The 72,089-nt window shown below is 43.5% G+C and overlaps 3 protein-coding genes and 2 long non-coding RNA genes across 7 annotated transcripts; 4 read left to right on the forward strand and 1 right to left on the reverse strand.

The window, feature by feature from the left end:
- The first annotated feature begins 14,227 nt into the window (after positions 1–14,227).
- LOC123444631 (cytochrome P450 94B3-like) lies at positions 14,228–16,250 on the forward strand. Its single transcript, XM_045121419.1, has one exon. The coding sequence runs from the start codon at positions 14,323–14,325 to the stop codon at positions 16,015–16,017; it is 1,695 nt and encodes a 564-aa protein (XP_044977354.1). The 5' UTR covers positions 14,228–14,322; the 3' UTR covers positions 16,018–16,250.
- Positions 16,251–16,681: 431 nt separating this feature from the next.
- LOC123444633 (50S ribosomal protein L34, chloroplastic) lies at positions 16,682–18,746 on the reverse strand. The gene is made up of 2 exons (XM_045121421.1): positions 18,470–18,746; positions 16,682–17,103 (listed from the first exon to the last, which is right to left on the reverse strand). Exons 1-2 carry the CDS (start codon positions 18,705–18,707, stop codon positions 16,850–16,852), a joined length of 492 nt encoding a protein of 163 aa, XP_044977356.1. The 5' UTR covers positions 18,708–18,746; the 3' UTR covers positions 16,682–16,849.
- Positions 18,747–22,022: 3,276 nt separating this feature from the next.
- On the forward strand, positions 22,023–23,209 carry LOC123444634 (mucin-5AC-like). Its single transcript, XM_045121422.1, has 2 exons — positions 22,023–22,557; positions 23,135–23,209. Exons 1-2 carry the CDS (start codon positions 22,023–22,025, stop codon positions 23,188–23,190), a joined length of 591 nt encoding a protein of 196 aa, XP_044977357.1. The 3' UTR covers positions 23,191–23,209.
- Positions 23,210–23,299: 90 nt separating this feature from the next.
- On the forward strand, positions 23,300–25,982 carry LOC123444635. The gene is made up of 7 exons (XR_006631013.1): positions 23,300–23,454; positions 23,556–23,655; positions 24,496–24,603; positions 24,670–24,804; positions 24,907–25,006; positions 25,249–25,442; positions 25,528–25,982. It is a non-coding gene; the product is annotated as an uncharacterized LOC123444635 (long non-coding RNA).
- Positions 25,983–26,300: 318 nt separating this feature from the next.
- On the forward strand, positions 26,301–29,923 carry LOC123440390. 3 transcript variants are annotated; one of them, XR_006630314.1, is made up of 6 exons: positions 26,301–27,640; positions 27,858–27,956; positions 28,398–28,468; positions 28,534–28,583; positions 29,203–29,290; positions 29,540–29,923. It is a non-coding gene; the product is annotated as an uncharacterized LOC123440390 (long non-coding RNA). The 3 variants fall into 3 exon arrangements; XR_006630313.1 differs by having other exon boundaries at positions 26,302–27,640; positions 27,858–27,952; positions 29,379–29,923; XR_006630312.1 differs by having other exon boundaries at positions 26,302–27,640; positions 27,858–27,952.
- Positions 29,924–72,089: the final 42,166 nt, after the last annotated feature.

Below are 72,089 nucleotides of genomic sequence, written 5' to 3' on the forward strand. Positions count from 1 at the left end.
CAGTGTGTGGAAAATCTATCACACTTCCATGCGCGCTAAAACACTATTTTGGTGCCTAAAAAATTGCATGCCGCGGTAGCCCGCGTTTGTTGGAGATGCTCTTAACAGTCTAACTCATATATGTATGTTCTTTCTTCATGTTTTGTAGGACAACATCATTACCTACCCAAACCACACACAACACATTGAGATAAATAGTAGCATGTCATGCAGATTATGAGAGGATTGCACCGTAATAGAGTGGAATTTTATAAAATAAATAGTCTCCTCTGAGTTATCCAATAGCTTCACTCGCCAATTCTAGTTTATGGGATCTCCGATCACATAGAATGAGTTACCGCCATGAACAATTTATGTAGTGGGTCTCAATCCCATTTCCTTTGATGCATTGTCTTCGATGTGTTTATATAGTCCGATGTTACAACTCCGCGGTTTCTCATAAATCTGATAGATTTCACTCTCCTTCTCACATATCTTGATGACTTTTTTATTATCCTTAGAACTATTTACCTTGACAATCACTGTTTGATTATCACAGTCCATTAGGATAGTTGGTATTGATTTTTCAACCACCGACAAGTCCATCAAAAGATCTTAAACTCATTCTGCTTCAACTATTACTATGTCTAAAGTTGTGAGTTCTGCTTCTGTTGACCTTGTTTTTGAACACAGTACAAACGCATGCACTCATACATACACTCACCCCTATGAAGCATGCACGCACGCCCTACCACTATTAGCACCTCCGAGAGACTGAGCTGACACATCATCTTGGGATTAACGAAGTCGCCACAGACGCCTTCGTGGTTGACAGAACGTTTGCTCTCAGTGAACTCACATGGATGAAATGCCTGGAATAAACCCAGGAAAATGCGGTCACCAATGTCAAGTCTCGGACTTGAACTCTGGTGGGCTAGGGATACCATTGTACTCCTAACCATCCAACCACATGGTGGTTCACCATTGTTGACCTTGTTAAGATGGTCTTCCTGCAAGACTTTTAGGAAACATCACCACCACCAAGTGTAAACACATAACCACTTGTGGATTTAATCCCATCAACATCAGATATCCAATTTGCATCAGATAACCCTCAAATACCCTTGGATGCCCGGTATAGTGAACTACATAACTCGTAGTACCTTTAAGTTAACTCATTATCCTCTCAAGATCATGCCAATGAACATCTCTCGGGTTTGAAACAAATCAGCTTAGTTTATTCAAAACAAATGAGATCTCGAGCCTTGTAGCACTAGCTAACTACATAAGCAAGCCAATGATTTGAGAATATCTCAACTGATCCTTTATTTCTCCTTCATTCTTCCGAATCAACACACTCAGACCATAAGGTGTTGGAAAAGGTTTTCAATCTGAATATCCAAAGCAATTCAGAACCTTCTCCACATAGTGAGACTGCAACAAAGTGATCTCACCATCATCACCTCTGAAAAGCTTGATGTTCAAGATAATATCAGCCACTCTAAGGTATTTCATCTCAGTTTTGATTTAGAAAATATTTCGCTTCTTGAATGACCTTGAGATTTTTTTCCAAATATAAGTATGTCATCAACATAAAAACACAATATAACTCCCTCGACCCCACCATGGCGATAGTACACACACTAGTCGCTTTGTTTGCAACAAAGCCCATAGACGTAAAAGTTCTTTCAAACTTCCCATGTCATTGCTTAGAAGCTTGTTTTAAATGACAATGATTTCAACAACTTACACACTTCTCTTCACAACCATAAACTACAAAAGCCTAAGGCTATTCCATGTAAATTTTCTCCTCTAACTCTCCATTTAGGAAAGTTGTCTTAATTCCCATTTGAAGAATGAGAAAATTATGCGAGGAAGCTAATGAGAGTAGTACTCAAATGGTGGTCAATTTGGCTACATGCGTATAAGTATCAAACAAAATTTCACCTTCCTTTTGGATATAACCCTTGGCCACAAGCCTCGACATGCAATTTTGTATTGTACCATCAGGCCTAAACTTTTTCTTAAACACCCACTTAAATCCTATAGGTATACACCCATAAGGATGACCATTGACCTCCCATGTCCCGTTAGACATGATGGAATCCGTCTTGCTACGTACAACTTCTTTCTAGTAGTAAGCATCACGTGATGGATAAACTTCTGAAATAGTATTAGGAGTATCATTCATGAGGTACACAAATAAATCTTCACCAAATGACTTTGCGGCCCTTTATCTCCTACCCCTTCTAGGAGCTTCATTGTCATCCTCCTTTGGAATCTCATTGTGTTTCTTCTCAAAACATTCCAATGGAACAAAAGGTTCACGAGTTGTCTCTAACCTCTAACTAGATGTACTAGGCATATCTTTATAGGAAAAATAACCTCAAAGAAAGTCACATCATTTGACTCCATGATTGTACCAAGGTTCGTGTCAAGTACCACACATTCCACCACTAGAAATTAATAACAAATCCAACGGAAATCATTGCCCAGGAAAATAAAATCAACTGTTTTTGGTCCAAGTTTACGCTTCTTGGTAATTGACACATTGACTTTCTCCAAACAACCCAAATTTTATAAGCAAGAGAGTTTATGCATTCTCCTTTCCCATTCCTCAAATGGGGCATTCTATTTATTCTTTGTGGGAACTTTGTTTAGGACATGACTTGCAATCATCAAAGCCTCCCCCAACATTCCTTAGGAAGTCATGTTGTGTCTAACATGACGTTGACCAAATCAGTTAGAGTGTGGTTCTTTTTTCCGGTAACCTCGTTTGATTGGGGTGAACGGAGAAACATGCTCTCATGCATTATACCATGTTCCTCCCAAAAACTAAACTCGTTGAAAAAATATTCTCCATCGCGTTTCGACCTAAGCCTTTTGATCTTTCAATCAAGTTGATTCCCTGCTCGAGCTTTATAGATTTTCAATTAGCGCAAAGCCTCATCTTTTGTTTTCAACGGACATGCCATGCAATATCCAGTAGAGTCGTCTATCACGGTCATGAAATATCTTCTTCCACCTTTTGTCAACACATCATTCATCTCACAAAGATCTGAATGTATGAGTTCTACTGGTGCCAAATTCCTCGCATCAACAGCCGTATGAGACTTGTGAGGTAGTTTTGCTTGCACACACATTTGGCATTTAGAACCTTTAACAATTGTGAATTTCAGGATTAAACTCAAATTTGGTAGCCGCGTCATGCAACAAAAGTTAATATGACAAAGTCGTTGTAACTCCCCGGACACACCCGCCCACAGTCGTTACTCCTGACGGGATCTAGACTGACCCCACATATCAATACTATTCTTTTCTACGAACTTTTTCATCACTCATGCGCACCCGGGATCAACTTCCAGGTCGGTCACCCATCCTAGAACTACTCCAAGCCAAGCACGCTTAACCTGTGAGTTCTGTTCGAATGGGCTCCAGGAAATGAAGGAATTTCGTATTGATATAAGTAGTCTATTGATACGTCTCAAACGTATATATAATTTTTGATAGTTTCATATTGTTATCTTGTCATCTTTGGATATTTTATGTACCTTTTATATCTATTTTGGGACTAACTTATTAATTCAGTGCCAAGTGCCAGTTCCTGTTTTTCTGTGTTTTTGGCTCTTTTCAGATCTGATTTCGGAACGGATTCCAAACGGAATAAAATCCCCGAAATAAATTTTTCTCGAACGGAAGAAGATCAGGGGGCTTGAGGGCCAAGCCACGAGAGCTACAAGGGACCCACAAGCCATGTAGCCGCCACCAGGGGGCGGCGGCTAGCAGGCTTGTGGCCTCCCTGGTGCCCCCTTGACCTAGCTCCTTCGCCTATATATTCCCTAAAATACAGAAAAAATCAGGGAATCCACAAAAACACTTTTCCACTGCCGCAAGCTTCCGTTTCCGCGAGATCTCATCTGGAGACCCTTCCCAGTGCCCTGCCGGAGGGGACTTTGGAGTTGAAGGGCTTCTACATCAACATCATCGCCCCTCCAATGACTCGTGAGTAGTTCACTTCAGACCTACGGGTCCGTAGTTAGTAGCTAGATGGCTTCTTCTCTCTCTAGGATCTTCAATACAAAGTTCTCCATGATCTTCATGGAGATCTATCCGATGTAATCCTCTTTGGCGGTGTGTTTGTCGAGATCCGATGAATTGTGGATTTGTGATCAGATTATCTATGATATATATTTGAGTCTTTGCTGATTTCTAATAGGCATGATTTGATATCCTTTTAAGTCTCTCTGAGTCTTGGGTTTTGTTTGGCCAACTAGATCTATGATTCTAGCAATGGGAGAGGTGCTTGGTTTTGGGTTCTTACCGTGTGGTGACCTTTCCCAGTGACAGTAGGGGCAGCAAGGCACACATCGTGTAGTTGCCATCAAGGGTAACAAGGTGGGCTTTGTCGTAGATATGACATTGTCCATCTACATCATGTCATCTTGCTTAAGGCGTTACTCTGTTCTTTTGGACTTAATACACTAGATGCATGCTGGATAGCGGTCGACGTGTGGAGTAATAGTAGTAGATGCAGAAAGTATCGGTCTACTTGTTTTGGACGTGATGCCTATAGATATAACCATTGCCATAGATGACGTCACGACTTTGCGCGGTTCTATAAATTGCTCGACAGTAATTTGTTCACCCACCGTCTACTTGCTTTCATGAGAGAAGCCACTAGTGAACACTACGGCCCCGGGGTCTATTCACACCTATCGTTTCCACTTTCGCTTTTACTTCGCTTTGTTATTTTGTTGCTTTCAGTTCTCACTTGGCAAACAATCTATAAGGGATTGACAACCCCTTCATAGCGTTGGGAGCAAGCTTTTTGTGTTTGTGCAGGTACTTGTGATACTCCTTCACTGGATCGGTACCTTGGTTCTCAAAACTGAGGGAAATACTTACCACCGCTGCGCTACATCACCCTTTCTGCTTCGAGGGAACACCAACGCAAGGCTCCAAGGCCACGGGGAAATCCTTTGCATATTTGCCTAGGAAGTCCCTAAAGGCGTAGCCGTAGCAGAAGGATTCTTGGTGTCGTTGCTGAGGAGTATCAAGACAAGAACAGTCTCCCGTTAGCACGTGTTTCTGGCGCCGTTTGAAGGTCTTTTGTTGCAGTAGCAGAAGTATTTCTGGCGCCGTTGCCGGGGAAGGAGAGATCTATCCAAGTAGGTGTCACAAACTCATCTCTTGCATTTACCTTTTTTGCCAGTTGCCTCTCGTTTTCCTCTCCCCCACTTCACATTTGCCGTTTGAATTTGCCTTTTTCGTTTGCCTGTTTTTCGTTTGCCTTTTTCGTTCGCCCTTTTGTCTCGCTTGCTTTCTGTTCGCTTGTGTGCCATGTGCCCTCCATATGCTTGCATCTTCGCTTGCTGAAAATCTAGTGATATGGATCCCCATCCACTTGCTAATCTCTTTAAGAGATCCAATTATGTTAATCCTATTGCTAGTGAGTTGAGTGCACTTGACTATCTTTATGGAGTTTTGCTTGAGATGCGTGAATCTGAAAATTGTGAGGAAGAAATTTATGAAGTGATTTACGAAGGCTCCTTGGATGAAAAGCATGATTGCAATGGTTTCATTATAAATTCTATTAGTGACAATCATGCTAAAAATATGCAAAACCCTAAGCTTGGGGATGCTAGTTTTGCTATGACCACTACTTATTGCAATAATCATGATTGGGGTGATGATCTTCCTTATGATCTTGAAAAAAAATTTAAACCTCATGATGAATATGATATTTGCAATAATATTGAAAGTGGGTTTGGAGAAGTCATGACTTTAGTTGATGATAATCCCATTATTTTTGAAGAGCGTCAACTTTGCATGCATGTGGATCATGAAAAGAATATCCTATGTGGCAGTTACATTGTTGAATTCGAATATGATCCCACATGTAATTATTATGAGAGAGGAAAATATGGTGGTAGAAACTTTCATATCACTAAGTCACCTCTCGTTATGTTGAGATTGCTCTTGTCTCTTTCTTCTTCCTTGCATATGGTAACTATTGGTTGTCTTGACAATCTTTTTTCTTATAAAATGCCTATGCATTGGAATCATGTTAGACTTAGATGTGATTTCCACATGCTTTATGATGCTCTCGTTGTGCTTCAATTCTTGTCTTTTGTGTGAGCATCATTGAATTATCAATGCCTAGCTAAGGGCGTTAAACAATAACGCTTGTTGGGAGGCAACCCAACGAATCTATCCTTTTTCTTTCTGTTTTGTGTTTTCCACACTTTAATAATTCTGTTATGATTGTCTTTTGTGTTTTTCTTTTTGCGTTTGTGCCAAGCAAAACCGTTATGATTAGTCTTGGAGATGATCATTTGGTCATGCTGGAAAAGACAGAAACTTTCTGCTCACGAAAAGATTTTTTTTTTCTGTAAGAGCTTTTGAGTTGATTCTTTTTTCTACTGATTGCTACGCAAATTCTTCAGACTGTAGTAATGTTTCAAAAAAATTGAAGTACAAGAAGTATACGAAGTATACAGATTGCTACAGACTGGTCTGCTGTTAACAGATTCTGTTTTTGTTGTGTTGGTTGCTTATTTTGATGAAACTATGAATAGTATCGGGGGGTATTAGCCATGGAAGATTGAAAATACAGTAACCCAACATCAGCATAAGTATAATTTAAGTTTGCTACAGTACCTAAGGAAGTGGTGGTTTGCTTTCTTATACTAATGTTATCACGAGTTTCTGTTTAAGTTTCGTGTTGTGAAGTTTTCAAGTTTTGGGTGAAGTTCTTATGGACAAAAAGATAAAGAGTGGCAAGAGCTCAAGCTTGGGGATGCCCAAGGCACCCCAAGAGATTCAAGGATGCCGTAAAATCCTAAGCTTGGGGATGCCCCGGGAAGGCATCCCCTCTTTCGTCTTCAAATCCATCGGTAACGTTACTTGGGGCTATATTTTTATTCACCACATGTTATGTGTTTTGCTTGGAGCGTCTTGTATCGTAGGAGTCTTTTATTTTGTTGTGTCACAATCATCCTTGCTGCACACCTAGAGAGAGAGGCATGCACTCACCGTTATTTTGTCGAGCTTCACTTATATCCTTTGGTAGACAATTCAGCTCACATGTGCTTCACTTATATCTTTTGAGCTAGTTGATTTTGCTCTATGTGCTTCACTTATATCTTTTAGAGCACGGCGGTGCGTGGCTTGGTGGTTGATCTATGTTATAAAAGTAGTCTCAAAAGGGGTAGTTATCCAAAGGGATATGAAAACTTCCACCTTCATGTGCATTGAATAGTTAGAGAAGTTTAATTCATCTCAATTAGTTTTGAGTTGTGGTTGTGGTAATATTGAAGTTATGCTAGTAAGGTGTTGTGGATCTAGAAATACTTGTGCTGAAGTTAGTGATTCTCGTAGCATTCACGTATGGTGAACCGCTATGTGATGAAATTTGAGCATGATTAGTCTATTGATTGTCATCCTTTGCGTGGCGGTCGGGATCGCATGATGGTTTATACCTACCAACCCTTCCCCTAGGAGTATGCGTTGAATGCTTTGTTTCGATTACTAATAAAACTTTTGCAACAAGTATATGAGTTCTTCATGACTAATGTTGAGTCCATGGTTTAGATGCACTTTTACCTTCCACCATCACTATCTTCTTAGTGTCGTGCAACTTCCGCCGGTGCACAAACCCCACCATTAGCCTCCCTCAAAACAGCCACCATACCTACCTACTATGGCTTTTTCAAAGTCATTCCGAGATATATTGCCATGCAACTACCACCATGACATGTGCCACCACTTCTACATTGCCATTGCATGATCGTAAGATAGCTAGCATGATGTTTCCATTGATGTCTATGCCATGCTAGATCATTGTCACGGTACACTACCGAAGGCATTCCATATAGAGTCATCGTTGCTCTAAGTTTTGAGTTGAAAGTGTGATGATCATCATTGATGGAGAATTGTCCCATGTGAGGGAATAAAAGAGGCCAAAGATTCCCACCAAAATAAATAAAAAAGAGGCCAAAGAGCCCATCCAAAAAAATGAGAGAAAAAGAGAGAAGGGACAATGCTACCACTTTTCCACACTTGTGCATATTAAGCACTATGATCTTCATGATTGAGAGTCTCTCGTTTTGTCACCACCATATAGCTAGTGGGAAATTTTCATTACATAACTTGGCTTGTATATTCCAATGATAGGCTTCCTCAAATTTGCCTTAGGTCTTCGTGAGCAAGCAAGTTGGATGCACACCCACTAGTTTTCTTTAAGAGCTTTCACATACTCTTAGCTCTAGTGCATCATTTGTATGGCAATCCCTACTCATTCACATTGATATCTATTGATGAGCATCTCCACGGCTCATTGATATGCCTAGTTAATGTGATCATCTTCTCCTTGTTTGTCTTGCAACCTCCACCACACTCCACACCACTTATAGTGCTAAAACCATGGCTCACGCTCATGTACTGCGTGAGAGTTGAAAAGGTTTGAGAAAGTAAAGGTGTGAAAACAATTACTTGGCCAATACTGGGGTTGTGCATGATTTAAATTCGTTGTGCAATGATGATAGAGCATAGCCAGACTATATGCTTTTGTAGGGATAACTTTCTTTTGGCCTTATTATTTTGAAAGTTCATGATTGCCTTGCTAGTTTGTTTGAATTATTATTGTTTCCACGTCAATAGCAAACTATTGTTTTGAATCTAATGGATCTGAACATTCACGTCACATAAGAGGAGTTACAAAGGACATCTATGATAGGTAGCATGAAAGCATCAAAAATTCATTCTTTATCACTTCCCTACTCGAGGACGAGCAGGAGTTAAGCTTGGGGATGCTTGATACGTCTCAAACGTATCTATAATTTTTCATGGTTTCATGTTGTTATCTTGTCATCTTTGGATGGTTTATGTACCTTTTATATCTTTTTTGGGACTAACTTATTAATTCAGTGACAAGTGCGAGTTCCTGTTTTTTCTGTGTTTTTGGCTCTTTTCAGATCTGATTTTGGAAGGGAGTCCAAACGGAATAATATCCCCGAAATAAATTTTTCCCAGACGGAAGAAGATCAGGGGGCTTGAGGGCCAAGCCAGGAGAGCTACAGGGGGGCCCACAAGCCCTGTAGCCGCCACCAGGGGGCGGCGGCTAGCAGGCTTGTGGCCTCCCTGGCGCCCCCCTGACCTAGCTCCTTCGCCTATATATTCCCTAAAATACAGGAAAAAAAATCAGGGAATCCACGAAAACACTTTTCCGCCGCCGCAAGCTTCCGTTTTCGCGAGATCTCATCTGGAGACCCTTCCCGGTGCCCTGTCGGAGGGGACTTTGGAGTTGGAGGGCTTCTACATCAACATCATCGCCCCTCCAATGACTCGTGAGTAGTTCACTTCAGACCTACGGGTCCGTAGTTAGTAGCGAGATGGATTCTTCTCTCTCTTGGATCTTCAATACAAAGTTCTCCATGATCTTCATGGAGATCTATCCGATGTAATCCTCTTTGGCGGTGTGTTTGTCGAGATCCGATGAATTGTGGATTTGTGATCAGATTATCTATGATATATATTTGAGTCTTTGCTCATTTCTTATATGCATGATTTGATATCCTTTTAAGTCTCTCCGAGTCTTGGGTTTTGTTTGGCCAACTAGATCTATGATTCTAGCAATGGGAGAGGTGCTTGGTTTTGGGTTCTTACCGTGTGGTGACCTTTCCCAGTGACAGTAGGGGCAGCAAGGCACACATCGTGTAGTTGCCATCAAGGGTAACAAGGTGGGCTTTATCGTAGATATGACATTGTCCATCTACATCATGTCATCTTGCTTAAGGCGTTACTCTGTTCTTTTGGACTTAATACACTAGATGCATGCTGGATAGCGGTCGACGTGTGGAGTAATAGTAGTAGATGCAGAAAGTATCGGTCTACTTGTTTTGAACGTGATGCCTATAGATATAACCATTGCCATAGATGACGTCACGACTTTGCGCGGTTCTATCAATTGCTCGACAGTAATTTGTTCACCCACCGTCTACTTGCTTTCATGAGAGAAGCCACTAGTGAACACTACGGCCCCCGGGTCTATTCACACCTATCGTTTCCACTTTCTCTTTTACTTCGCTTTGTTACTTTGTTGCTTTCAGTTCTCACTTGGCAAACAATCTATAAGGGATTGACAACCCCTTCATAGCGTTGGGAGCAAGCTTTTTGTGTTTGTGCAGGTACTTGTGATACTCCTTCACTGGATCGATACCTTGGTTCTCAAAACTGAGGGAAATACTTACCACCGCTGCGCTACATCACCCTTTCCGCTTCGAGGGAACACCAACGCAAGGCTCCAAAGCCACGGGGAAATCCTTTGCATATTTGCCTAGGAAGTCCCTAAAGGCGTAGTCGTAGCACAAGGATTCCTGGTGTTGTTGCTGAGGAGTATCAAGACAAGAACAGTCTCCCGTCAGCACGTGTTTCTGGCACCGTTGGAAGGTCTTTTGTTGCAGTAGCATCTATCATCCCTAATAAGCCAGGATATCACATACACCACCACTCTAAGGAACTGACGTCCTCGTCGGGCCACACGAGTGTTCCCTCTTGACATAAACGTCTGTGCTTCCAGTCCAGTACATGTGCCATGTCGTGTGCCACTACGGGTAACAAACATCATGAACAACATGACCGCACATCAGTCCGCAAACATCCGTGTAACCACGAGGGTCGAATCTGATACCAACTTGTAACGCCCCGGATACACCCATCGGCAGTCGTTATTCCTGGCAGGATCTAGACTGGCCCCACATATCAATACTAGTCTTTTCTGCGCACTTTGTCCTCACTCGTGCGCACCCGGGATCAACTTCCCGGTTGGTCATCCATCCTAGAACTACTCCAAGCCGAGCATGCTTAACCTGGGAGTTCTGTTTGAATGGGCTCCGGAAAATTCCTTATTGATATGAGTAGTCTATCATCACTAATAAGCCAGGCTATCACAGTCGCGAACGCCAAACATTTGATTTAGTTTCACTACAAACATGATTAATAATTTTAGTGCAGAAGTCTGACAAAGATAGGTGGAGCAAGCCTCCACACTCATAGTCCTTTCCAACAAATCGTCACATTTATACATTACAACCTTACTGGACTCAAATACCAACTTATAGCCATTTCGACACAAACCACAGCCGGTGACAAGATTTTTATTTATAGATGTGACATGTTGCACGTTCTTTAGCCGCACAGTCTTTCCCAAAGTAAACTTCAGATCGACCAACACCATAAACAAAAGCATGTAACCCATTTCTCATCAGCACGAGTGTAGTTCTTGCAACCTGGCAAGAAGAAACATGTTGATATCAAAATGCATATGTATATTGGCACCGGTGTCAATCCATCAATCGGGAGAATGCCATACTGAAAGAACCGTAAGAAATTTACCATACGCTGCATCTTTCATCTCAACATCGCTAATAACAACATTAGTGTTCTTGTCGTTGTTCTCATTGGACGCGATGCATATCCCAACGGTCCTTGCCTGATGAAGCCGAATGATCATGTCCACTGTGTAGATGCAATTTTCCTCTTATCTTATAGGTCTCGTTCTTCTTGAAGTTGGCAGATTGTGGGGCTTTATTCTTGCCTTCAAACTTTCCTTTGTACACATAGTTGTTCTTGTTCTTAAATCTTCAGGGTTGGAAATTCTTCTTCTGTACCATGTTGGCACTAGAATTCTCCTCATGGAAATGAGCATGTGTATCTTTCGCCCTCGCCTTCTCTTCCACATCAAGAGCGCCAATCAGATTGACAACAATAAACTCTTGCCTCTTGTGCTTCAGAGAGGTGAAAAAATTCCTCCATGAAGGAGGAATCTTGGCAATGATGCCTCCAACAATGAATTTGTCCGGTAACACACAATTGATACACCGACTAAATCTCACGAGCCTACTCAACCACAGAGCAGACATCAATCATCTTGTAATCATGATATTGCTCCATGACATACAACTCACTTCCTGCGTCTGGGACCCCAAACTTGGCCTCAAGTGCATCACACATATCCATACCGATTATGATGGACATGAAGGGATCAACAATCTTGTCACCAAGAACATTGATAACAACACCTCGAAAGAGGGTGTCTGTAGCCTTGAAAGCTTGCTCTTGTTCAACAGTGAGCTCTACCTCTAGCTTTCACTTACAGACATGAAAACAATTCATGGTAATAAGCCAAACAACTACCCTCACACACCACCTCCTATAATTCACACCCTCAAACGTAGCAGGCTTGAGAATCGCAGCAAGTGCAATTGGAGAAAAATTCCTTGCCTACACGTATCAGGTTTTTGAATTGATGAATAATCAAGGAATATTCCATTAATTTTATTCTAGAAAACAGTGGATAAAATATGAATAACATAATAGCGATGATAACCAAAACAAGCAACAAATTGTTGAAACTAGTCATGATCAAGATGATAAGAAACAAGTATCATATTCATATCAATTGCTACTAGCAATAAACCAAACGCTAATCTTGACAGAGGGGATAAAATGACATATGGAGCAGATAAAAAGGATGCGGGTGCTACGTTCGTCATGTCACCGAGGAGGTGACCCACGTCGGGGAAGTAGTCATTGTTGGGAACTCATTGGCGGGGATGTCGATGTTCGCAGCCCCGATGAATAAGGATCAAATAGTCATGCAAGGGTGCTCCCCAAAAACCTGATCATCCCTCTTCCATACCGGATCACAAGATGCGGAGTTTCGGAGCCCTGCTGTCTCACTTTCTAGTGCATGCCGAGAAGCGAGGGAAAGCGGTAGGCGGCACAAAATTTTGGAATCAGGGGTAGGAGAGCATATATGGAGCAGAAGGGGATCGACTTCTCTTATATACTTCAGGAAGTGGTAGCGGAACCGAAACACTAACGAAAAGATGGGACTAAGATATTAGTGACATTAGTGAAGAGATGAATTGAAACATTCACGACTCTCAGTTTCATTTTCCATTAGTGCAAGCGGTTTTCAACTTCCTTCTTGCATGAGAAGACGAAAGGATGGTAACACACACAGAATGAAGGAAGCGAAACCATAATACTAACGGAGCAACAAAACTGAAACATTAATGAAATCAACGAGAGATGAATGGGGCATTTACAACCATTTGGTTTTGTTTTCCAGTAGTGCAAAATATTTCAGCTTCTTTCTTCTCAAGCATGAACGTGTCACATGGACATATGGGACTTTCCTAGGAATTGTTGGATATAACAAATAGACTAAAGCCCAATAATTCCAACATGAACTACTCGGCGCATATCCTAGCTAGGTCGTTTGAGTGTGCTACTTGATGTTCTATTTTTCATTCTGCTCCAGACCTGATCTGGGAGATTTTGTGTTTTGATGTCTTAATCAATATAGCGCGCTAGTTTTGTCAAAAAAAAAAAAAAACGCCAGATTGCTCAGACCCTCATCGTTATAGCGTGACTGCTGGTTGCAGTGCACCGTACGTACATACAAAGTAACTAACTTGTCATGACTCATGAGTTTCTCGTGTGGATAATGGTTACAAGAAGAAGTTGATACTTCGTCGGGTCAGTAATGACCCTGAACTAACTGTTATTCTATGTGGTTTAACTTGTTTATTATAGGCTGGAATCAGGGAATCACTCCCTGATGAACTAAAAAAAAGGTTTGATCCCTGTACGAAAAAACCATTTCAGGCAGTTATATGAATAATCCATGCCTCAAGCACAGGTTTTTATATGCCAGGTATTAAATGAACCAGTTGTGAGCAATCATAATTGTTAGTGTTTGTTCATGGTTCAGTCGCAGTTGAACGAATCAGGTAGCAGATAAACCGACCGAAGCAGCACCAACTATTCAAGAGCAGCGGGATATAAACTTCTTTTCTTCAAAACGAAGAGCTGTCAGTTTGTTTGGTTGTGGACATCATAGTTGACTGGTCTTTGTTCATGGTTCAGTCTGTGTCCAAGTGATTTATCTGATTAATTTGCCCCGTTTTAGTTGATGGTTCATTTGCTTATAGTTGCTAGGAATCACCTAAACTTGTAGTTTCTCATGGCCATGGACAAATGCCTGTCATGCGGAGAAACCAACGAGAGCATTTTCAGCATTGCTTGGTTTCCAAACTAATTACACCAGCCCAGTCAGTCTTTCATCCACGACTGCCCTGGACTTGTTACTGAAGCTAAAGACTCGGTACTCATCCAGCACAAGTTCCAACTAAACCAGAAAAAATAAAAGAGAAAAATGATTATATTTGTTGATGAAAGAAATTTCATTGCATCGTCGCATCAATGTGATACAGCGGCACGAGTTTGCCCTCTCCTACATAACTAATACTCCCTCCGCCCCATAATATAAAGAGCATGGACGGAGGGAGTAGATACACACAGTCCAACACGGAAGATAAATGGTTATACTATAACATCAAAGATGCAACAACTCTACTACTTCAGAATCCCCTTTCTTGTGCTAAGTGCCAAGCACCCAATTCATTCCTACAGTTTGAACTTGGCAGGCCTGAGATCTCGCTCCCCATGGAGCTTTCGTTGACCTCGGCTCTGCTCCTCCTGCTCCTACCTCTACTCTGCATCCTCCGCCTACGTCGGGACACCAGGAGGCAACCGCACGCCGACGGCCTCAAGGCCTACCCCATCATCGGCACGCTCCCACACTTCGTCAAGAACCAGGACTGCCTCGTCGAGTGGTCGGCCGGCGTCGTCGCTCGTTGCCCCACGCACACCATGGTCTTCGACTTCAAGAGCCTTGGCCTCGTGGCCGGCGCCATCACCGCAAACCCAGCCAATGTGGAATACATCGTCAAGACCAACTTCCAGAACTACCCCAAGGGTGAGTTCGTGGTGTCTACCATGGCGGACTTCCTCGGCCACGGCATCTTCAACTCCGACGGCGACCAATGGCTCTCGCAGCGCAAGGCCGCCAGCTACGAGTTCAGCAAGCGGTCGCTGAGGAACTTCATTGTCAGCACTGTCCGGTTCGAGGTCGTCGAGCGGCTGCTGCCGCTGCTCTCCCGGGCAGAGCTAGAAGGCCTGACGCTGGACATGCAGGACGTTCTCGAGCGCTTCGCGTTCGACAACATTTGCTGCGTTGCCTTTGACGAGGACCCGGCGTGCCTCACCGACGATGGCCTGGGGGTGAATGGGCGTGCGGAGTTCATGCATGCCTTGGACGACGCGCAGATCATGGTCATGGCCCGGTTCATGTCGCCGGTCAAGTGGGCATGGCGGGTCAAGAAGCTACTCAACATGGGACCGGAGAGGCGGATGAGCAAGGCGCTCGCCACGATCCACGGCTACGTCGACAGAATCATCCGTGACCGCAGCGAGAGGGGAGCGGCCGGGCTGGCACGCAAGGACGACTTCCTCTCACGATTCGTCTCCAGCGGCGAGCACAGCGACGAGAGCCTTCGTGATGTGGTCACCAGCTTCATCATAGCCGGGAGGGACACGACCTCGTCGGCGCTCACTTGGTTCTTCTGGCTCGTGTCCCGCCGGCACGAGGTGGAGGACAAGATTGTGCGCGAGATATGCGCGGTGCGAGCATCCAGTGGGAGTGCGGATGCAGCCTTCAACTTGGACGAGCTGCGCGAGATGCACTACCTGCACGCAGCGGTCACGGAGTCTATGCGGCTATACCCGCCCGTGGCCATGGACTCGCGTTGCTGCCAGCACGACGACGTCCTGCCCGATGGCACGTTTGTCGGCAAAGGTTGGCAGGTCTCCTACAGCGCATATGCCATGGCGCGGTTGGAGGAGATATGGGGCGAGGACTGTACAGAGTACCGGCCAGAGCGGTGGCTGGATGAGGAGGGTGCGTTCCGGCCAGAGAGCTCGTTTAAGTACCCGGTCTTCCATGCCGGGCCGAGGATGTGCCTCGGCAAGGAGATGGCTTACATACAGATGAAGTCCATCGCCGCCTGCGTGTTGGAAAAGTTCAGCTTCCAGTTCGTCCGAGGCGAGAGCCGGCCAGGGCTTGTGTTCTCCGTGACCTTGCGGATGGAGGGCGGCTTGCCGATGCAAGTGAAGAAGAGGGGGCACTGAACAGCTAGGCATGTTCCCTTTGCCTACAGGTTGCTCCTCCCTCTTGCCTACTGGTCTTAGTTCTACATAATCAGGTTCTAGCTTGTCTTGAGGTACCATGGATTCAGGCACTCCACATCTTCACTAGATGACTCAACGAAGAGCAAGCAGGTACTGGTACTAAATATGTATTTAGAGACCATAAAAGTGTGTGTTGTTTTGCATTAGTTTAATCCACTCAACTGTATTGTAAATATGAAAAAAAAATCCAGCCCGTAGCAGCGGACGGGTATTTAGCTAGTACTCCCTCCGTTCCTAAATATAAGTCTTTCTAGAGATTTCACTATTAAACTACATACAGATGTATATAGACATATTTTAGAGTGTGGATTCACTCATTTTGCTCCGTATGTAGTCCCCTATTGGAATGTCTAAAAAGACTTATATTTAGGAACGGAGAGAGTACATGATAGCATAGGAGATAAATGCATTCCAGTGACTGCCTGAAGAGTTCAACCAAAGAGGTGTTCCCAAGACTGTAAGGGTATAGATAAGCACCAAGTTGTTCTACTGCACAAAAATACTTGGATGATAAATAGCATTCAGGTCCTACAAAGCTGTACAATGCAGCGGTCAAGATGATATACACAAAACAACGTAGCATTAAGGACTGACAACCAAAAAAGGATAAACTGTACCAGTGTTGGAATTTAGTTCAGATACCAAGTTATCAACCAAAGTAACAGGGAAAAGATGTGCAGCAATTGTTACAGATGAACATGGCTGCGAACATGGCGTGCAAAAAGAGTAAAACTTACAGCTGGAATACATAACGCCTCACATTGCGCTGTAATCAATACTTTGTCCCAGTGGGTGAGTTTGACTTTGTGCAGAGGATCTTCCTTCCTTTGTCACGTCTACGCTTCAGAACCCTTCTTCCAGCAGTAGTCCGCATCCGCCTTCGGAAACCATGCACACGGGCAAGTGACTTCCTAGATCTTGACCTCTTAGTCAGGCAGAGGGCAGCCTTTCCGGCCCTAATCTGTAGACCACGAGGTCTTCGTGTTGTTAATCTGTTGTAACTGAACTCAATTCCCAAAGATGAACCTGGCATACATAATGAAAAACATATAATAATCAGTTTACATAACCAACACTAAGATTTGACACATAAAATCTTCTTCTTGTGATATGCTTTACCGTATTATGGAGGAAAAGGCAGTTGTTACAAAAGACCTAAATCCTCTACTTCATCATTAGGTAACTGCTATAACAGATCAAAAGAGAAGCTCTACACCACATGCTACAACTAAAAACATGATTTCGCTTGGTAACCCAGAACTCGATGCAGTCCTTAATTCAATCACAGTGTCTCTCCACAGTTGCTGTTCTACATAAATCGAAATCTTGCTAAATCAAAGTTCAGAACAAACGTATTCCAACAAACTATTAGTTGCATTTGGCTGTCCTCTGAAGATTACTTTATTGTGTTTAGACATATTCTACTATATTCAATTGGTTCATTCCCCTTTTAGCTAGTTCATTTAATATAACATTGTTGATTGTTGTGCTGAGTTTAGAAGCATACAGGGTCACTTTTAACCATTTAGGTGGTAGCTAAACTGGTTGGGAATGAGCAGGTATTGAAGCTTGAGAATCTTCTTCTTGAAGTTATCTGTATATTGTTTAACTGTGGTAAACATTTTATTACATTATCAGTCTGCTATTCAGCCATGTGCAGTTGCTTCCCAAAAATTGAGTGGTAGTTAAGAAAACCTGAGCTACAATTATATCTTAAGGATCTATGAGACTTTCCATCGTCTATATGATTAAGGGTTTCAGGCCCTCGAATTCAGATACATATACTACTTGTATCCCATGTTTTTAGTTCTAATTAACAAAACAAGAACCACAGTTATATGCCAATATGTTATCTTGTTTGTGAGAATTTGCAATTTCTATTGTCTAATAAAATCGGAGGTTACACTGCATCATGAAAACAAAAAATGAAACCGGTAGAAATTGGTTGTGAGACGTTTAAGTTTGTGAATACCTGCTGAGGTACATTTTCCTTCAACACGCTAAACCAAAATCGAAGTGCCTAAATTCTTCGGTTTACAGTTTTGGACAAATACAGCAAGTACCAAATGGGATGTGAAGGAGTCCACAACTATGCAGGCTCACCCTGTCTTCAGAATATTCGACTCTTCTTGTCACTGAATTTGTAGAGCGCGCCGCAGAAAAGCTAAGAATAATACTTATACAGCACCGCCGCATTGTGCAACAGCGGAACATCCATAGTTTACACACATCTACTGGTCTACGTTTCAAACCCGTCATTTCCATCGCAGGTAACTTTCCCCTCCAACCCCAACCCCTCGACCCAATAAGACTTGCGGAAAAGTACCAACATATCAAACACATTCGATAAGGAATTCCCCTCGTGACAGAGGGAAGGAGAAGTTTCTCTCACCGCCGAACGAGGAGGCAGAGGTGAAGGCGAGCGACGCCGAGACCGCAGCCGAGAGCGAGGAGGTGGAGGCGGAGGAGGTGGAGGAGGAGGAGATGAATGAGCTCCGGAGAAACGGGGAGGCGGAGGCCCCCATGGGGCCAGCCTTATGGGGGCGGAGACCGCCGCCGATAGCCACCGCCGAGATCCTCCCGGAGTGGAGCGAGAGGGACGCCATTGGGGAGGCGAGGGCAAACGCCATTGTCTGTGCAGTTGGAGTGCGGGCTAGCCTCTCACACTCGATGCTGCTGTTATCATATCCACGGCTGGATAAGATGTCTGGGCTTCATGGGCCTTAATTTTGGGCGGCTAACCTGTTAGCAAGGCCCGCTTGTTAACTCGGGCGGGCCTCTCTCTGCCTCTGGGCTGCGTTCATCCCGAATCTCCCAAAAACAAAAAAACAAATCTCTTGAGCTCGTGTTTATTACCCTCGACTAGTATCCGTGCACCCCTCAAAAAAAAAAAGTTAAGCATCCGTGCTGTTACACCAGATGCAAAGACAAATCAAGCTCACAAACCCCAAAAATAATCCAATAGTGGGGAGGAGCATTAGGAAAATGTGAAGTGGGGCCATAGTTCAAAATTTAAAATGTCAAAGGACGAGAAGAGATAGCTTGAGGATGGTGGCAAGAACAGGGGCGGAGACAGGCCACACGCACCTAGGGCCTGGGCCCGGGGCGTAAGGCTCAACTACCTTGTTGACTATAGTGTTACTTGAGATTGTGAGGCCCAAAACCAGTGGATGTGCTTGAAGACGGCCCGGGGCGTGCTGCCGCCCTGGCTCTGCCCCTGGGCAAGAAGAAATATGATGTATGAAAGCCTCAAGAGGAAATGTTATTGGCCACTATAATAAATGTCATTTGATTCCTTTGTCATACTCTTGGTGTGGGCTGTTGTAGATAGTACGAAGTTGTAGAGAGGAAGAGGATTTGGCGCACTCGGTTGCTCCGCCTCTTCCTTATATCTATACTCTATACATTATTTGCTAAGTCAGAAAAATGTTCGTAAGTTCCAAAAATGGTTTAACCAATTTTGAAAAAAATATTTGCCAATTCTAGGAATGTTTGGCTATTCTAGAATTGTTCACCGATTCAAGATTTTTTTTAAATGTGCACAATTTTTAAAATTTATTTTGCAAATAGTATAAAATGTCCATAAGTTCAAAAAAAATCTAGATTTTAGAAAATGTTCGAAAATTTGTATAAGTGTTCACAAATTTGAAAATTGTTCACAATGTCAAATATGTGCATGAGTTTAAAAAAGTTCATGATTTTAAAAAAATGTTCACGGTTTCATAAGATTTAGAGTGATAGTTTATCTCGATGTTGCAGCAAAATATGGTCATGGCATTGGAGATTATGAATTATTCTATTGCAACGCATGGGTCCTTGTGCTAGTGACTATTAAACTAAAAAACACACCAGGAAAATTTTAAAAACCCTGAATTTTTGGGATATCAAACATGGGTGGCCAATATACTCTCGTGTGAAGTTTCAGTAATCGGCAAGCGACGTCACCACCGCCACCAACAGGCATCTTTGGGTCGGAGTTTGCGCTTATAAATGTGCATCTTGTTTTGGCTTCCTCATGCTCATGTGATTTCTGGTCGGGCGCAAGGTCGTTTGGTCCCGTGGCCGCTTTCCCGGTACCGATGGCCATTTGCTAGGTTCGGGTGCCTTTTTGCTACGACCTGGTGACCCTTATGCTTTATTGGAGCGTCGAATTTGGATGTTGGGTGACGCTTTGTCGGGTACGGGATACCTATTGCCGGGACGGTGTAGCCCTTGTGCTTTGTTCGAGATGAGGAAAGGTCGGAGAATACAAATATATATCACAGACTATTTTCCTGCTCAAGCAAACAAGCTGACTGTCGCCAAACAAAGCTATGGGGTTATTCTCGTCAAGTCAAATACCAACACAGCACGAATGCAATCATTTGGAAACAATTGAGGAAAAAACCCTCCAAATAGTTCACTTAATTTCTGGTCTTCAACTGGTCTCTGCTAATTCACGCAACAGGTCATCTAGTTCTACTAGCATCAAAAGCTAGTCCAATGACGAACAAAAATTCCCATGGAGGCGGAAACATTCACATCGAGGCACTCAATTAAGGAGGCATGGGTGCCACGTCTTTGGTTATTGGAGATGAAAGGTACTCTATTAGCAACACAATGCAAATTTATTATGCATTATGCAGATGTGATGACAGTGGAGGCTATGGTGATGAGAGATGGTCTAAATCTTATGAACAATGTGGCCTTCGAATGTGTGGAGGCGTAATTGGACTCCCTAAATGTGATCAATTTCTTTAATGGACAAAATAGGTGGTGGATGCAGCCAGTGGCGTATCGAGGGGGCGTGCGAGGTGTGCCATGGCACACCAAGATGTTTGGAAAACATTTTTGTCCCATGTAAAAATGAGCTGATTTTTAAGGCATGTGCAAGCTAATTGAAATAGAACTCATCAACAACAAGAAGCTACGCACGAAGGGCATCCTCTCACGTATGCCACGTCCACGATTTTACTATGGCAGGATCTATCGCAGGATAACACCTCCCCAAGGTAAATACGTCCCACGTCTCTCTCATCTCCCCTAATAATAAAGCGTGGAGCGTTTCTGTCGTCCGTCGTGGTTATTTTACAAAAACACCCCTCGCTTTTCTAGTATTCAACCCGCGGTCCTTTTTGAGTCAAAAAACGAATCGTTTTTTGCATTTACAGAAAACCCCCTTATGTTCTCCACCACCGGTCCCTTATCCGTGCGCGTTTCTCCACCACAGGGGGCGGCTGGCCGCGGCGGGGGAGCTGGGCCACGCGCTGGAGGCCGTGCGCTGGCCCAAGCCCGCCCCGACGTGCTCTACGTCAACGTCGGCGACGGTGACTCAGACCACGCGGGCGAGGGATGCGGCGCGCCAGAAGGCCCTGGTGGCCGGGTCGCCGAGGACGCGGCGCACGCCCCATGGCGCGCGGAAGGCGGCCTCCAGCATGGCGCGGTCGGAGGCGACGGCGCGTCAGAGCTGGCAGACGCAGGCCGCCCGCGCGACGTCCGTGGGCGGGAGCCGGTGCTGGACCGCCCGCAGGAGGTCGGCCGGGAAGTCGTGAGCGCTCATCGGGGACGGCACCTCCGGATCGGGTTTGGCCGGGAGGGCGCGGTCTCCGGCGCGGCTGGTCATGGCGACTGGAAGGAGGAGAGGGAGGATCGCGCGGGTGGATGGATGAGGGGGAAGAAGGCGGCGTGTGCGGTGGCGCGGGGCGTGGTTGATTGGTCGGCAAGGGAGACGGAGATGTGGTTGGTCCTCAGGAGCGGTGCGTGCACAACTCCCGGACCGCCTGCTGCTGGCCACGGAGAGGCTCCAGGAGGGCGCGACTTCGGAGAGCAGTGCGGGCTCCCCGCTGTACACCTCCCTGAGGGCCATCATACCCGCGGGGGAGCAGCAGCAGCAGCAGCAGGCGGTGGCGGCAGCAGTGGCCTCTGTTGGAGATGACGCAAAGCGGAAGAGCGGGAGGCGGAGCCGGATGATGGACCTGGGGAAGAAGATGGGGGACAAGCTGGAGGAGTTCGCGCCTTCGCTTGTGTCGGCCTTGACATCGACGGGGACTTCGGCGAGCTCCGCCTCCGCGTTCGCGACTTCGCCTGTGTCGTCCTCGACATCGACGGGGATTCTGGCCAGCTCCGCGTCTACTATTTCCTCCGTGCCCTTGGCTTCTGTGCTAGCTCCATCCTCCTACTCTGTGTCCGTGACTCACGCACAGACATCCCCGGGATTGGCGTCCCCCTCTTACTGCTCGCCAGCACCCACCACGGTGGCGTCTTCTGCGCCGGCATCCACCACGGTTTCTAGGGCCGTCGTCGTCGCTCCCTTGGCGCCCGAGGCGTCGATATCCTTACGCCCCTCGACGACGCCCTTGGCTGCCCAAACGTGCTCGTCCTCCATGGCTTCCTCGGCCGCGGAGGCACCGCTGATCACCTCGTTTGCACCTCTGTCGTCCTCGACGGGTACTTCGGCGACCTCCGCTTCTGCCCTCGCTCCGTCAGCCTCTTCTTCTTCAGGTATGCTTTCTTGTTCCACCGAAAGAATCTGGTCATGCTCTGCTACTCGTGTTGTACTCTGTTTATTTTCCAGAAAATGGATGTGTTGCATTGTATTTGTACCAAGTATGCCTATTGCTTGCCTTGTTCTGTAGCCAAGGAAAACATATAACTGAATGAACTTGGGTACTAAAAGGAGAAACCAGTTCGTGCTTTGGTTGTATGTATACATATTCTTGGATTCATCCCAACTAAAATTTGCATTCTACAGTACATTTTTGCCGGTCGGTGGTGGGTACTATATACTAATAATATGCATTGTACAGTATATTATTATGCTAATAATGTGCCTAATAGTTATGTGAAATTGATCGATTCGACTGTCTTTTAGTACTGAAGTTGTCTACATATATGTTCAAATGTTATCGTCAGACTTTAGCTTGTGGGTTGGTAATAACTATACTGCTGTTAAGTTGCCTTGTCTGATATTCCACTTGTAATTACTTGCCAACCTGTAGTGCTGGATTGCCTGCCTTAATTACATGATGTCGATTATATCTAATCAGTATACAACTATACATACACTGTTTTTCTGCAGTTATGCTACCAATTGGATTGGAAATGAACATAAATCAACCAAGTAGTATATGTTGACATGGCTTTATACTGCTTTTCAGCTAGGCAAGTACAAATCAGTGTCATCGTCATGCATGGAAGAAGCACTCGACCGACCTTAATTGCAGGCTTACACTAACATGTAAACAGTTGTGTTGCTTTCATACTTTGATCAGGAAGTTAGTTGATTAGCCGGGAGCAGCAAGCGCGCATCATATTATTCTTTCATGCATGCGCTAGAAATCCCGACTGAAAACATTTCCTCTACTTTCAGCCGCAGGTTTCCGATTCGCACGCTAGGCGGTATGTCTTGTTTCGCTCTTGATGATCTCACATTGTTGTAAATGGGGCTAATTTTGTGCTGTTTTTAACATGTGAACCGGATCGTCCATTTATGCATGCAGATCTAATGATCCGGAGGAGGAAATCGCTGCGCGATGCCACTATACATCTTCTTGTGTGGATGACGCAATCTTCAAGCTCAGTGATGATGTCTATGTGAAGGTGAACCATTTGCACTGAGTTCTAATGGTTATTACTTAGTTCGTTCATTATATTTATTACTTGTACCGATTCTTAATGTACTGCCATTATCTTCTTAGCTAGAAGGTTTGTACATGATTGCAGCGTATTAACATGATTAATACAGTTTGTGTTGCCATTTTGGCTAAGTTGATTGATGAAATGTTGTGCTTCTTTTGTTCCTGGCATGCTGTTAGCTTCCACATTCAATTTGTGACAACAAAATGCATTCACTCAGGATACTGTACTATGTATACCAATAAAATTTGCATATAAACTAAATTCTGTTAGATGATGCATGGTGCGTGATTAAAGACGTGCATGTAATAAATCAACTTCTGAATTTATTGATTGTTGATTGTCAAGGTTCTAGGTTAGTACATTAGGACTACAAGTTTGTCTTCTTTGGTCCCTCTTGCACCATATATACCGAGAGGCTTTATCATTTACTCTGAAAGATTTTGTTAACCTTTTTCACGTGTTTGAATTCACTCTGTGGTCATGTGTTCTTAAATTATATCTTGATCCTTCTAGCTATTAAGTGGTTTCTTCCTGATTTCGCACCATACAGCTCTCTTTTCTCGTGTTCATCCTTCATTTAAAATGTTTAAATTTATTGTCCCATATTAGCATGTGTGAATCTGATCTGTGTTTCTTCGAATTTTAAGAAATGTCATGTATAATGTTCAAGTTTTTTTTTCGTTTGCATGAACGGTATAATTCAAAATAGTTTGTATGCTATCATTTTCTATGCATTCGCCTTCTAACAAGCTCTGTTTTAACGAAGTTTTCTAATCATGCTATTATTTTGAGTGACTGCAGGCTGGTCCGAATGAGGAAAACTACATTGGCCGGATTACATAGTTTTTTGAAGGGACAGATAATGGATTATATTTCACATGCCGTTGGTTTTTCCGTGTGGAAGATACGGTATGTGTCATGGAGGTGTTTTTTTCCTAAACAACAATTCAGCATCTGCCTAAGGCAAATTTGCAGGTTATCTCACAGGAGTTGCTGGATGTCCATGATCATAATCATGACCCAAAGCGTGTATTCCTTTCAGAGGAAAAGAATGACAATGTCATTGAGTCAATAATTTCTAAAGTAAATATCATTTATGTTGATCCAAGTGTAAGTTATTTGTTCTTTCTTTCAAGCAAAAGAATTTTTACCACATAGTAGTTGTCATGCTACTACTGATCTTTTTGTTGTTATTTTGTGAAACATTTACAGAAGACACCTCAAGAAAGAGATCAGTTAATATCAAATTCTGATTTGTATTACGAAATGTCTTACTCGGTTGCATATTCAACATTTGAAACTATTCCAGCAGGTAACCATCTCTGGAATTACTTAGATCTGTTGCAATCATAATATGTATACCACTTAGTTTATTTTTTATTACTTGTAAGCATCTTAAAAGATATATAGACTTGGATGGCGTGATCATGAACTTAACTGAACTTGTACAGGACAGTACTGATTTAATACATCTCAATTAGTACAACTTGTACAGGACAGTATTGATAAACATTGTATACCATGAAAAATCATGTCATGTTTATTTTGTTGTAGAAAATGATGGTGCAACAGACAGTGAAGTAGCATCAGATATTTCCTGTGAAGAGGGGAAACCAGTGGCTGACCCTGCGGCATCATCTAGTGCACGAAGGGAAACAACAACTCTGCTGGATCTTTAATCTGGATGTGGTGCCATGTCAACCGGGCTTTGCCTGGGTGCTGCATTGTCCGGCATAAATCTAAATACTGTACGTTTTGTGACTATGACGTCCTAATACTTTAGCTGACCCTGAAGGTATCATAACTGACAATCTTAATGTTGTTCTTGTGCAGAAATGGGCTGTGGACATGAATGAATATGCTTGTGAAAGTCTAAAGCATAACCATCCTAGCACCCAGGCGCCTAATGCAAACATATAGATACAAGTTCATAAGTCAGGAGCAAATCCTTTTTCCGGTCCTAAGATAAAATTTATATTTCCAATTGTTACATCTATTACTTCTTCTTAGTAAGTTGTTGGTTATTTCCAAGAAGCAGTTTAAGTAGCAAGTTTTCTCGTTTGTTGGTCGTACAACACTAACACTAATTAACAGCCAGCCATGACCATCGATTTTATTTTATTTTAGTTTCCTATTATTTTTCTGGCTAAGTGAAATATATCTGAAGCTATTTACACCCGGCGCAACGCACGAGCCCATTGCAATGTGGTTTTTAGTGGTATTATTTCAGGTGTCTAAGCCTATATTTATTTTTTTACACCCGATGCAACGCACGGGCCCTTTTGCTAGGATTGCAGCACTATGTTGTATCACCTATTTGTGAGATTGTAACTTTCCTTATTTTTCGTGACATTAGTTTAAAAAAATTCATGGTTTTACACATGTTCACACAATTGTGTTTCAAAAAAATATGTTTGCACTTGTTTTAAAATCATAAGAATTCTAAAAAATCCATTTTTACTAAAAAATTATTTTAAAATGTACAAAAAAATTAAAACATTCTTTAAAGAAAAACATCTGTTGAAGGATGTTTTTTTAGAGAAATGTTCTGCTTTTCATAAACATTTAAGATTATTAAAGAAGTGTTCCAATTTTGATGGAAACCTTAACTTCTATTAAAAATAAGGAAATTTTCATGTTTACAAAAAAAACCATTGACAAACTATTCCATGCAAAACTTCTCTTCCATATGATGAAGAACGCTAAGTTGGCTTCTTCACGTCCAAACTTGATTCTACAAAAAGCAATAATCACTTTTACCTTATTACCGATATAAAGCTCGTTGTGCCTTTTTCTTCGCCCGGTGCAACGCACGGACATTTGTACTAGTCTTCTAAAAAATATCTTTCTCTCGTCTTCTCCTCGAGTGACGGCAAGGGTTCCTCCTCCTTCTCCCATTCCCTTCTCTCTCTTGTGGCCTCCTCCCACCAGCCGCGGCCTCTTCCGCTTGAACCGGCGATGGTGGTGCTAGCGCAGTGTCCCGGAACTCGCCTTCCACCGTCGCCAGGTGCGTTGGAAAAATTGTCGTTGTCAACCCGTCCCCTATGCGTTTCCTCCTGCCCAGACGTGTTCTCATCCCCGCCCTCCTCCAAGTTCACCGGCCGGGAGGCAAGGATCTGTCGGTCATGAGCGGTGGGAGGCGGGCGCACGCGCAGACCGAGCCTGCTGCTTCATCTCCTTCGCCTACCCATGGTCGTTGATGAGAGGAACTTCGTGGGGAAGGCAAGAGAAGTGGATCTGAGAAGATTGTGGAATATTATGCTTGGAAGATGCGGGATTCTTTTTACTGATGGAATCATTCACCTACTTACGTTTCTAGCTCAGTCTTACGATGTAGCTGCTGTTTTTTCTCTCTTCAATTCACCCAATTACGTTTCTAGCTTATGTGTCGTCGGGTGAAATGATGTTGGGTGGTTGTATGAGGTGTTAGCTGCATGGTCAATTCATGGATTCGGCCACACCTTTTTAGTTTGCCATCTTGCTTCTCGTTTTCTTATGTGCTTCAATGAGATAACCGGATGTTCGACAAGTTTGATTAGTAATAGTTCTAATAGCAGACTGAAACATTAATAAAGCCAAAATCTGCCTATCATGGTGGAGAATGCAGACGGGCAGCAGGTTCACTGGAATGCTTTATGACTTCGAGTCACTCATCATGTCATTATTTGATATCATTCAACACGTACATTTGTTCTTAATTTGGTGCCTTTTTGAAAAATATAACACACATGTTGCTCTAGCAATCGACCTCCCTGGTGGATGGCTAAAAGAAAACGATTTTGCTACTGCATCTGTTCTTCAGATTCATAATAAATTAAATACTTCTACTGATGTCGCTACAACATTCTGGTTTAATTCAACATGAGCTATTTTACCTTTTACAGGCCCTTCTGGGTGGTGGCGGCGGCGGCGTGTTTTCCAGGGAAAGGCTTGCATTCACGCCTAAGTAAGCATACAATGATGAAAATTGCCATATATGTGGTTCAACTTTTAGTGAATTCCATTTTATGGCAACCATTATATGATGCTTGTGGATACTAATAATGCACTGACATGAGCATGTTATTCAAAGTTTTGATTATTCAGATTCTGATAGCACTAGAAATATTTTGTATCTGCATTAGTAACCATATTAATGCCTGAATTGTGGTTGCTTTGTGCAGATCCCCTTGTAAATGAATTTGACCAAATCATATCGATCTCTGCTTTCAAGGATGTTCACGATAACACTGTCATTTTTGGAATTCATACATCAACTGTAGGTATCATTTATGCCTTTTGTTGGTTGATGTATCATTTATCTTTCGAAAAGCAGGCCCTGTTATGCATGATTCATGTTATGTGGGAACTTTATTTTGTTGTTATCATTTGGATAAGATTACTTGCAAATATTTAAGTTGGTAGCTTTTCTTTTTCCGGGTAAGAAGTTAAACCGTGCAGTTCACTTATCAGTTATTGCTAGATTCGGTGAGTTGGTGGTATTATACACGAAAAACAGAATATTTCATAGTTAGCTATTGTACTCTGGTGACGGGCGACTCACAAAGATATCATTTCATTATCAGGATGCAACATTTGTTCCTAAACCTAAACTCTCCTGGTGTTATCTTTTGACGGATGACTTTAACTCTCCTATGTTTGTTCATCAGTCATTGGGCTTTTTATGGTTCATTTATTGACTAAAACATCATTTTTTATTGCAGTTGACCAAACCCAACTAGACTGTGCTAAATCATCCGTGAAATCAGCAATCTCGGCGAACCTAGAATCAAAGGTATGCGTACTCATGTGATATTTCTGTAATTGTGCCTGACGGTCTACTAATAATTAAACTCACAGGCATGAGCAACTGAAGACAATGGGCGCCAAGTATTAGCATTTGTTGAAAGGTACAATAATCAAACATTTCCGCTAAACCTTAATATTTTTGCTGGTGCCTATGGTTCGATTTCCATCAAGGTCGAGAAAAACGTATGTTTATTCTTCACTCTAGACATTGTAGAATTTATGGCTCGGGGATGGTGATGTCTGCTTTGCCATTTTAGTCGGTTAGTAGAATAATTAATAGCTCGAGATTGACAATGACATGTTAATTTATTGAACATATTGTAATCATATTAGATATGAGTACGAGGGAGCCCTCTTAACCATATTTTATTATTTGGTACAAATTATATGATTATTAATGCAGAGTTGCAGACCCATGCTACTTGTTTTTTTAATGATGGTTGCTTAACCAAACTGTAATTTTGTTCCCCACATGGTGCAAGTACAGAAGGAGCAGAAGATTGTATGCGTGAGTGATGCTTGCTTAACCGTACTTAATTTGTTTTACTATGATGGATTAAGCCTGGGTGGAGGTACCAGTTGTGTGTAGGGTGGATGTGTGCAAGCTAGAAGTTAAAATTTTAATTGTGATACGTTATTAATCATGTGTGCGGTTTAACAAATATTTTAGTTTATAGGAATAATAATAGCATAACCATCTCTTGTGGCCACACATTGAAGGAACCAACCACGGAGTGTGCAGTCTTGGCAGCATGAGGAAGCAGGGATGGTGACCTGACAAGGAGAGGAGGAGGTTAATGGGAAGCAGGTAACAACCTACGATCTCTTCCTATTTTTTATCATCTTATTGTTTAGTACCACAACAGATAACCATCTCTTGACACTTCTCTAAACAGGTAAGCATCATGGGCAGTGGGTATAAGGAGGACGTTGGAAAAATTATTTTTTGGGTGGTGATTTCCCCAATGTTGGTTGGTTAGATGATATATCTCTTGATAATGCAGTGTGCTTTCAATTTCGTGAGTTTGACCTCTTTCAGAAAGCTTTTCAATTGCAGGTCTCTCTCTCATGGATGGATGGTCACATGGAAGTAATCAATTGACTAGCTATGAAGATTGCTGGGATTGACAAAAACGCAAAAGTGATCCAGTTGGTGGAACTATTGTAGAACTCCTCGAGGAGGTAACCCTTTACGAGAGGGTGCAAGTGTTACTGTCTGCTACTATATTTGACAGTAAATAAAAAACAATCTACAAGTAGTCAAATATTCTTGATTGAAAGTCTGCAAGTAGTCAGGTAGTCTTACAAAAGTCCATTCTAGAAGATCTTTGCTTGTTGTAGCTATACAGTTTACCTCTATTTTTTGTCAGTTAGCACTGTATGTTAATTCTCTTTGTGGCCTTGGCGAGGATTTTTCTGCCCGCTCTTTTTCTTGCACCAAATTAGCTCCTTTGACTATGATGCGATTAAACTTTGTTATAATAATATGTTGGGAGCAGGCTAGCATTGCTTTTATGTAACTGGGCATGAATCACAAACAACAAAGAGCTAGAAAAGGGCACCACCCAACTTTCACTCAGGCGGACCAAGATGTGCATAAACAAGATAAGTGTGCACAGGCCTGCCACAGGAGGCGCCACCAGGTGGCGCCCCAGCCTCTAGTTTTTATTAAAGTATGCACACCTTTCATTTTATTTCTAGGTCCGTCATTGGATGCAACAACTTTTTAGAATTTGTTAATAATGGGGTCTTAATTGAGAAGGTCAATTTTAAATATTGTTATCGTTCAGCTAATTAAGCGGGCATGTGCTAAGTAATTTTTCCTATTGTAATAAGATTTCTAATTGGTGGACGAGCTTCCAAGATGTCTAGTGAATAAGCTTGTAGACCATGTATCCTTAGTTTGTAATTAATAAAACTAGCCTTGACGGCCTTCACTCAAAGAAAGAAATCCGAGGCAAATCAAAAAGCACGGGGCCTCGTCGGATTTGTAGCTCTAGGAGGGTGAGGCTGGGCGCGGTCCGTGCCGGTGGTTGGTGAGACCCCACGTCCGAGGTCATCTAGTTTTCACTCGAAGAAAAAACGAGGGCTGCAGCAGCACGGACTAGGGTAGATTCCAGCTAGGTTGGGTCAGCCTCCAACATTGTGAGGCGTGCCAACAGTTGGCGGGTGCGCTGGTGGTGTTGCGAAGTGTAGGGGTCGCATCGGCACAGATCAAGTGGTGGTGGTTCCCCCTGCAGAATGGTGTAGGTGCTGGTGGTACCTTCCATTCTCCTTAGGCCAAACATGAGGCGTGTGCGGCTACGGGCCGACCATGCTCGATGGTTTTGACTGGGACCCTTTCGCGGGAGGACCAATTTTTAGCCCGATCTCTAAGAGGGTGAGTCTAGGCGCGGACCCTTCAATCTATGTATTATTTCAATATACGTATTAATAAAATCTTCCCAAGAAATGCAGCAATGCAAGTCGTCTTTGGTTTGGAGCTAAATTCTCGAGAGGTGCCCGCAGACGTGGTGGTTCTTCCTCTCGCAAGCGTAGTGAGCGTTGTTGGTGGTCGTGAAATCATTGCACTAGTCGTCGGATCAACGCTGAAGTTCATAGACATGGCGTTATGCAAGCTCATCGGAGCCAAAGGCAGAGGGCCATGGTCAAGGTTTTCTCGACATTGATTGTCAAGAGTCATCAATTCGTACCCTCCCTAGTTCATGTTGGAAATATGCCCTAGAGGCAATAATAAATTAGTTATTATTATATTTCTTAGTTCATGATAATCGTTTATTATCCATGCTATAATTGTATTGATTGGAAACACAATACTTGTGTGGATACATAGACAAAACATTGTCCCTAGTAAGCCTCTAGTTGACTAGCTCGTTGATCAAAGATGGTCAAGGTTTCCTGGCCATAGGCAAGTGTTGTCACTTGATAACGGGATCACATCATTAGGAGAATCATGTGATGGACTAGACCCAAACAAATAGACGTAGCATGTTGATCGTGTCATTTTGTTGCTACTGTTTTCTGCGTGTCAAGTATTTGTTCCTATGACCATGAGATCATATAACTCACGGACACCGGAGGAATGCTTTGTGTGTATCAAACGTCGCAACGTAACTGGGTGACTATAAAGATGCTCTACAGGTATCTCCGAAGGTGTTCGTTGAGTTAGTATGGATCAAGACTGGGATTTGTCACTCCGTATGACGGAGAGGTATCTCGGGGCCCACTCGGTAATACAACATCACACACAAGCCTTGCAAGCAATGTGACTTAGAGTAAGTTGCGGGATCTTGTATTACGGAACGAGTAAAGAGACTTGCCGGTAAACGAGATTGAAATAGGTATGCGGATACTGACGATCGAATCTCGGGCAAGTAACATACCGAAGGACAAAGGGAATGACATACGGGATTATATGAATCCTTGGCACTAAGGTTCAAACGATAAGATCTTCGTAGAATATGTAGGATCCAATATGGGCATCCAGGTCCCACTATTGGATATTGACCGAGGAGTCTCTCGGGTCATGTCTACATAGTTCTCGAACCCGCAGGGTCTGCACACTTAAGGTTCGACGTTGTATTATGCGTATTTGAGTTATATGGTTGGTTACCGAATGTTGTTCGGAGTCCCGGATGGGATCACGGACGTCACGAGGGTTTCCGGAATGGTCCGGAGACGAAGATTGATATATACGATGACCTCATTTGGTTACCGGAAAGTTTTCGGGCATTACCGGAAAAGTTTCGGGCTCATCGGTAGTGTACCGGGAGTGCCGGGAGGGGTGACGGGGACCACCAGGGGGGGTGTCACGCCCCAAGGGTTCTCATGGGCTATGGGAAGAGATAAACCAGCCCCTAGTGGGCTGGAATAAGTTCCCACTAAGGCCCATAAGGTTTGAGAAGGAAAAAACACAAGGTGGAAAGAGTTTCCAAGTGGGAAGGTGGAATCCTACTCCAAGTAGGATTGGAGTAGGACTCCTCCACCTCCAATTTCGGCCAAACCTTTAGGTTTTGAGGCTGCCTCCTCCCCTCCCTCCCTCCTATATATAGTGGGGTTTTAGGGCTGATTTGAGACAACTTTGCCACGGCAGCCCGACCACATATCTCCACGGTTTTACCTCTAGATCGCGTTTTTGCGGAACTCGGGCGGAGCCCTGCTGAGACGAGATCATCACCAACCTTCGGAGCGCTGTCATGCTGCCGGAAAACTCTTCTACCTCTCCGTCTCTCTTGCTGGATCAAGAAGGCCGAGATCATCGTCGAGCTGTACGTGTGCTGAACGCGGAGGTGTCGTCCGTTCGACACTAGATCGTGGGACTGATCGCGGGATAGTTCGCGGGGCGGATCGAGGGACGTGAGGACGTTCCACTACATCAACCGCGTTTACTAACGCTTCTGCTGTACGGTCTACAAGGGTACGTAGATCACACATCCCCTCTCGTAGATGGACATCACCATGATAGGTCTTCGTGCGCGTAGGAAATTTTTTGTTTCCCATGCGACGTTCCCCCTGGCCGCAGCAGGTGGCCACAAGCCCTCTAGGTGCGGCCACCCCCTGGCCGCGCCTAGGGGGCTTGTGGGCACCCAGCTGGCCCTCTGGCTCCCCCCTTTTTCTACAAGAAGGGTTTCGTCCGGGAAAAAAATCAGGAGGAGGCTTTTTCGAGGATTCACCGCCGCCACGAGGCGGAACTTGAGCAGAACCAATCTAGAGCTCCGGCACGACGATCCTGCCGGGGAAACTTCCCTCCTGGAGGGGGAAATCGTCGCCATCGTCATCACCAACACTCCTCTCATCGGAGGGGACTCATCACCATCAACATCTTCATCAGCACCATCTCATCTCTTGTAACCCATCTCCGTCTCGCGGCTCCGATTGGTACTTGTAAGGTTGCTAGTAGTGTTAATTACTCTTTGTAGTTAATGCTAGTTGGATTGTTTGGTGGAAGAGTTTATGTTCAGATCCTTAATGCTACTCATTACCTATCTCATCATGAATATGATTATGCTTTGTGAGTAGTTACTTTTGTTCTTGAGGACATGGGATAAGTCATGCTAATAGTAGTCATGTGAATTTGGTATTCGTTCGATATTTTGATGTGTTGTATGTTGTTTTTCCTCTAGTGGTGTTATGTGAACTTCGACTACATAACACTTCACCATTATTTGGGCCTAGAGGAAGGCATTGGGAAGTAGTAAGTAGATGATGGGTTGCTAGAGTGACAGAAGCTTAAACCCTAGTTTATGTGTTGCTTCGTAAGGGGCTGATTTGGATCCACTAGTTTAATGCTATGGTTAGACTTTGTCTTAATTCTTCTTTCGTAGTTGAGGATGCTTGCGAGAGGGGTTAATCATAAGTGGGATTCTTGTCCAAGTAAGGGCAGTACCCAAGCGCCGGTCCACCCACATATCAAACTATCAAAGTAACGAACGCGAATCATATGAACATGATGAAAACTAGCATGACAGAAATTCCCGTGTGTCCTCGGGAGCGTTTTTCCTCCTATAAGACTTTGTCCAGGCTTGCCCCTTGCTAAAAAAGGGATTGGGCCACTTTGTTGCACCGTTGCTACTTTTGTTACTTGTTGCTTGCTACGAATCATCTCACCACACCACTACTTGTTACCGATAATTTCAGTGCTTGCAGATACTTCGTTGCTGAAAACCACTTGTCAGATCCTTCTGCTCCTCGTTGGATTCGACACTCTTACTTATCGAAAGGACTACGATAGATACCCTATACTTGTGGGTCATCAAGACTCTTTTCTGGCGCCGTTGCCAGGGAGTGAAGCACCTTTGGTAAGTGGAAATTGGTAAGGAAACATTCATATAGTGTGCTGAAATTTATTGTCACTTGTGACTATGGAAACTAATCCTTTGAGGGGCTTGTTCAGGGTATCTTCACCTAGAACAGAAGCACAAATAGTTGCTCCTCAACCTGCTGCATCTACTGAAAATATTTGCTTTGAATTTCCTTCGGGTATGCTTGAGAAACTGCTGGCTAATCCTTTTACAGGAGATGGAACATCACATCCAGATTTGCACCTAATGTATGTAGATGAAGTTTGTGGTTTATTTAAGCTTGTAGGTTTGCCTGAGGATGAGGTCAAGAAGAAGGTCTTTCCTTTATATTTGAAGGATAAGGCGTTGACATGGTATAGTCTATGTGATGATACTGGATCATGGAACTACAATCGGTTGAAATTGGAATTTCATCAAAAAGTTTTATCCTATGCATTTAGTAGATCGAGATCGTAATTAAATTTATAATTTTTGGCCTCGTGACAGAGAAAGCATCGCTCAAGCTTGGGGGAGGCTTAAATCAATGTTATATTCATGCCCCAACCATGAGCTCTCGAGAGAAATTATCATTCAGAACTTCTATGCTCGGCTTTCTCATGATGATCGCACCATGCTTGACACTTGTACCGGTTCTTTTATGAAGAGAGATATTGACTTCAGATGGAATTTATTGGAGAGAATTAAACGCAACTCTGAAGATTGGGAGCTTGAAGAAGGTAAGGAGTCAGGTATGAATTTCAAGTTTGATTGCGTTAAATCCTTTGTTGAAACAAATACTTTTTGTGACTTTAGCGCTAAGTATGGACTTGAATCTGAGATAGTAGCTTCATTGTGTGAATCATTTGCTGCTCATATTGATCTCCCCAAAGAGAAGTGGTTTAAATATCATCCTCCTTTTGAAGTCAATGTAGTTAAACCCTATCCAATTGAAGAGAAAGTCATTGCCTATAATGATCCTATTGTTCCCAGTGCTTACATTGAGAAACCACCTTTCCCTGTTAGGACAAAGGATCATTCTTAAGCTTCAACTGTGATACATAGAGGCTACATTAGAACACCTACACCCCCTGAGCAAATTAGAGTTGAACCTAGCATTGCTATTATCAAAGATATCCTGTCCGAAGATGTTGAGGGACATAATATTCACTTCTGTGAAGATGCTGCTAGAATTGCTAAACCTCACGCTAGAGATAAACATAGGCCTGTTGTTGGCACACCTGTTGTTTCTGTTAAGATAGGAGATCATTGCTACAATGGTCTATGTGATGTGGGTGCTAGTGTTAGTGCAATACCTCAATCCTTATATGATTAAATTAAAGACGAGATTGCACCTGTTGAGATAGAGCCTATTGATGTCACTATTTAGCTTGCCAATAGAGATACTATCTGCCATGTGGGAATTGTTAGGGATGTTGAAGTCTTGTATGGTAAAACGAAGTATCCTGCTGATTTCCTCGTTCTTGCTACCGCACAAGATAGCTTTTGTCCCATCATATTTGGTAGACCTTTTCTCAATACCTTCAATGCTCATATTGATTGTGAGAAGCAAACTATTACTGTTGGCTTTGAAGGTGTGTGACATGCGTTCAATTGCTCCAAGTTTGGTAGACAACCTCATGAAAAAGAGTTGCCTAGTAAGGATGAAACTATTGCCTTAGCTTCTATTGTCGTGCCTCCTACTGATCCCTTGGAGCAATACTTACTTGACCATGAAAATGATATGCATATGGATGAAAGGGATGAGATAGATAGAGTTGTCTTAGAACAATATCCTATCCTTAAGAATAACTTGCCTGTTGAACTGCTTGGGGATCCACCCCCACCAAAGGGTGAACCTGTGTTCGAGCTTAAACAGTTGCCTCATACTCTTAAGTATGCTTATCTTGATGAAAAGGAGATATATCATGTTATAATTAGTGCTAGTCTCTCAGAGCGTGAAGAAAAGAAGTTACTAAAAACTCCGAGGAAGCATCGTGCTGCTATTGGATATACTCTTGATGATCTTAAGGGCATTAGTCCCACTCTATGCCAGCACAAGATTAAAACTGATCCTGATTCCAAACCAGTTGCTGATCATCAAAGGAGATTAAATCTTAAGATGAAAGAAGTAGTGAGAAAAGAAATACTAAAGCTCCTGGAAGCGGGAATTATCTATCCCGTTGCTCATAGTGATTGGGTGAGTCCGGTGCATTGCGTCCCTAAGAAGGGAGGCATTACCTTTGTCCCTAATGATAAGGATGAATTGATCCCATAGAGGATTATTACTGGCTATAGGATGGTGATCGATTTTAGGAAATTGAATAAAGCCACTAGGAAAGATCATTACCCTTTGCCTTTTATCGACCAAATGCTAGAAAGACTGTCTAAACACACACACTTCTGCTTTCTAGACGGTTATTCTGGTTTCTCCCAAATACCTGTTGCACAATCTGATCAGGAGAAAACCACTTTCACCTGCCCTTTCGGTACCTTTGCTTATAGAAGTATGCCTTTTGGCTTATGTAATGCACCTGCCACCTATCAAAGATCTATGATGGCTATATTCTCTAACTTTTGTGAAAAGATTGCTGAGGTTTTCATGGACGACTTCTCCGTTTATGGGTCTTCCTTTGATGATTGCCTCAGCAACCTTGATCGAGTCTTGCGGAGATGTAAATACACCAATCTTGTCTTGAATTGGGATAAGTGCCACTTTATGGTTAATGAAGGCATCGTCTTAGGACATAAAATTTCTGAAAGAGGTATTGAAGTCGATAAGGCTAAGGTTGATGCGATCGAGAAAATGCCATACCCCACAGATATCAAAGGTATAAGAAGTTTCCTAGGTCATGTTGGTTTCTATAGAAGGTTCATTAAAGACTTCTCTAAGATTTTTAGGCCTGTTACCAATCTCTTGCAAAAGGATATTCCTTTTGTTTTTGACGATGATTGTGAGGAAGCCTTCGAAATACTTAAGAAGGCCTTGATAAGTGCACCTATTGTTCAACCACCTGATTGGAACTTGCCTTTTAAGATCATGTGTGATGCTAGTGATTATGCTGTTGGAGCTGTTCTAGGGCAAAGAGTTGATAAGAAGTTGAATGTTATTCACCATGCTAGTAAAACTCTAGACAGTGCCCAAAGAAACTATGCTACTACAGAAAAGGAGTTTTTAGCAGTCGTGTTTCCATGTGAAAAGTTCCGGTCTTATAAAGTTGATTCCAAAGTCACTACACACTGATCACGCTGCTATTAAGTACCTCATGGAGAAGAAGGACGCTAAACCTAGACTTATCAGATGGGTTCTCTTGCTACAAGAATTTGATCTGCACGTTGTTGACAGAAAGGGTGCTGATAACCCAGTAGCAGATAACTTGTCTAGGTTGGAGAATGTTCTTAATGACCCACAACCTATTGATGATAGCTTTCTCGGTGAGCAACTGAATGTCATTAATGCTCTTAGTGCACCGTGGTATGCTGATTATGCAAACTATATCGTTGCCAAATATATACGACCTAGTTTCACATACTAGCAAAATAAGAAATTCTTCTTTGACTTGAGACATTACTTCTGGGATGATCCTCGCCTTTATAAGGAAGGAGTAGATGGTGTTATTAGACGTTGTGTACCTGAACATGAACGGGGACAGATCCTACAAAAGTGTCACTCCGAGGCCTACGGAGGACACCATGCGGGAGATAGAACTGCACACAAGGTATTGCAATCAGGCTTCTATTGGCCCACTCTCTTCAAGGATGCCCGTAAGTTTGTCTTGTCTTGTGACGAATGTCAAAGAATAGGTAATATCGGTAAACGTCAGGAAATGCCTATGAACTATTCACTTGTCATTGAAGCATTTGATGTCTGGGGCTTTGATTATATGGGACCTTTTCCAAAATCCAACGGGTATACTCATATCCTAGTTGCTGTTGATTACGTCACTAAGTGGGTAAAAGCTATCCCCACTAGTAGTGTTGATCACAACACTTCTATCAGGATGCTTAAAGAAGTTTTTTCCCTAGATTTGGAGTCCCTAGATATCTATTGACCGACGGTGGTTCACATTTCATTCATGGTCCTTTCCGTAAAATGCTTGCTAAGTACGATGTAGACCATAGAATTGCATCTCCCTATCACCCCCAGTCCAGTGGTGAAGTAGAGCTAAGCAATAGAGAGATTAAACTAATTCCGCAAAAGATTGTCAATAGGTCTAGAAAGAATTGGTCTAAGAAGCTCGATGATGCACTGTGGGCTTATAGGACTGCCTATAAGATCCCATGGGCATGTCTCCGTACAAAATGGTGTATGGTAAAGCATGTCATTTACCTCTTGAGCTAAAGCATAAAGCTTATTGGGCAAACAAAGAGCTCAACTTTGATTTCAAACTTGTTGGTGAGAAGAGGTTATTTGACATTAGCTCGCTTGATGAATGGAGAACTCAAGCATATGAGAATGCCAAGTTGTTCAAAGAAAAGGTTAAGAGGTGGCATGATAAAAGGATACAAAAGCGTGAGTTCAATGTAGGTGATTATGTCTTGCTATATAATTCTCGTTTAAGTTTTTTTGCACGCAAGCTTCTCTCTAAATGGGAAGGTCCCTATATTTTTGAGGAAGTATATCGTTCCGGTGCTATCAAGATCAACAACACGGAAGGTAATTGTCCGAGGGTTGTAAATGGGCAGAGAAGCAAGCATTATATCTCAGGTATTCCCATAAATGTTGAAAGCAATATCATCAATACCATAACTCCGGAAGAATACCTAAGAGATGTTTATCAGCCTGTTTCAGACTCCGAAAACGAAGAGGTATGTGATTCGGTAAGAAAACAAACTCCAAAACTTTTCCAGTAGGAATTTTTCTCCGTTTTGGAATATTTGAAAAAATTGAAAAATTAGAAGTAGTCCGGAAAGCACGCGAGGAGGCGACAAGCGTGCCAGGCGCAGGCCCACCCCCTGGCCGCGCCTGGGGGGCTTGTGGCCACCTCGTGTGCCTCTCGGACTCCATTTTCGTGCGGAGTACTCCTTCTGGTCTGGAAAAAATCATTATATATTCTCCCGATAGGTCTGACCCTTGTATCACGCAGATTTCCTCTGTTTTCGTTTCGAGCCTGTTTCTGTTGCAGATCTAGATCGCTATGACGTTCCCAAAAGCTCCGAAGGACAAGATCTTCGAGAAGGTCATCAATCCCAGATGACCCACAAGTATAGGGGATCAATCGTAGTCCTTTCGATAAGTAAGAGTGTCGAACCCAACGAGGAGCAGAAGGATCTGACAAGTGGTTTTCAGCAAGGAAAAATTTGCAAGCACTGAAATTGTCGGTAACAAGTGATTGTGTGGTGAGATGATTCGTAACAAGCAACAAGTAACAAAAGTAGAAACAGTGCAGCAAGGTGGCCCAATCCCTTTTGTAGCAAGGGACAAGCCTGGACAAAGTCTTACAAGGGGAAAAACGCTCCCGAGGACACACGGGAATTTCTGTCATGCTAGTTTCATCATGTTCATATGATCGCGTTCGTTACTTTGATAGTTTGATATGTGGGTGGACCGGCGCTTGGGTACTGCCCTTACTTGGACAAGCATCCCACTTATTATTAACCCATCTCGCAAGCATCCACAACTACGAAAGAAGAATTAAGACAAAGTCTAACCATACCATTAAACTAGTGGATCCAAATCAGCCCCTTACGAAGCAACGCATAAACTAGGGTTTAAGTTTCTGTCACTCTAGCAACCCATCATCTACTTACTACTTCCCAATGCCTTCCTATAGGCCCAAATAATGGTGAAGTGTTATGTAGTCGACGTTCACATAACACACTAGAGGAAAAACAACATACAACATATCAAAATACCGAACGAATACCAAATTCACATGACTATTATTAGCATGACTTATCCCATGTCCTCAGGAACAAAAGTAACTACTCACAAAGCATAATCATAATCATGATCAGAGGTGTAATGAGTAGCATCAAGGATCTGAACATAATCTCTTCCACAAAATAATCCAACTAGCATCAACTACAAAGAGTAATCAACACCACTAGCAACCTTACAAGTACCAATCGGAGTCGCGAGACGGAGATTGGTTACAAGTGATGAACTAGGGTTTGGAGATGAGATGGTGTTGATGAAGATGTTGATGGAGATGAGTGCCCTCCGATGAGAGGAGTGTTGGTGATGACGATGGCGACGATTTCCCCCTCCGGGAGGGAAGTTTCCCCGGCAGGATCATCCTGCCGGAGCTCTAGATTGGTTCTTCTCAAGTTCCGCCTCATGGCGGCGGCAAAACCATGAAAAAGCTCCCTTCTGATTTTTTTCTGGACGAAACCCTCCATATAACAAAATAGGGGGGCAAGTGGGCCAGCAGGGTGCCCACGAGCCCCCATGGCGCGGCCTGGGGGGGTGTGTGGCCGCGCCGTGCAGGCTTGTGGCCACCCCCTAGCGCTCCTCTCGCACTTCTTCGGCCCAGTATTTTTTATATATTGGGAAAAAATATCCATTGATTTTCACGGCGTTTGGAGTTGCGCAAAATAGGTATCTCAACTTTGCTCCACTTTCAGGCCAGAATTCCAGTTGCCGGTATTCTCCCTCTTCATGTAAACCTTGCAAAATAAGAGAGAAAAGGCTTAAGAATAGTACCGTAGAGTGAAATAACAGCCAAAGAAGCAATAAATATCAACGTGAAAACATGATGCAAAATGGACGTATCAACCCCCCCCCCCAAGCTTAGACCTCGCTTGTCCTCAAGCGAAAGTCAAGCTCAATAAATATGTCCACATGTTTTGGGAGAGAGGTGTCGACAAAACAAGATACGAACATGCATGCATCTTGATCATGATCAGAACAGCAATACCAACGTATAATCTCTCATGCTAAAGTGATAATTCCTTCACAAAGTAAAGCATGGATCAAGAACCTTACCGAGAAGTAACAACCGATAGCCTTTAGTCATTGAAGCAATTGCAATTTATCACAACATCAGAAAGAGTCAAATAAGAGCTTGTAAAGCAAATCCACATACTCAATCATACTTTCGTTCTCTACAATTGCTACAACTCACGTGGTACTCATGAGATCAAAGTTTCAGCTGGAAATAGAGAAAGATAGGGGCTTATAGTTTTGCCTCCCAACTGCTTACCTCAAGGGTAATGTCAACAACAATAATTCATGGATACTTACCTCCAAGTTGACATACGAATATAGATCTTTCCCAAGCATGTGACGGTGGCCAAGACAAAGACAAAGTAAGGAATTGGTGAAGATCACCATGACTCTTTCAAGGGAAAAAAGTAAAGGTACAAGATAGGCCCTTCGCAGAGGGAAGCAGAGGTTGTCATGCGCTTTTGAGGTTTGGATGCGTGTCCTCTTAGTGCGGAGGAACGTCACTTTATATTGCCCCCTGTGATAAAGAACTTTATTATGCAGTCTGTCGCTTTTATGTCTTCCTCATCACAGGTTCGTATAAAGCTTATTTTCCACACACTAATAGATCATACATATTAGAGAGAAATTTTTATTGCTTGCGCCGATGACAACTTACTTGTAGGATCTTATTCAATCCATAGGTAGGTATGGTGGACACTCATGGCAAAACTGGTTTGAAGGTTTATGGATGCACAAGTAGTATCTCTACTTAGTGCGGCAGGTTTCGCTATTGTGAGGTGGAAGCAATCGTCACATGCTAAGGGATCTCTAATCATATAACATTGTTCAGAGCCAAGAAAACACAACCCATTACGTTGTCTTCCTTGTCCAACATCTACTTCTAGGCATGCAATAGTTTAGTGAGTGTTCAGAATCATAGGTGGTGTCAGAGATGATATATTTATATGTGAACCTCTCCTTCTTTATCACTTCCTATTAATTGCAACAATGACCATGGTCTACGTTTGCCTACCCTCAACAAGTTTCAATCCTCATTCTTTTTATATGTGAAGCCATCACTTCCCATAAGATCACTACATGATCTTTCATGCTTTTATTCTATTCTCACTCTTTTGGTCATGGCAAGAGGCAAAGCCCTTCAACTAAGACACTCTTTATTATATGGCTCACAAGCAAGAATACATCGGGGGTGACACAAAGAAAAACTCAAGAGTACAACACGAAGACTTTACTCAACTAGAAAAAGAGAAAACTGAAAAGGAAAACTAAAATAAAGGTGAAAGCAAAAGATGTGATGGTGATACGATACCGGGGTAACTCCCCTAAGCTTGGCACAAGCCAAGGGGATTGCCCATACCAATGCTCAGTTGTCTTCCTTTGGTGGTGATGGTGGTGGAGTTGTTGAAGCGGTCTTGAGCTTGTCTAATTTCCACTTGAGCATAAAGTTCTGCTCCCTCAGATCATCATTTTCCTCCTCAAGCTTCAACACTCTTTGGCAAAGTTCCTGCTTACTCTCCTGCAAGAAACGAGAAGGGATAAACAAGTTGTTAGACTTCTTCCTTGAGTCAAGGAGGCTCGACTTCTTGAACTCCACATGAGTGCGTCCAGGTTGAGGTAGAGGAGCCTCCTCTTCATCGAAACTTGTTTGTTCCTTCCCCTTGGGATCATAGTCGTCTTCCTCATCAGTGGTCCAGCCATATGGTTCCAAGTCCCCATAGACCTTGGGGTTAGCAAGGTAATCTTCCACATAGCTCTCCCCCTCTGAATCTTGAGAAGACATCTTGACCTAGATCTGCAGTAGAAAACATGCTCGAAACGAAAAACAGAGGAAATCTGCATGATGCAGGGGTCAGACCAAACGGAAGCATATATAATGATTTTTCCAGACCAAAAGGAGTCCCATGCACGAAAATGGAGTCCGGGAGGCGCACGAGGTGGCCACAAGCCCTCACGGCGCGGTCAGGGGGTGGGCCCGCGCCGTGCATGCTTGTCGCCTCCTCGCGCACTTTCCGGACTACTTCCAATTTTTGTATTTTTTCAAATATTCCAAAACGGAGAAAATTTCCTATTGGAAAAGTTTTGGACTCTGTTTTCTTACCGAATCTCATACCTCTTCGTTCTCGGAGTTTGAAAAAGACTGATAAATATCCCTTAGGTATTCTTCCGAAGTTATGGTATTGATGATATTGCTTTCAACATTTATGGGAGTACCTCAGATATAATGCTTGACTCTCTGCCCATTTACCACTCTCGGACAATTACCTTGTGTGTTGTTGATCTTGATAGCACCGGAATGATATACTTCCTCAACAACATAGGGACCTTCCCATTTAGAGAGAAGCTTGCCTGCAAAGAATCTTAAACGAGAGTTATATAGCAAGACATAATCACCTACATTAAACTCACGCTTTTGTATCCTCTTATCATGCCACCTCTTAACCTTCTCTTTGAAGAGCTTGGCATTATCATATGCTTGAGTTCTCCACTCATCAAGCGAGCTAATGTCAAATAACCTCTTCCCACCGACAAGTTTGAAATCAAATTTGAGCTCTTTGATTGCCCAATAAGCTTTATGTTCTAGCTCAAGAGGTAAATGACATGCTTTCCCATACACCATTTTGTACAGAGACATGCCCATGGGATTCTTATAGGCAGTTCTATAAGCCCACAGTGCATCATCGAGCTTCTTAGACCAATTCTTTCTAGACCTGTTGACAGTCTTTTGCAGAATCAGTTTAATCTCTCTATTACTTAGCTCTACTTGACCACTGGACTGAGGGTGATAGGGAGATGCAATTCTATGGTTAACATCGTACTTAGCAAGCGTTTTAGGGAAAGCACCATGAATGAAGTGTGAACCACCGTCGGTCATTAGATATCTAGGGACTCCAAATCTAGGGAAGATAATTTCTTTCAGCATCTTGATAGAGGAGTTGTGATCGGCACTACTAGTGGGGATAGCTTCTACCCACTTAGTGACGTAATCAACAGCAACTAAAATGTGCGTATACCCGTTGGATTTTGGAAAAGGTCCCAATAATCAAAGCCCGAGACATCAAATGGTTCAATAACAAGTGAATAGTTCATAGGCATTTCCTGACGTTTGCTAATATTACCTATTCTTTGACATTCGTCACACGACAAGACAAACTTACGGGCATCCTTAAAGAGAGTGGGCCAATAGAAACCTGATTGCAATACCTTGTGTGCAGTTCTATCTCCCGCATGGTGTCCTCCGTAGGCCTCGGAGTGACACTTCTGTAGGATCCGTCCCTGTTCATGTTCAGGTACCCAATGTCTAATAACACCATCTACTCCTTCCTTATAAAGGTGAGGATCATCCCAAAAGTAGTGTCTCAAGTCAAAGAAGAACTTCTTCTTTTGCTGGTACGTGAAACTAGGTGGTATGTATTTGGCAATGATATAGTTCGCATAATCAGCATACCATGGTGCACTACGTGAAGCATTGATGACATTCAGTTGCTCACCGGGAAAGCTATCATCAATAGGTTGTGGGTCATTAAGAACATTCTCCAACATAGACAAGTTATCTGCTACTGGGTTATCAGCACCCTTTCTGTCAACAACGTGCAGATCAAATTCTTGTAGCAAGAGAACCCATCTGATAAGTCTAGGTTTAGCGTCCTTCTTCTCCATGAGGTACTTAATAGCAGTGTGATCGGTGTGAATAATGAGTTTGGAATCAACAATGTAAGACCTGAACTTTTCACACGCAAACACGACTGCTAAAAATTCCTTCTCTGTAGTAGCATAGTTTCTCTGGGCAGTGTCTAGAGTTTTACTAGCGTAGTGAATAACTTTCAACTTCTTATCAACTCTTTGCCCTAGAACAGCACCAACAGCATAATCACTAGCGTCACACATGATGTCAAAAGGAAAGTTCCAATCAGGTGGTTGAACAATAGTTGCAGTTATCAAAGCCCTCTTAAGTATTTTGAAGGCTTCCTCACAATCATTGTAAAAAACAAAAGGAATATCCTTTTGCAAGAGATTGGTAAGAGGCCTAGAAATCTTAGAGAAGTCTTTGATGAACCTTCTATAGAAACCAGCATGACCAAGGAAACTTCTTATCCCTCCGATATCTGTGGGGTATGTCATTTTCTCGATTGCATCAACCTTAGCCTTATCGACTTCAATACCTCTTTCAGAAATTTTATGTCCTAAGTCAATGCCTTCATTATCATAAAGTGGCACTTCTCCCAATTCAAGACAAGATTGGTGTCCTTACATCTCTACAAGACCCGATCAAGGTTGCTGAGGCAATCATCAAAGGAAGACCCGTAAACGGAGAAGTCATCCATGAAAACCTCAACAATCTTTTCACAAAAGTTACAGCATATAGCCATCATACATCTTTGAAAGGTGGCAGGTGCATTACATAAGCCAAAAGGCATACGTCTATAAGCAAAGGTACCGAAAGGGCAGGTGAAAGTGGTTTTCTCCTGATCAGATTGTGCAACTGGTATTTGGGAGAAACCAGAATAACCGTCTAGAAAGCATAAGTGTGTGTGTTTGGATAGTCTTTCTAGCATTTGGTCGATAAAAGGCACAGGGTAATGATCTTTCCTAGTGGCTTTATTCAACTTCCTAAAATCAATCACCATCCAATAGCCAATAATAATCCTTTTTGGGATCAACTCATCCTTATCATTAGGGACAACGATAATGCCTCCTTTCTTAGGAACGCAATGCACCGGACTCACCCAATCGCTATGAGCAACAGGATAGATAATACCTGCTTCTAGGAGCTTTAGTATTTCTTTTCTTGCTACTTCTTTCATCTTAGGATTCAATCTCCTTTGATGATCAAGAACTGGTATGAATTCAGGATCAGTTTTGATCTTGTGCTGGCATAGAGTGGGACTAATGCCCTTAAGATTATCAAGAGTATATCCAATAGCAGCACGGTGCTTCCTCAGAGTTTTTAGTAACTTCTTTTCTTCCTATTCTGAGAGGCTAGCACTAATAATAACAGGATATATCTCCTTTTCATCAAGATAGGCATACTTATGAGTATCAGGCAACTGTTTAAGCTCGAACACAGGATCACCCTTTGGTGGGGGCGGATCCCCAAGCAGTTCAATAGGCAGATTATTCTTAAGGATAGGATATTGTTCTAAGACAACTGTATCTATTTCATCCCTTTCATCCATATGCATATCATTTTCATGCTCAAGCAAGTATTGCTCTAAGGGATCAGTAGGAGGCACGTCAATAGAAGCTACCGCAATAGTTTCATCCCTACTAGGCAACTCCTTTTCATGAGGTTGTCTACCAAACTTAGAGAAATTGAACTCGTGTGACACACCTTCAAAGCCAACAGTGACAGTTTGCTTCTCACAGTCAATATGAGCATTGACGGTATTGAGAAAAGGTCCGCCAAATATGATGGGACAAAAGCTATCTTGAGTGGTAGCAAGAACGAGGAAATCAACAGGATACTTTGTTTTACCACACAAGACTTCAACATGCCTAACAATTCCCACACGGTAGATAGTATCTCTATTGGCAAGCTGAATAGTGACATCTATAGGTTCTATCTTAACAGGCGCAATCTCATCTTTGACTTCATCGTATAAGGATTGAGGTATTGCACTAACACTAGCACCAAGTCACATAAACCATGATAACAATGATCTCCTATCTTAACAGAAACCACAGGCATGCCAACAACAGGCCTATGCTTGTCTCTAACGTGAGGTTTAGCAATTCTAGCAGCATCTTCACAAAAGTGAATATTGTGTCCCTCAACTTCTTCAGACAGAAGATCTTTGATAATAGCAATGCTATGTTCAACTCTAATTTGCTCAGGGGGTGCATGTGTTCTAATATAGCCTCTACGTATCACAGTTGAAGCTTTGGAATGATCGTTTATCCTAACATGGAAAGGTGGTTTCTCAATGTAAGCACTGGGTACCACAGGATCATTATAGGCAATGACTCTCTCTTCAACTGGAGTGGGTTTAACTACGTTGACTTCTAAAGGAGGATGAAATTTAAACCACTTCTCTGTGGGGAGATCAATATGAGCAGCAAAAGATTCACACAATGAAGCTACTATCTCAGAGTAAAGTCCATACTTAGCGCTAAAGTCACAAAAAGTATTTGTCTCAACAAAGGATTTAACACAATCAAAAGTGAAATTCATACCTGACTCCTTACCTTCTTCAAGCTCCCAATCTTCAGAGTTGCGTTTACTTCTCTCCAATAAATTCCATTTGAAGTCAATATCTCTCTTCATAAAAGAACTGGTACAAGAAGTGTCAAGCATGGTGCGATCATCATGAGAAAGCCGAGCATAGAAGTTTTGAATGATAATTTGTCTCGAGAGCTCATGATTGGGGCATGAATATAGCATTGATTTAAGCCTCCCCCAAGCTTGAGCGATGCTTTCTCTGTCACGAGGCCAAAAATTTATAAATATAATTCCGATCACGATGTGCTAAATGCATAGGATAAAACTTTTGATGAAATTCCAATTTCAACCGATTATAGTCCCATGATCCAGTATCATCACATAGCCTATACCATGTCTACGCCTTATCCTTCAAAGATAAAGGAAAGACCTTCTTCTTGAACTCATCCTCGGGCACACCTGCAAGCTTAAATAAACCACAAACTTCATCTACATAGATTAGATGCAAGTCTGGATGTGATGTTCCATCTCCTGTAAAAGGATTAGCCAACAGTTTCTCAAGCATACCCGAAGGAAATTCAAAGCAAATATTTTAAGTAGGTGCAGCAACTTGAGGAGAAACTCTCTGTGCTTCCATTCGAGCTGAAGATACCCCGAACAAGCCCCTCAAAGGATTAGTATCCATAGTGACAAGTGACAAGAAATTTCAGCACACTATATGAATGTTTCCTTACCAAGTTCCACTTACCAAAGGCGCTTCACTCCCCGGCAACGGCTCCAGAAAAGAGTCTTGATGACCCACAAGTATAGGGGATCAATCCTAGTCCTTTTGATAAGAGTGTCGAACCCAACGAGGAGCAGAAGGATTTGAGAAGTGGTTTTTAGCAAGGAAAAATGTGCAAGCACTGAAATTGTCGGTAACAAGTGATTGTGTGGTGAGATGATTCGTAACAAGCAACAAGTCACAAAAGTAGCAACGGTGTAGCAAGGTGGCCCAATCCCTTTTGTAGGAAGGGACAAGCCTGGACAAAATCTTACAAGGGGAAAACGCTCCCGAGGACACACGGGAATTTCTGTCATGCTAGTTTCATCATGTTCATATGATTCGCGTTCGTTACTTTGATAGTTTGATATGTGGGTGGACCGGCGCTTGGGTACTGCCCTTACTTGGACAAGCATCCCACTTATGATTAACACCTCTCGCAAGCATTCGCAACTACGAAATAAGAATTAAGACAAAGTCTAACCATAGCATTAAACTAGTGGATCCAAATCAGCCCCTTACGAAGCAACGCATAAACTATGGTTTAAGCTTCTGTCACTCTAGCAACCCATCATCTACTTACTACGTCCCAATGCCTTCCTCTAGGCCCAAATAATGGTGAAGTGTTATGTAGTCGACGTTCACATAACACCACTAGAGGAAAAACAACACACAACATATCAAATTACCGAACGAATACCAAATTCACATGACTATTATTAGCATGACTTATCCCATGTCCTCATGAACAAAAGTAACTACTCACAAAGCATAATCATAATCATGATCAGAGGTGTAATGAGTAGCATCAAGGATCTGAACATAATCTCTTCCACCAAATAATCCAACTAGCATCAACTACAAAGAGTAATCAACACTACTAGCAACCTTACAAGTACCAATCGGAGTCGCGAGACGGAGATTGGTTACAAGTGATGAACTAGGGTTTGGAGATGAGATGGTGCTGATGAAGATGTTGATGGAGATGAGTCCCCTCTGGTGAGAGGAGTGTGTGTGATGACGATGGCGACGATTTCCCCCTTCGGGAGGGAAGTTTCCTGGCAGGATCGTCCTGCCAGAGCTCTAGATTGGTTCTGCTCAAGTTCCGTCTCGTGGCGGCGGCGAAACCACGAAAAAGCTCCCTTCTGATTTTTTTCTGGACGAAACCCTCCATATAGCAAAAGAGGGGGGCAAGTGGGCCAGCAGGGTGCCCACAAGCCCCCATGGCGCGGCCTGGGGGGTGGCCGCGCCTTGCGGGCTTGTGGCCACCCCCTGACGCTCCTGTGGCACTTCTTCGGCCCAGTATTTTTTATATATTGGGAAAAATCTCCATTGATTTTCACGGTGTTTGGAGTTGCGCAGAATAGGTATCTCAACTTTGCTCCACTTTCAGGCCTGAATTCCAGTTGCCGGTATTTTCCCTCTTCATTTAAACCTTACAAAATAAGAGAGAAAAGGCATAAGAATAGTATCGTGGAGTGAAATAACAGCCAAAGAAGCAATAAATATCAACGTGAAAACATGATGCAAAATGGACGTATCAATCCCTACCTCACGGGAGTGCTACAACACCCTCAATCTATCGAGATGCGTGAGGGGATGTTGCACATCCGTGATGTTGAGGGGCCTAAGAAGACTGGAAGCATGGAGGCGAGGCTCGAAGCAATGGAGCAACAAGTCTTCAAGTGCCAAGGGATGGTGGAGCGTGGACTCAACGCCAACCACATGATGATCACGGAGTTCACCAGCAAGCATAAGATCGATGCCAATGACATTGGGAAGCACCTCTCGAGGCTCTATGACAGGATTGATCACCTCCAGGCCCAGATCTATGACCTGCAGAACCAAAATTGCGAGTATGAGTATAGATTTAAATCAATACGGTTGATTGCAGATTTGACGATTCCGAAGACTCGTTCATCTTTCCATGATGGAGCACCTATGCCTTGGAAGACGAAGGATCAAACCCATGTTGCAACAACTCCACCACTATCACCTCCAAAGGAAGACAACTGAGCATGGGTATGGGAAATCCCCTTGGCTTGTGCCAAGCTTGGGGAAGTTGTCCCGGTATCGTATCACCATCACATCTTTTGCCTTTACCTTTGTTTTAGTTTTCCTTTTCAGTTTTATTTTTCTCTAGTAGATTAAAAGTCTTGGTGTTTTAGTCTTGAGTTTTCCTTTGTGTCTCCCTCGATGTATTCGAGCTCGTGAGCCATATAATAAAGAGTGTGTTAGTTGAAGGGCTTTGCCTCATGCCATGATCAATAGATTGAGAATAGAACGAAAGCATGAAAGATCATGTAATGATCTTATGGGAAGTGATGGCTTCACATATAAAAAGAATGTTGATTGAAACTTGTTGAGGGTAGACAAACGTAGACCTTGGTCATTGTTGCAATTAATAGGAAGTGATAAAGAAGGAGAGGTTCACATATAAATATATCATCTTGACACCATCTATGATTGTGAACACTCACTAAACTATTGCATGCCTAGAAGTAGATGTTGGACAAGGAAGACAACATAATGAATTGTGTTTGCTTGGTTCCGAACAATGTTATATGATTAGAGATCCCTTAGCATGTGACGATTGCTTCCACCTCATATTAGCCAAAACTCCCGCACCAAGTAGAAATACTACTTGTGCATCCATAAACCTTCAACCCAGTTTGGCCATGAGAGTCCACCATACCTACCTATGGATTGAATAAGATCCCTCAAGTAAGTTGTCATCGGTGCAAGCAATAAAAATTGCTCCCTAATATGTATGATCTATTAGTGTGTGGAAAATAAGCTTTGTACGAACCGGTGATGAGGAAGACATAAAAGCGACAGACTACATAATAAAGTTCTTTATCACAGGAGGCAATATAAAGTGACGTTCCTCCGCACTAAGAGGACACGCATCCAAACCTCAAAAGCGCATGACAACCTCTGCTTCCCTGTGCGAAGGGCCTATCTTGTACCTTTACTTTTTGCCCTTGAAAGAGTCATGGTGATCTTCACCAATTCCTTGTTTTTCCTTTATCTTGGCTAACGTCATATGCTTGGGAATGATCTATATTCATATGTCAACTTGGAGGTAAGCATTCATGAATTATTATTGTTGACATTACCCTTGAGGTAAGCAGTTGGGTGGCAAAACTATAAGCCCCTATCTTTCTCCGTGTCCAGCTGAAACTTTGATGTCATGAGTACCACGTGAGCTGTAGCAATTGTAGAGAATGAAAAGATGATTGAGTATGTGGCTTTGCTTTACAAGCTCCTATTTGACTCTTTCTGATGTTGTGATAAATTGTAATTGCTTCAATGACTACAGGCTATCAGTTGTTACTTCTCGGTAAGGTTCTTGATCCATACTTTACTTTGTGAAGGAATTGTCACTTTAGCATGAGAGATTATATGTTGGTATTGCTGTTCTGATCATGATCATGATGCCTGCATGTTCGTATCTTGTTTTGTTGACACCTCTCCCCCTAAACATGTGGACATATCTATTGAGCTAGGCTTTCGCTTGAGGACAAGCGAGGTCTAAGCTTCGGGGAGTTGATACGTCCATTTTGCATCATGCTTTCATGTTGATATTTATCGCTTCTTGGGCTGTTATTTCACTTCACGGTACAATACTTATGCCTTTTCTCTCTTATTTTGCAAGGTTTACATGAAGAGGGAGAATGCCGGCAGCTGGAATTCTGGCCTGAAAAGGGAGCAAAGTTGAGATACCTATTCTGCGCAACTCCAAATACCGTAAAAATCAACGAGGATTTTTTTCGGGATTTATAAAAAATATTAGGCCGAAGAAGCGCCAGAGGGGCGCTAGTAGGTGGCCACAAGCCTGCTAGGCGCGGCCACCCCCTCACAGCACCTAGGGGGCTTGTGGGCACCCTGCTGGCCCTCTGGCTCCCCCCTTTTGCTACAAGAAGGGTTTCATCCGGGAAAAAATCAGGAGCAGGCTTTATCGAGGATTTGCCGCCGCCACGAGGCGGAACTTGAGCAGAACCAATCTAGAGCTTCAGTAGGACGATCCTGTCGGGGAAACTTCCCTCCTGGAGGGGGAAATCGTCGCCATCGTCATCACCAACACTCCTCTCATCAGAGGGGACTCATCACCATCAACATCTTCATCAACACCATCTCATCTCCAAACCCTAGTTCATCTCTTGTAACCAATCTCCGTCTCGCGACTCCGATTGGTACTTGTAAGGTTGCTAGTAGTGTTAATTACTCTTTGTAGTTGATGCTAGTTGGATTATTTGGTAGAAGAGTTTATTTTCAGATCCTTGATGCTACTCATTACCTCTCTCATCATGAATATGATTATGCTTTGTGAGTAGTTACTTTTGTTCTTGAGGACATGGGATAAGTCATGCTAATAGTAGTCATGTGAATTTGGTATTCGTTCGATATTTTGATGTGTTGTATGTTGTTTTTCCTCTAGTGGTGTTATGTGAACTTCGAGTACATAACACTTCACCATTATTTGGGCCTAGAGGAAGGCATTGGGAAGTAGTAAGTAGATGATGGGTTGCTAGAGTGACAGAAGCTTAAACCCTAGTTTATGTGTTGCTTCGTAAGGGGCTGATTTGGATCCACTAGTTTAATGCTATGGTTAGACTTTGTCTTAATTCTTCTTTCGTAGTTGAGGATGCTTGCGAGAGGGGTTAATCATAAGTGGGATGCTTGTCCAAGTAAGGGCAGTACCCAAGCGCCGGTCCACCCACATATCAAACTATCAAAGTAACGAACGCGAATCATATGAACATGATGAAAACTAGCATGACAGAAATTCCCGTGTGTCCTCGGGAGCGTTTTTCCTCCTATAAGACTTTGTCCAGGCTTGTCCCTTGCTACAAAAGGGATTGGGCCACTTTGTTGTACCGTTGGTACTTTTGTTACTTGTTGCTTGCTACGAATCATCTCACCACACCACTACTTGTTACCGATAATTTGAGTGCTTGCAGATACTTCCTTGCTGAAAACCACTTGTCAGATCCTTCTGCTCCTCGTTGGGTTCGACACTCTTACTTATCTAAAGGACTATGATAGATCCGCTATACTTGTGGGTCATCACACCCGTTGTATGTGAACGTTGAGTCTATCACACCCGATCATCACGTGGTGTCTCAAAACGACGAACTGTCGCAACGGTGCACAGTCGGGGAGAACACAATTTTGTCTTGAAATTTTAGTGAGAGATCACCTCATAATGCTACCGTCGTTCTAAGCAAAATAAGGTGCATAAAAGGATTAACATCACATGCAATTCATAAGTGACATGATATGGCCATCATCTTGTGCTTCTTGATCTCCATGACCAAAGCACCGTCATGATCTTCTTGTCACCGACACCACACCATGATTTCCATCAATGTGTCGCCATCGAGGTTTTCGTGCTATCTATGCTATTACTACTAAAGCTACGACCTAGCAATATAGTAAACGCATCTGCAAAGACAAACGTTAGTTTAAAGACAACCCTATGGCTCCTACCGGTTGCCGTAGCATCGACGTGCAAGTCGATATTAACTATTACAACATGATCATCTCATACATCCAATATATCACATCACTTCTTTGGACATATCATATCACAAGAATACCCTGCAAAAACAAGTTAGACGTCCTCTAATTTGTTGTTGCATGTTTTACGTGGCTGCTTTGGGTATCTAGTATGATCGCATCTTACTTACACAAAAACCACAACGGAGATGTGCAAAATGCTATTTAACCTCTCCAAGGACCGCCTCAGTCAAAACCAATTCAACTAAAGTTGAAGAAACAGGCACCCGCCAGTCATCTTTATGCAATGAGGTTGCATGTCAATCGATGAACCAGTCTCTCGTAAGCGTACGAGTTATGTCGGTCCAGGCCCCTTCAATCCAACAATACCGCCGAATCGAGAAAAGACTAAGGAGGGCAGCAAATCGAACATCACCGTCCACAAAACCTTTTGTGTTCTACTCGAGTTAACATCTACGCATGAACCTAGCTCATGATGCCACTGTTGGGGAACGTTGCACGGGAAACAAAAAAAATCCTACGCGCACGAAGACCTATCATGGTGATGTCCATCTACGAGTGGAGATTAGATCTACGTACCCTTGTAGATCGCTCAGCAAGAAGCGTTAAGAAACGTGGTTGATGTAGTGGAACGTCTTCACATCCCTCGAACCATCCCACGAACCGTCTCGCGATCCGTTCCGATCTAGCGCCGACCGGACGTCACCTCCGCATTCAGCACACGTACAGCTCGACGATGATCTCGGCCTTCTTGATCCAGCAAGCAATATAGAGAAGTAGATGAGTTCTCCGGCAGCGTGACGGCGCTCCAGTGGTGGTGATGATCTACTCCTGCACGGCTCCGCCCGAGCTCCGGAGAAATCCGATCTAGAGGTAAAACTATGTGGAATAGGCTAGAGTTGCACGTGGCAAAGTTATGTCTCAAAAAGCCCTAAACCACCAATATATATATATAGGAGGAAGGGGAGGGGCTAGCCTTGAGGCACCAGGCCTCAAGGTGCGCCGGCCGCCAGGAGGAGGAGGACTCCTCCTCCAATTCGGTTTGGGAAGGAGGAGTCCTCCTGTTCCTTCCCACCTCCCTCTTTCCTTTTTCCTTTTCTTTTTCTTTTGGTATTTTCTTATGTGGCGCCATAGCCCTCTTGGGATGGCTCCACCAGCTCAATAAGGACTTGTGGCACCACCCTAGGGCCTTGGGCTCTCTCCCGGGTGGGTGGGCCCCTCCGGGTGAACACCCGGAACCCATTCGTCACTCCGGGTACACTGCCGGAATTGCCCGAAACTTTCCGGTGACCAAATGAAACCATCCTATATATCAATCTTCGTTTCCGGACAATTCCGGAAACCCTCGTGACATTGTGATCTCATACGGGACTCCGAACAACATTCGATAACCACACATATAACTCAACTATACTAAAACATCGCTGAACCTTAAATGTGCAGACCCTGCGGGTTCAAGAACTATGTAGACATGACCCGAGGCACTCCTCAGTCAATATCGAATAGCGGGACCTTGATGCCCATATTGGATCCTACATATTCTTCGAAGATCTTATCGGTTGAACCTCAGTGTCAAGGATTCATATAATCCCGTATGTCATTCCCTTTGTCCTTCGGTATCTTAATTGCCCGAGATTCCATCGTCGGTATCCGCATACCTATTTAAATCTCGTTACCGGCAAGTCTCTTTACTCGTTCCATAATACAAGATCCCGTGACTTACACTTAGTCACATTGCTTGCAAGGCTTGTGGGTGATGTCGTATTACCGAGTGGGCCTCGAGATACCTATCCGTCACACGGAGTGACAAATCCTAGTCTTGATCGATACTAACTCGACGGACACCTTCGGAGATACCTATAGAGCACCTTTATAGTCACCCAGTTACGTTGTGACGTTTGATGCACACAAGGTATTCCTCCGGTGCCAGTGAGTTATATGATCTCATGGTCATAGGAATAAATACTTGAGACGCAGAAGACAATAGCAATAAAATGACACGATCAATATGCTACGTTCATAGTTTGGGTCTAGTCCATCACATGATTCTCCTAATGATGTGATCCAGTTATCAAGTGACAACACTTGCACATAGCCAGAAAACCTTGACTATCCTTGATCAACTGGCTAGCCAACTAGAGGCTTGCTAGGGACATTGTTTTGTCTATGTATCCACACATGTATCTATGTTTTCATTCAATACAATTATAGCATGGATAATAAACGATTATCTTGTAATAGGAAATATAATAATAACTATTTATCATTGCCTCTAGGGCATATTTCTAATAGTTATGCCGGCGATGGAGGCTTTCCCTCTTGGTCGTGTGGGTGGCAAGGGGGTAACGTCGGGTGGTGTGGGCTCGCCGTCTACTATTGACATTGGTGACGCTCAAATTAGGTTTGCGGTGCATGAGCTCGTCGCTGTTGTCCTGGAGACCTCATGGTGGCATGGGTGAGGTGTCTAGGCTGACAATTGTGACACTCACGGGTTTTGTTCTCTTCTTGAAGATGTCATTCTGATTTTTCTCTTCGTGTGAGTTTTCCAGGTGAAAACCCTTGTCCATTCTGAAGTCGGTAGTGGCAACATCATTGCCATGGTTTTAGTGTTATAGTCGCATGTGTTCTGTCTGATGCAGTTATCCCATAATATGCTTTGTAAGCGAGCTATGCATGATGGGATGGATTAACTTAAAAATAATTGCACTTGGGATTTAGTAAGATTACTGTTAGGACATATTTTGTTCTAAGTAGTTTTGGTGATTGATGACAGCACCTCTGCAGACTAATCGTGTGCATTGAGCACTTCAGATAATACATCACAGGGCACAAGATGATTCGTCGCCCCTCGATGTTGTTGGAGCCCGCTGTTTCCAACGGTTCTCTTTGGTAGTGTTGAGTAGTAGGAAAGCCGTATGATACGTCTCAAACGTATCTATAGTTTTTGATGGTTTCACGCTGTTATCTTGTCTTCTTTGGTTGTTTTATGTATCTTTTTATATCTTTTTGGGACTAACTTATTAATTCAGTGCCAAGTGCCAGTTCCTGTTTTTTTCCGTGTTTTCAGATCTAATTTTGGAACGAAGTCCAAACGGAAGAAAACCCCGAAATGATTTTTTCCCGAACGGAAGAAGACCAGGGGGATTTTGGGCCAAGCTAGGTGGGCTCTAGCGAGCCCACAAGCCCCCACTCTGCCACCAGGGGGAAGCGGAGGTGGGCAGGCTGTTGGAGAACGTTGCATGGGAAACAAAAAATTTCCTACGCGCACGAAGACCTATCATGGTGATGTCCATCCACGAGAGGGGATTTCCGATCTACGTACCCTTGTAGATCGCACAGAAGAAGCGTTAAGAAACGCGGTTGATGTAGTGGAACGTCCTCACGTCCCTCGATCCGCCCCGCGAACCGTCCCGCGATCAGTCCCACGATCTAGTGCCGAACGGACGGCACCTCCGCGTTCAGCACACGTACAGCTCGGTGATGATCTCGGCCTTCTTGACCCAGCAAGAGAGACGGAGAGGTAGAAGAGTTCTCCGGCAGCGTGACGACGCTCCGGAGGTTGGTGATGATCTCGTCTCAGCAGGGCTCCACCCGAGCTCCGTAGAAACGTGATCCTGAGGTAAAACCGTGGAGATATGTGGTCGGGCCGCCGTGGCAAAGTTGTCTAAAATCAGCCCTAAAACCCCACTATATATAGGAGGAGGAGGGGGGAGCCTTGCCTTGGGGTCCAAGGACTCCCAAGGGGTCGGCCGAACCTAAGGGGGAAGGTCTCCCCCCCCCCAAACGGAGTTCTACTTGGTTTGGAAGGTGGAGTCCTTCTTCCCTTTCCCACCTCCTTCTTTTTTTCTTTTCTCTTTGATTTTTCTTCCAATGTGCATAGGGCTCTTTTGGGCTGTCCCACCAGCCCACTAAGGGCTGGTGCGGCACCCCCAATGCCCATGGGCTTCCCCGGGGTGGGTTGCCCCCCCCCCCCCCCCCCGTGAACTCCCGGAACCCATTCGTCATTCCCGGTACATTCCCGGTAACTCCGAAAACCTTCCGGTAATCAAATGAGGTCATCCTATATATCAATCTTCGTTTCCGGACCATTCCGGAAACCCTCGTGACGTCCGTGATCTCATCCGGGACTCCGAACAACATTCGGTAACCAACCATATAACTCAAATACGCATAAAACAACGTCGAACCTTAAGTGTGCAGACCCTGCGGGTTCGAGAACTATGTAGACATGACCCGAGAGACTCCTCGGTCAATATCCAATAGCGGGACCTGGATGCCCATATTGGATCCTACATATTCTACGAAGATCTTATCGTTTGAACCTCAGTGCCAAGGATTCATATAATCCCGTATGTCATTCGCTTTGTCCTTTGGTATGTTACTTGCCCGAGATTCGATCGTCAGTATCCGCATACCTATTTCAATCTCGTTTACCGGCAAGTCTCTTTACTTGTTCCGTAATACAAGATCCCGTAACTTACACTAAGTCACATTGCTTGCAAGGCTTGTGTGTGATGTTGTATTACCGAGTGGGCCCCGAGATACCTCTCCGTCACACGGAGTGACAAATCCCAGTCTCGATCCATACTAACTCAAGGAACACCTTCGGAGATACCTGTAGAGCATCTTTATAGTCACCCAGTTACGTTGCGACGTTTGATACACACAAAGCATTCCTCCGGTGTCCGTGAGTTATATGATCTCATGGTCATAGGAACAAATACTTGACACGCAGAAAACAGTAGCAACAAAATGACACGATCAACATGCTACGTCTATTAGTTTGGGTCTAGTCCATCACATGATTCTCCTAATGATGTGATCCCGTTATCAAGTGACAACACTTGCCTATGGCCAGGAAACCTTGACCATCTTTGATCAATGAGCTAGTCAACTAGAGGCTTACTAGGGACAGTGTTTTGTCTATGTATCCAAACAAGTATTGTGTTTCCAATCAATACAATTATAGCATGGATAATAAACGATTATCATGAACAAAGAAATATAATAATAACTAATTTATTATTGCCTCTAGGGCATATTTCCAACAGTCTCCCACTTGCACTAGAGTCAATAATCTAGTCCACATCACCATGTGACTCCAACGAATCCAACACCCATATAGTTATGGGGTCTGATCACGTCTTGCTCGTGAGAGAGGTTTTAGTCAACGGTTCTGAAACTTTCAGATCCGTGCGTTCTTTACAAATCTTTATGTCATCTTATAGATGCTGCTACTACGTGCTATTCGGAAATGCTCCAAATATCTACTCTACTATACGAATCCGTTTCACTACTCATAGTTATTCGGATTAGTGTCAAAGCTTGCATCGACGTGACCCTTTACGACGAACTCTTTAACCACCTCCATAATCTAGAAAAATTCCTTAGTCCATTAGTTACTAAGGATAAATTTTGACAGCTGCTAGTGATTCAATCATGGATCACTCTCTGTACCTCTCAACAGACTTTGAGTCAAGGCACACATCAGGTGCGGTACACAGCATAGCATACTTTAGATTCTACGGCTAAGGCATAGAAGACGACCTTCGTCTATTCTCTTTATTCTGCCGTGGTCGGGTTTTTGAGTCTTACTCAAATTCACACCTTACAACGCAACCAATAACTCCTTCTTTGCTGATCTATTTTGAACTTCTTCAAAAACTTGTCAAGGCATGCATCTTGTTGAAACTTCCATTAAGCGCTTTTGATCTATCTCCATAGATCTTTGATGCTCAACGTTCAAGTAGCGCAATCCAGGTATTCCTTTGAAAACTCCTTTCAAACAACCTTATATGCTTTACAGAAATTCTACATTACTTCTGATCAACAATATGTCTACCACATATACTTATCAGAAATTCTATAGTGCTCCCACTCACTTCTTTGGAAATACAAGTTTCTCATAAACCTTGTACAAACCCAAAATCTTTGATCATCTCATCAAAGTGTATGTTCCAACTCCGAGATGCTTGCACCAGTCCATTGAAGGATCACTGGAGCTTGCATACTTGCTAGTATCTTTAGGATCGACAAAACCTTCTGGTTGTATCACATACAATGTTTGCTCAAGGAAAACGTCGAGGAAACAATGTTTTGACATCCTATGTGTAATATTTCATAAATAATGCAGTAACTACTAACATAATTCTAACAGACTTTTAGCATCGCTACGAGTGAGAAAGTCTCATCATAGTCAACTGTTTGACCTTGTCGGAAACATCTTTGCGACTAGTCGAGCTTTTCTTAATAGTGACTTATCACCATCATCGTCTGTCTTCCTTTCAAAGATCCATCTTTACTCAATAGTCTTATGACCATCAAGTAGTTCTTTCCAAAGTCTACACTTTGTTTTCATACATGGATCCTCTCTCGGATTTCATGGCTTCCAGCCATTTGTCGGAATCTGGGCCCACCATCGCTTTCTCCATAACTCGTAGGTTCACTGTTGCTCAACAACATGACCTCCAAGACAGGGTTACCGTACCAGAAATCATATCGTAGACAGTTTATCCTCTTGTTACGACGAACTTCACTCCGAAACAGAATTGAACTTTTCAATATTTCAGACTTGTGATTCATTAAGTAAATACTCTTGCATCAGCTCAAATAATCATTGAAGTAAGAACATAATGATATCCACTGCGTGCCTCAATACCCATTGGACTGCATACATCAAAATGTATCACTTCCAATAAGTTACTATCTTGTTTCATCTCAATGAAAACAAGGCCTTGCTCATGTGGTATGATTTGCATGTCACTAGTGATTCGAAATCAAGTGAGTATAAAGATCCATCAACATGGAGCCTCTTCATGCAATTTATACCAACATGACTCAAGCGGCATTGCCACAAGTAAGTGGTACTATCATCATTAACTCGTATCTTTTGGCACCAATATCATGAACATGTGTAACACTACGATCGAGATTCAATAAACCATTGAAGGTGATTATTCAAGAAAATAGAGTAACCATTATTCTCTTTAAATGAATAATCGTATTGCAATAAACACGATCCAATCATGTTCATGCTTTAACGCAAGCACCAAATAACAATTATTTAGGTTTAACACCAATCCCGATGGTAGAGGGAGCGTGCGATGTTTGATCATATCAACCTTGGAAATACTTCCAACACGTATCGTCACCTCGCCTTTAGCTAGTCTCCGTTTATGTCGTAGCTTTCATTTTGTGTTACTAATCACTCAGCAACCGAACCGGTATCCAATACCCTCATGCTACTAGGAGTACTTGTAAAGTACACATCAACATCATGTATACCAAATATACTTCTTTCGACTTTTGCCAGCCTTCTTATCTTACCAAGTATCTAGGGTTGCTCCGCCTCAGTGACTGTTCCCCTCATTACAGAAGCACTTAGTCTCGGGTTTGGGTTTAATCTTGGGTGTCTTCATTAGTGCAACAACTGTTTTCCCGTTTCACGAAGTATCCCTTCTAGCCCTTGCCTTTCTTGAAACTTAGTGGTTTTACCAACCATCAACTATTGATGCTCCTTCTTGATTTCTACTTTTGCAGTGTCAAACATCGCGAATCGCTCAAGGATCATTGTATCTATCCTTGATATGTTATAGTTCATCACGAAGCTCTCACAGCTTGGTGGCAGTGACTTTGGAGAACCATGACTATCTCATCTGGAAGATTAACTCCCACTTGATTCAAGTGATTGTCGTACTCAGACAATCTGAGCACACGCTCAACGATTGAGCTTTTCTCCTTTACTTTGTGGACAAAGAATCTTGTTGGAGGTCTCGTACCTCTTAACAAGGGCACAAGCATGAAATCACAATTTCATCTTGTTAGAACATCACTTATGTTCCGTGACGTTTTAAAACGTTTTCGGCGCCTTGCTTCTAAGCCATTAAGTATTTTGCACTGAACTATCGTGTAGTCATCAGAAACGTGTATGTCGGATGTTCACAACAACCACAGACGGCGCTCGAGGTGCAGCACACCGAGTGGTGCATTAAGCACATAAGCCTTCTGCGCAGCAACGAGGACAATCCTCGGTTTTACAGACTTAGTCTGCAAAGTTTGCTACTATCAACTTTCAACTAAATTTTCTCTAGGAACATATAAAAAATAGTAGAGCCATAGCGCAAGCTACATCGTAATTCACAAAGACCATTAGACTATGTTCATGACAATTAGTTCAATTAATCATATTACTTAAGAACTCCCACTCAAAAAGTACATCTCTCTAGTCATTTGAGTGGTACATGATCCAAATCCACTATCTCAAGTCCGATCATCACGTGAGTCGAGAATAGTTTCAGTGGTAAGCATCTCTATGCTAATCATATCAACTATATGATTCATGCTCGACCTTTCGGTCTCATGTGTTGCGAGGCCATGTCTGCACATGCTAGGCTCGCCAAGCTTAACCCGAGTGTTCCGCGTGTGCAACTGTTTTGCACCCGTTGTATGTGAACGTTGAGTCTATCACACCCGATCATCACGTGGTGTCTCGAAACGAAGAACTGTCGCAACGGTGCACAGTCGGGGAGAACACAATTTCGTCTTGAAATTTTAGTGAGAGATCACCTCGTAATGCTATCGTCGTTCTAAGCAAGATAAGGTGCAAAAAAGGATTAACATCACATGCAATTCATAAGTGACATGATATGGCCATCATCACGTGCTTCTTGATCTCCATCACCAAAGCACCGGCACGATCTTCTTGTCACCAGCGTCACACCATGATCTCCATCATCATGATCTCCGTCAACGTGTCGCCATCGGGGTTGTCGTGCTACTCATGCTATTACTACTAAAGCTACATCCTAGCAAAATAGTAAACGCATCTGCAAGCACAAACGTTAGTTTAAAGACAACCCTATGGCTCCTGCCGGTTGCCGTACCATTGACGTGCAAGTCGATATTATCTCTTACAACATGATCATCTCATACATCCAATATATCACATCACATCGTTGGCCATATCACATCACAAGCATACCCTGCAAAAACAAGTTAGACATCCTCTAATTGTTGTTGCATGTTTTACGTGGTGACCATGGGTATCTAGTAGGATCGCATCTTACTTACGCAAACACCACAACAGAGATATATGAATTGCTATTTAACCTCATCCAAGGACCTCCTCGGTCAATTCCGATTCAACTAAAGTTGGAGAAACTGACACCCGCCACTCATCTTTGAGCAACGGAGTTACTCGTAGCGATGAAACTAGTCTCTCGTAAGCGTACGAGTAATGTTGGTCCGAGCCGCTTCGATAAAACAATACCGCGGAATCAAGAAAGACTAAGGGGGGCAGCAAAACGCACATCACCGCCCACAAAAACTTTTGTGTTCTACTCGAGAAGACATCTACGCATGAACCTAGCTCATGATGCCACTGTTGGAGAACGTCGCATGGGAAACAAAAAATTTCCTACGCGCACGAAGACCTATCATGGTGATGTCCATCCACGAGAGGGGATTTCTGATCTACGTACCCTTGTAGATCACACAGCAGAAGCGTTAAGAAACGCGGTTGATGTAGTGGAACGTCCTCACGTCCCTCGATCCGCCCCGCGAACCGTCCCGCGATCAGTCCCACGATCTAGTGCCGAACGGACGGCACCTCCGCGTTCAGCACACATACAACTCGACGATGATCTCGGCCTTCTTGATCCAGCAAGAGAGATGGAGAGGTAGAAGAGTTCTCCGGCAGCGTGACGGCGCTCCGGAGGTTGGTGATGATCTCGTCTCAGCAGGGCTCCGCCCGAGCTCCGCAGAAACGCGATCCTAAGGTAAAACCGTGGAGATATGTGGTCGGGCTGCCGTGGCAATGTTGTCTAAAATCAGCCCTAAAACCCCACTATATATAGGAGGAGGAGGGGGAGCCTTTCCTTGGGGTCCAAGGACTCCCAAGGGGTCGGCCGAACCTAAGGGGGAAGGTCTCCCCCCCCAAACCGAGTTCTACTTGGTTTGGAAGGTGGAGTCCTTCTTCCCTTTCCCACCTCCTTCTTTTTTTCTTTTCTCTTTTATTTTTCTTCCAATGCGCATAGGGCTCTTTTGGGCTATCCCACCAGCCCACTAAGGGCTGGTGCAGAACCCCCAATGCCCATGGGCTTCCCCGGGGTGGGTTGCCCCCCCAGTGAACTCCCAGAACCCATTCGTCATTCCCGGTACATTCCCGGTAACTCCGAAAACCTTCCGGTAATCAAATGAGGTCATCCTATATATCAATCTTCGTTTCCGGACCATTCTGGAAACCCTCGTGACGTCCGTGATCTCATATGGGACTCCGAACAACATTCGGTAACCAACCATATAACTCAAATACGCATAAAACAACGTCGAACCTTAAGTGTGCAGACCCTGCGGGTTCGAGAACTATGTGGACATGACCCGAGAGACACCTCGGTCAATATCCAATAGCGGGACCTGGATGCCCATATTGGATCCTACATATTGTGCGAAGATCTTATCGTTTGAACCTCAGTGCCAAGGATTCATATAATCCAGTATGTCATTCCCTTTGTCCTTCGGTATGTTACTTGCCCGAGATTCGATCGTCAGTATCCGCATACCTATTTCAATCTCGTTTACCGGCAAGTCTCTTTACTCGTTCCGTAATACAAGATCCCATAAATTACACTAAGTCACATTGCTTGCAAGGCTTGTGTGTGATGTTGTATTACCGAGTGGGCCCCGAGATACCTCTCCGTCACACGGAGTGACAAATCCCAGTCTCGATCCATACTAACTCAACGAACACCTTCGGAGATACCTGTAGAGCATCTTTATAGTCACCCAGTTACGTTGCGACGTTTGATACACACAAAGCATTCCTCCGGTGTCCGTGAGTTATATGATCTCATGGTCATAGGAACAAATACTTGACACGCAGAAAACAGTAGCAACAAAATGACACGATCAACATGCTACGTCTATTAGTTTGGGTCTAGTCCATCACATGATTCTCCTAATGATGTGATCCCATTATCAAGTGACAACAGTTGCCTATGGCCAGGAAACCTTGACCATCTTTGATCAACGAGCTAGTCAACTAGAGGCTTACTAGGGACAATGTTTTGTCTATGTATCCACACAAGTATTGTGTTTCCAATCAATACAATTATAGCATGGATAATAAACGATTATCATGAACTAAGAAATATAATAATAACTAATTTATTATTGCCTCTAGGGCATATTTCCAACACAGGCTTGTGTTCTCCCTGGCCGCCCCCTGACCTAGATCTTTGGCCTATAAATTCCCAAATATTCCGCAAAAAACCAGGGGAGCCTCAAAATTACTTTTCCGCCGCCGCAAGCTTCCATTTCCGCAGATCTCATCTGGAGACCCTTCCCGGCGCCCTGCCGGAGGGGACTTTGGAGTTGGAGGGCTTCTTCACCACCATCATCGCCCCTCCAATGACTCGTGAGTAGTTCACTTCAGACCTAAGGGTCCGTAGTTAGTAGCTAGATGGCTTCTTCTCCCTCTTGGATCTTCAATACAAAGTTCTCCATGATCTTCATGGAGATCTATCCGATGTAATCTTCTTTGGCGGTGTGTTTGTCGAGATCCGATGAATTGTGGATTTGTGATCATATTATCTATGATATATATTTGAGTCTTTGCTGATTTCTTATATGCATGATTTGATATCCTTGTAAGTCTCTCCGAGTCTTGGGTTTTGTTTGGCCAACTAGATCTATGATTCTTGCAATGGGAGAAGTGCTTGGTTTTGGGTTCTACATGTGGTGACCTTTCCCAGTGACAGTAGGGGCAGCAAGGAACACATCAAGTAGTTGCCATCAACGGTAAAAAGATGGGGTTTTTACCATTGGTTTGAGATTATCCCTCTACATCATGTCATCTTGCTTAAGGCGTTACTCTATTCTTATGGACTTAATACACTAGATGCATGCTGGATAGCGGTCGACGTGTGGAGTAATAGTAGTAGATGCAGAAAGTATCGGTCTACTTGTTTCGGACATGATGCCTATAGAAACAATCATTGCATAGATATCATCACGACTTTGCGGGGTTCTATCAATTGCTCGACAGTAATTTGTTCACCCACCGTCCACTTGCTTTTATGAGAGAAGCCACTAGTAAACACTACAGCCCCCGGGTCTATTCACCTCCATCGTTTACACCTCCGCTTTTACTTTGCTTTGTTACTTTGTTGCTTTCAGTTCTCACTTGGCAAATAATCTATAAGGGATTGATGACCCCTTCATTGCGTTGGGTGCAAGCTTTTGTGTTTGTGGAGGATCTTGAGATACTCTTCTGCCGGATTGATACCTTGGTTCTCAAACTGAGGGAAATAATTACCGTCGCTGTGCTACATGTAACGACCAAGATGCGGTCCTTTCTGATCTGGGGATCGAGGCCCCGAATTGGAAAGGAGCGCATATAAGCGTCTCGCAAACAAGTAACACAGCACATACATAATAATAAAGACAGACAATCAGGGGTTCAATTGCCTTCTCATAAATATCTCAGAGTACATCACACATACAACCAAGGTAGTTCCGCTACGGACTACAAAACATAGAAAGGCTATGCTACCCTGCGTGCAGGCCCACGATCACGACCACGCCTCAATCTTCTGGATAGTTCACGTACAGGCGGTCTGTCTCCTCATCGTATTGCCACGCGAGCTGCGTGCCGTTGGGATCATCTGTCTCTGGGGTACCTGAACCTGTTGGTATTATGGAGGAATCTGTGAGCCACGGGGACTCAGCAATCTAAGACCTTGGTGCCAGAACTAGTCAAGTTATTAGGTAGGATAAGGTGAAATGTTTAAGGTTGCAGCATCCTAAGCTTGATTTGGTGGCTATATTACGTAGAATATATATGAAGGCGGACTATACTAGCGGTCGTGAAAACTTGATCACTAAGTGATCCTGAACACCTACCTACGTCATTCATAACCCCACCGTGTTCCCGATCGAAGAGAGATCTTCGTGGGGACAGTCACGGTTACACACACAGTTGGCAATTTTATTATTTTATTTAAGTTATCTAATACCGGATGTTAACAAAATATTCCAAGTTGCCTCATAACCGCGGGCACGGCTTTCCGAAAGATAAAGCACCAGAATCAAATAACACTTTAGCAGGAATATCATTGACGAGGAGGTTACCCATGATCACATCTGACGAATTCTCTGCTTCAGCTGCGTTCACCATGTTGACTCGAGCTGATCTGGGGTTGAACTTGACAGGAGCATTGCTTGGAGGTTTACCTGGAGGAGGAGGCGGCAATCGGAGCTGAGAAGTACATTTGTTGGCATAGTGACCTTTCTGCCCACACTTGTGACAAGTGACATCTGCCGGCTGCCGGAACTGAGTCTGAGGAGGCCCTTGCTTCTGATGCTGGTATCTCTGTTGAAAGCCAGGGTTGTGTGGGTGGGAAGAACCACGACCACCTGAGTGCTTCAGTTGCTGTGGGTGCCGAGGAGGAGGAGGAGAAACCCAAAACCTCTGTTGCTTCTGAACCACCTAAGTCGAGGAAGAGCTGGAATCCGTGAAGTGCTTCTTGGAATTTTCCACCCTAAGCAAGGCTGCCTCTGCTCTGAGAGCTAGGTTGTAGAACTTATCGAACTCCTCAGGATCGTGCAAGGCAAGAGCTAACTGCAAGTCTTCTTTCAAGCCACCCCTGAACTGATAGATATTGCTCTTCTAATCCGGGATATCCTGCAGCGCGTAACGGGCCATCTCGTGGAACTCGACATTGTACTTGTACACGGAATTGCCGCCCTGCTTCAAACGCCCGAACTTCTCACGCATCTCCTCCACAAAACTGGAAGGGATGTAGTGGGACCTGAAGTCACGACAGAACTCGTCCCAAGACATCACCCTGGCGCCTCTGGAGTCCTTGAGCTGCTGCCACCATATAGAAGTCGGTCCCTTCAACTGAAACGTTGCAAACTTGACATAGTCCTCCGGACGCACATTGCTACACTCGAAATGTTTGTTCATATCACGGATCCAATCTTCTACATCAAATGGCTGGTCGCAAGAAGTGAACGTCTTAGGCTGGTTTGACAGGAACTGACTCAGACTCGCAAACTGATTTCCACCATGTTGAAAATTGCCTGGCTGTTGGTTGGCTCTCTCTTGCAGCAACTGAATCAACATCTGGGTGTTTGCATTAGTAGCTGCCATCACCGCTTGCCAAGCCTCTGCAGGAGGAGGCGGCGGCGGCGGAGGGGGAGGAGGTGGTGGAGGCGGCATATCCTCACGCCCTGGGTTCTGACGAGTCGGTGGAGCCATCCTGAAGACGGATAGCATATTAGTCCACAGAATAATTGAAGATATTGCTGAATCAAAGACAGAATATCTGAAGAGAATTTAGCAATTGCACTTGAACAACATAGCAAGAATGCATCCTCAAAGTGACGGACGACAAAATTCCGATAAGGACCACTGCAAACAAGTGTGAGCTAGAATTGCTCGGAACAAACATATGATCAAGATTCCCCAAACCTCAATCAAGCGTCTGTACGAAGATAGTCCTATATGATACTACTTAATATCCCACCTATGAATTCCCGAAATAACTGGTCATGCAATCTGGTACACGGATACAACGAGTATTTCACACAACTCCTAAACTAACCCGTCACCTGTATCACATCCTTCAACACACAACCAGCATCTCAGACCTTCATCTACAACAGATCCTCGTGATCACAATGATATCAAGTGTGGTAGTACCCCCGAACAATATGTACCAGTACTGGGGACATCGGGGTTATCTCACCACCACCGGTATTGAAACAATAACGAACACCCTCCGTTCTTAGATACTCAGAAATCTGAATGATGGCGATGTGCGCAGGAATCCCCTGGAGCTCAACTCCCCTGAAACTTAGAGTAGATAGGAGGCACCAAGACAGGATTCCGTCACATCAAAATCATATAGACTTCACAAATACCCGCGTGATCCTAAAAAAAATTTGAGCGAGAAAAGGAGTAGAGTTAAAGATTTCCTAAGGCAGGAACCTCACTAGAGAATAGAAGAGGAGAAAAAAGAATCCTACTCTCCGATATAACTAAGACTCAAAACATTTTCTAGACTCGACTCGGCCAAGTACGATCACACAAAGGCTCCTATGGTCGTAAGGCTCTGATTACCAACTTGTAACGACCAAGATGCGGTCCTTTCTGATCTGGGGATCGAGGCCCCGAATTGAAAAGGAGCGCATCTAAGCGTCTCGCAAACAAGTAACACAACACATACATAATAATAAAGACAGACAATCAGGGGTTCAATTGCCTTCTCATAAATATCTCAGAGTACATCACACATACAACCAAGGTAGTTCCGCTACGGACTACAAAACATAGAAAGGCTATGCTACCCTGCCTGTAGGCCCACGATCACGACCACGCCTCAATCTTCTGTATAGTTCACGTACAGGCGGTCTGTCTCCTCATTGTACTGCCACGCCAACTGCGTGCCGTCGGGATCATCTGTCTCTGGGGTACCTGAACCTGTTGGTATTGTGGAGGAATCCGTGAGCCACGGGGACTCAGCAATCTAAGACCTTGGTGCCAGAACTAGTCAAGTTATTAGGTAGGATAAGGTGAAATGTTTAAGGTTGCAGCATCCTAAGCTTGATTTGGTGGCTATCTTACGTACAATATATATGAAGGCGGACTATACTAGCGGTCGTGAAAACTTGATCACTAAGTGATCCTGAACACCTACCTACGCCATTCATAACCCCACCGTGTTCCCGATCGAAGAGAGATCTTCGAGGGGACAATCACGGTTACGCACACAGTTGGCAATTTTATTAGCTTTTGTTTAAGTTATCTAATACCGGATGTTAACAAAATATTCCAAGTTGCCACATAACTGCGGGCACGGCTTTCCGAAAGATTAAACCCTGCAGGGGTGCTCCAACTAGTCCATCACAAACGTACACGGGCCGCAAAGTAATCCTCTATCACGAATCTCGTGATCTCGTCGGATTGCTTAGAGGAAAACCTCAACTCTGGGAGAACCAAAGCTTCACCGGGATTCCTATACGCAAGATATATCACTAAGGTATGACAAGACTAGCAGGACCTCCCGACATGTCGACGGCCCTGATAAGAGCCGCGTATCTCAGTCTCAGGACACGCCGGATGGAACTAGCTACAGGTACCAAACCTCAAGTTTCCTTGTGGTGGCCCCGCAGGCAGACCAGTTTGGACCAACACTCATGAGGAGCACTGGCCCGGGTTGTTGATTAAAGATCCTCGGGGTGATCATTCCCTATGCAGATTATTAAGTGATTAGCAAATTAACACCAATGTTGGGTCCTGCCGGACAAGTCTTATCACTAAGCGATTTATCGAGGGGGTCCCCATAACAACCCCGAACGTGTTAGGAGCGATCAATATGGAATCAAACACCGGTAGCCGGTAACTAAGGCGGCAATAACGGAACAAAGCACCCGGCAAAAGGCTAGGCCTTCCGTCATTTACCAAGTATATAGGTGCATTAATTAAATAACAGAATTTAAGATAATGATATCAAGCTCATGTTAACACATGAGTCAAAGCACCTGCATCTAGCAACGCTAACATTAGTAGCTGAGCAAAGCCTACTTAGCCATTCAATTTTGCTAGGAAGGAATCAGTGTTTGGGTTCATGGCATATCAAGGGGCAATTTAATTCATTGGTAGGCAGCGAGCAATATGACATGGAAACTCAATCTAGCATAACAAGTCTAGAGATGGAATCAAGGTCATATCATCTTGCCTGTGATATCCTCAGCTTGGAATAGTTCTTGATCGTCATGCTCGTACTCTCCTGACTCCACGTATTCGTTCTCCGATCCTGGTGCTACCCAACATAAGAATAACATCCAATGAACAACAGCACCTCAAGATGCAACAAGCACATGATGCATGAGATGAATATGAGCATGCATCACTAATTCTATCACTAGCACAAGCAAAAGAAGCTAATACAAGTTCCTGGACAGAACTGTAACCTAAGATATTTTGACATGCATGAGAATGACATGATCAGATGCGTCTCGTGAAAACGATGCAAAACCATATAAAGAACAATACAATCGGAGCTACGGATCAACGGGAATCAACGAAACAAGATATGAAGCCCTACGTGTCAAAATCATCACCACACACTCAAATGGAAAAAATCTGGTATTCCCAGGTTGCCAAGACATAAAACAAACCATCATGGATGGGGTGGAGCAAAGAAGAACACCACAACATCACTAAGCACTCACAATCATCAAAATGACAAAACTACATAATCTGCCATAATCTGCATCATAGCACTTTGTGAGCTACATGCAAAGCACCTACAGCCACCTAACTATGACAAATAATATATGTGGATGTAGCTAGCCAAGAATACTACCAGCACAAACAAGAATAACACAAAAAGGAATTAAGCACAGGAAGATACAAGGCTGCAAACTTTCCCAAAACCATCAGATCTCAGGGACTTAGTGAAAACTCCTGCACCTAACTTTCTGTCTTTGCTCTGAAGCTTTTTGACAGCAGCCAAAACAACACCTAAAGGGCTCCAAATGATATGAAATTTTACAGGGAGCTAGACAAACATATCAGGTCCAACTTTGTAGTTTAAAGCTAGGGCTAGATCACAACACAATGACCAGCACAACCTCATCTACAGGGGAAGAAAATATAAACAGATTCTCAGACTAAGTGAAAATCTCAGATTTTCACTAAGCTGGAATTTCAGTCACAAGCCTACTTTGGATGGGAACAAATTGCACACATGGATTCCAAATCATGAATTGAAACCAACGTCTGGTAGAGGGGGTCACCCTCTACTACCACAACCAAGAAACAATCACAAAGGCTCACCACATCTCATGGAACCAAGCTCCAAACATAGAAGAAAATGAAAATATGTCATCTCCAGAAAATATTCCAATGGCAAAACTAAGTTCACCAATGGATTCCTTGGGAGATTCTACCCCAAAATCATATAAAATATGCATACACTTGTTTAGAGCAAGTGGCCACAAACTAGGAAGGAAAACTACCTAGGTCTCTACAAATTGTATAGTGCAACATCTCATGTGCACACACTAGATCAACTACCACATAGCTATGTTCATGTGCACAAAGACAAAATGGACATGAGGGTTTGAACCCCATGTTTGTGCCATGCACATCAACATCACAACCACTTCTCTCACTAGATCACCCACACACACACACACACACCATGCCCTCTCTCATATTAACATGAGGAGGTGCACAAGTTGCAAGTGGGGCTGTTTACCACCCACATACATCATATCACACACTCACACATGTGGTCTTCACCATGTGTATGCACACACACACACACCTAAGCAAGCACCCTACACACTCACATATACACATGCTAGCAAATACTTAGCTAGCAATTCTAGCAACTCCTCCTGTTGGAGGTAGCAAGGAATAAAAACCACAAGATAGATCTAACACCCCACTGTCATCTCTGCAAGTCTACCAATCAAAAACAG

Source organism: Hordeum vulgare, chromosome 3H, assembly GCF_904849725.1.
Source record: "Hordeum vulgare subsp. vulgare chromosome 3H, MorexV3_pseudomolecules_assembly, whole genome shotgun sequence".
NCBI lineage: Eukaryota > Viridiplantae > Streptophyta > Magnoliopsida > Poales > Poaceae > Hordeum > Hordeum vulgare.

Excerpts from the sequence above, each read along its gene's own strand:
- LOC123444631 (XM_045121419.1), top strand. The coding sequence starts at position 14,323 with ATGGACGGAGGGAGTAGATACACACAGTCCAACACGGAAGATAAATGG.
- LOC123444633 (XM_045121421.1), bottom strand. The coding sequence starts at position 18,707 with ATGGCGTTTGCCCTCGCCTCCCCAATGGCGTCCCTCTCGCTCCACTCC. Across the intron at positions 17,104-18,469 it reads CTCTGCCTCCTCGTTCGGCG|GTTCATCTTTGGGAATTGAG; the intron begins GTGAGAGAAACT and ends TATGTATGCCAG.
- LOC123444634 (XM_045121422.1), top strand. The coding sequence starts at position 22,023 with ATGATGGACCTGGGGAAGAAGATGGGGGACAAGCTGGAGGAGTTCGCG. Across the intron at positions 22,558-23,134 it reads GTCAGCCTCTTCTTCTTCAG|TTATGCTACCAATTGGATTG; the intron begins GTATGCTTTCTT and ends GTTTTTCTGCAG.